Source organism: Lactuca serriola, chromosome 5, assembly GCF_051521515.1.
Source record: "Lactuca serriola cultivar US96UC23 chromosome 5, Lser_US96UC23_V15, whole genome shotgun sequence".
NCBI lineage: Eukaryota > Viridiplantae > Streptophyta > Magnoliopsida > Asterales > Asteraceae > Lactuca > Lactuca serriola.
In genome coordinates this window covers 58033820-58105908 of record NC_136412.1, presented here as the reverse complement: position 1 = coordinate 58105908, position 72089 = coordinate 58033820, and the positions used below count along the sequence as shown (strand labels likewise).

Below are 72089 nucleotides of genomic sequence, written 5' to 3'. Positions count from 1 at the left end.
TATTGAATAGTAAACACATATATGGAAGGCCTGTATGTACTCATTTCTTGGACATGAAGTTGCATATTGATAGGCTGAGGATGTTGGGTGTCGTCTTCCCAAAGAAGTTAGCTATTGACTGGGTTCTTCAGTCACTTCCTGAGTCATATAGTGAGTTCATTAAAGACTACTATGTAACAGATCACGACATGACCCTAATTGATCTCACCTATTTGCTAATTACTGCCGAATCAACAATGGTTTAGCACAATGGTCAAGTAAATCTGACTGGAAGATCAACATCCCAAGCTGACATGGACATCCGAGAAAAGATTCCTTCTCCTAAAGGAAAGGAATTGGCTATGGTCAAAAGTTTTGATCATAAGAGAAAGAAAAATTCTGAGACTGTTCCATGTGAGCTTGTGTGTTTCTGCTGCCAAGGAAAGGGACATTGGAAGCGAAGCTGCTCTGACTACCTGAGACATTTAATCATATTGTATGGTTCTGCTTCAGGTAAGTCTATTGTCTAACTCTATTAAGTTCCTAATTGTTCATTCTTAATAAATAACATGACAAGGTTGCATTTTGATGTTTTGTAGGATCAAGCAAAGGGAAGGAAGCTTAAAAGTAAGAGTATGTTGAATCTGATTGCGAAGATGGATTTCAATCGCATGGTTCGAAGATCGGATTTTTGAGCTGCTGCTTAGGAGTTATGATAGATTGCTAGGAAATATGTAATAACATAGTTTTCATTTGTAATTGCATTGTAAGGAAAAGTTTTTTCCGCATTTTATAAATAAATAAAATTTTGTTTTATCCTTATATCTCCTTGGAATGGCTTTTGTGAAAATTGATGTTTATATGTTTCTAGGTTAGCAATATGGATTTGATTCTTTCATTTGTGGTAGTGTCTAAATTTGCCAAATAAGGAAAGATTCTCATCACCCAAGTTTCAATTGGACAAAAATTTGGAATCATGCAAGTTTTATTGTATGATGAATGAGAATTTTCATCTTTTGTAAATTAAGACTAATTCCTTGTTCACATGTATATGTGAGTCAAGTGAAGGACTAGGGGATCAGCTACACTGGGTGTGCGCTGTTCAAGATTCACCACAAAGATCGATAAGACTATTCGTCATGATTTACTAAGGTTTAGTAAACATGGTTATGCTTACAAGTTTAAGTATAATTCTGAACATTGGAAAAGGTTCAATGTATGGCAGAGCGAATGAGAAAAATCAAATTAGGCAAAAAGATAAAGTTTCTCCAATCTAAAAAGATGGGAGAGTACTTTAGTATCGTGTTTTATGACCATCTTAATGATTGTGTAAAACCATGTCACAATTGATCCTCTAAGGATATCTTAGTGCATTTGTATGGCTAAGAAGAGGAATCGTGAATTGTTGAAATGGTTAAATCAAGAAGATGAGTCGTACTTCGTTCCAAAACAAATCTTAGAGTCATACTCCAAGATTGTTCCCTGAGTGACATTAAATTAAGAAAGGTTTAGAACACTTATCAAATGTAGAGTAAAAGTTTTCTACTCTTATACATCTGAAATTGGTAAGTTGTGATGTTTTGGATAAAACAAAGACCAACTAAGGCCAATTGTGTGAAGTGTTTTTCTTGATAAGAATCCGCACTAACTCTTGAATATTTGATTTGTCAAGGAATGGTTTTTGGCAAGAGAGTCTTATATGTCTAGAGGTCAGTGGGAGCCTTAAAGATATTGACAGGTTTCAAGAACTAATCAAGAATAAACCTATTGTTTATCACTTGCACACGACTTGAGGTTTGTAACCTATCGTGTTGACATATTCTTATTTCTGTGCCCATTCTAGTTAAAGTTAACTAGGCATGAGAGTTCTATGAGTTCTCAATTGTTTGCATGACAACCTAAGAAGCAATGGTAGGCCCTTGTGCTACCAAGTGGCAATAAATTAAGATTGAACAAGTCTAGTCCATATGAGTTTGGATTTTTCACTAACCTTGACTTGTGATTATTGTTATGACAAATTCACATGGATAGGAACACATATACCATAAAAATTGAGGTGTCATAAGGTTTCTCTCCGATTCATGAAAATGATGATGAGGAAATGCTTTCATTAAGTAGATTTTAAGGAGATAGTAGTTGTGATATTTGCAATCTCAAATTTGATTATGATTACGACATTCTTTTTCATAATTCGAATTGTGAGGAATGGCAAAAGGTCAAAACGTTTGAGACTTATTGATGTAAGTTCTTAAATTGTTTAGTCACACATGTGAGCTATCTAAGGAAAGGTGTTTAAGAAGCCTAGATAAAGTCTTATCAAAGCATCTCGTATTAGAAATCTGAACTTTAGTAAGAAAGTCAATAAGTATTGATTTTTAGAAGTCCAGCTAATTTCTGAGTACATGTCAAAGCTAGTGGGAGCATAAGTGTTATACCGGTAAGTTAATAATTATTATACAAATGGGAGCATAATTATTATAAGTATTGCAAGTTAGCAATGTTAATTATAGAAAACAAAAGTTTCAATTCGCAAAGTTGTGTTTTTGAAAAGTTGTTTTGTTATAATTAAGGGAGAGGAATTTATACTTCATTTTAAATCTAAAAGCTTAGATTGAGATTTTAATCAATTTTAGTCAAATATATATGAATGTTATTGTGGAATGGTTCAACATAAGGAAATTCTATATATAGATATGTTAATTGCATTCTTAAAATTTGGTTATGATTACGGCACACCTCTTCATAATCAAAGTTATGAGACCATGGAAAATAAAAAAATATTGTAGGAAAAGATTGATCAAGTATCATGTATTTATGTTAAACATTATGAATCGTATCCCATATGCTTCGGGTATAGGATCGATTGCATATGCTATAATATTCTCGTGTTCTAAATTTTTCCAAATGCCTAGGGCATTAAGAGGGAAAAGGGCTAGAACCGGTCATGACTAAAGTGGTTGAGCAACTGTTAAGGACAATCTAAGGGTCGCCAAGGATTGGTCGCTTAAGGACAGTTGGAAGTATAGTAATAATGGACCATATTGACATTATTATGAATAGACTATAGCCAGGAGTCTATTAATAATGAATTATCGTATGGCAAATGTGGAATGTGTCCATATTAGGAGTTGAAGAATAGATGAGAAAGTTAGAAACTTTTATGCAAGAAGGATGTTCAAAGGAATGTACTTTGAATTTGAGACTTCATTTCCATGGAATTGTCTTGTAACAATCTCCAAAGAAATACTTTGTAATATCATTGGTCATGTCTTTGTGACTTTTGGTACCTAGACATTACAAAAGAATCATGCATGATAGTTTAAAATGTAACACTTTCTAGCAGTGACAAGAATTTGGAATTCTTACACTTGCAATAAGGATTTGGAATTTTGAAATGAGCATCATTGAAATGTTTTTCAATTGATCTATTTCACAAATTAAAGACCATAGATAAACATAGTGTGCATGCTTGGTGCATGACATAACTATAGTTTAGATAAACATAGTGTGCATGCTTGGAGCATGACATAACTATTGTTTTAATTCAAGTATTAAGTTGATTATTCAAAACATTATACAATGAATAATAAGTAATCAATATGACTCAAAAGTTTTTGGGCCCTATAGGATTAGTATTATTCTTGTGTTTCACTTTGCATGTTTTTGACTTCCTGAATAACTAGGTTATTCAAACCATCCACAGTCGATCATACTTTGGAAGTAGGTATTGAGGCAAGACTGTCATGAATGGGTCTGTAGTTTGTCTAGGACAAAGTGGCTACAATGTTCATGAGTGCTCCTAGAATAAGATTTGAGTATTGGATTCAACCCATGCTCATTTGAATCACTTCATGGATTTTATCATGAGACAATAATATCTTATATTCTTCAAACAGAGATGTGTGAATTGTAGTTGCGAGTCGGTTGCACAATGACATATGTAAACGCACCAGTAATGTTGGGATTATGATGTTGCGTCTTGGGCTTGTTCCTTTTAGCCCAGTTTTGTAGCCGGTTTGGGCCTGTCCAACCGTGCATTATTTTATTCTAGTGTTTTAGTATTTAAGGTGCATGCATGCATCCTTGTAAGTAAGGGTTTTATCATTCTCATTATAATATTGTAAACCCTAGCTCGCATCTACAGTGGAAGTTCTTTATCGAGCTCTGCTGAGGCGTGACTACATTTGAATCATAAGCTTCATATTGATTCTATATTGTGTTCATTGTTGTGTTTGATTGAATTGTTTGTTCTTTATTAATTTGCCTGTTAAAGATCTAAACGATCAAGAGATTTATTCTCATCAATTGGTATTAGAGCAGGAGGCTGTGTAATTTATACACATCTCTTCTGTTGAAGAAGTTATTATGGTTTTTCTGCATTGATTGATATTAATTGAGCCGTCATTCCAAATTGGCGTATCTCATTAATTGTCGATCTTGCCCTAACGATAAATTACAAGTCTGATCTTAAACAGGTTATCGATCAAACATCATCACAATGTCTATGGATGATTCGCAATCCAATCCAATCAACATCTCCAACAGTATTGGATCAACAACAAGAATTCCAATCCGATACACTCAGGATTATGAAGTCTGGACGCACCACTTTGAAGATTATGTAATCGGCTCAAAGGATAATGGGTATTTCATCTGGGAAGCAATTACAGTTGGTCCGTTTGCTCACTCAATCACTTCAATGATTGTAAAAACTTAAAAGGAGTACAATCAACTCATGAATGATGTGAAAGACATTCCTCAAGACGAGAAAGAAAACTTTCAGTGCAACATTAAAGCCTTAAGAATGATTAGGTTTGTTTTACCATCAGATACGTTTCGATTGGTGAGTTCATGTGCTACAGCAAAAGAAATATAGGATAGGTTAAAGGAATTGTACTCTACCGATGAAGATCTGGAACATTCGATGCAAACCTTGCTGCTTTTTGAATTTGATGATTTCAAACAGAAGCCTGAAGAGAAACTAATTCAGGCCTTTGATCGGTTTAATCATCTCCTCAGTAAGATGATAAAGCACGGGATCGAAAGGAAGGTTATTGAGCAGAAGGTTACCTTCATGAACGGTCTTAGACCCGAATGGATGGCAGTTGTGTCCACAGTGAAGGCACACGAACAGTTCAAATCATACTCTCTGGCGAAACTGGTGGGAATTCTGAAGTCCCATGAAAGTGCGGTATTAAAGGAAATGAATGTGGTTTCCAGATTGGGTTCGTTGGCTCTTATCTCCAAAGGAAAGAGTGCTGTTGAAGAAGAAGAAGAATTAGATCTAGCTGACTATGATCTAACCGGTGAAGAGTATGCCCTGATGGTTTCCAATCCAAGAAAGTTTATAAAAAGGAAGTTCCCCGCCAACAAGAACCGAAACTGGCAGGGAAGTTATAGTTCCGAAAAGGTGAAGGGGGAACCGAAGATGGGTTCAAAGTCTGAAGAATCTAAGAAGGACATAAAGATTGGTGGTGACTTAGGTTTTGATTGTCATTATTATGGAGGCAAGAACCACTTTGCCAAAGACTGCATGCTAAAGAAGAAGTTTGAAAGAGTTGATGAAGACGATGAGGAAACGAACCTCCTGAGACGATTGGAGGAGATCAAGAAAACGAAATCAACAACCAACAATAACACCATGAATGCTTTGATTGTACAGGATACAGGTGATAATGATGAATTTGGTGGAGTACAGGTGTGGTCCACAGATTCCGAGGACGAAGAAGTAAGAAAGCCCACTCATGGCAAGGCTCTGCTGGTGAAAGAAGAAAAGGTTGAGGGAAGATGTCTGATGGTGACGGAAGGTGTATCACAGATGCGAGGTTACACAGCAGATGGTGGGCTGGATGATGAAAAGGAGCGAGAGGATAGGTGTTTCGCTGCGAAACCTGTCAATGCACAGATCAACGATTGTGATGAGTTGATCAAGAAGGTACAAAATATTCTCACTTCTCTAAAAATTCCTATTACTAACTATGAAATGGAACTAAATAGCTTAAAATCTAAATTTTCTAGTTTAAGTAGTAGTCTTACCCAAACTCGTGTCACAAACTCTAACTTGACTTATCAAATTAGCAGGATATCGTCGAAGAGTGAGGAGAGGAGAATCTGGATTGAGCAAAAGGAGAAGGAATTAATTAGGTTCAGGGATGAGTCAATCTATCTGCAACGAGACAATCTTAAGCTTTTAAAACAACGAAACATTTTTTGTTTGATCGCAAAAAGATTATATTTTAATTTCACTCAGTTACATCTCGATTGTGAAATAGGAAAGAAGATACATTGCATGATTTTGCCCTTCCTTGAGTTGAAGGAGGAGGAAGTCGATGCCAAAGCTTACAACTGTGAAAATGTTGTATCTTCTAATGCAATATCTCCTGCCTACAAAATTGGTCTGACAAAATAGAGTCCTACATAAAGTCAAAAGACCATAAGGACATGCTCAAAAATCTGTTAGATGAAAATGATAAATTGAAATTGAGAACCAAAACTGTACAGAAATTTGACTCTTTGAATGCCAAATTAAGTTCAGAAAATAAAATTGATGTTGAAAATGCATCTGAACTTAATGAGGATGATGAAATGAGTGAAATCTATGTAGAGGACGTGGTAGACTGTTTAGAATTTGTCAAGAGCGAACCTGAAACTAGTAAGAGTCTTATTTCTGAAAACTCCGTTGAGTTCGCTCACTCATCGAAAGACAAGACCAAAGTCCTCAAGGAAAAAGCCGTTGTATATCAAAAGGTTCAAACAACTCCAAATCAAGTTTACACAGTTTAGGGAGTCACACCTCAACAAACAGCAGAATTGATGGCATTGGTAGAAGAAGATAATGCTAATGGATGTGAGGAGTTTTTCTAGTCAGCACCGATAGATAACGCTGATGAAACATGTAGAAGCAAATTTGTAAAATTCGAATATTGTGTTTGTATAGTTTTGCATCTTTATGTTATTTTACTAAGTCATATTTGTGCAAAGTATAATGTTTTAGACTTAGTATATTTTTTGTACACTCATGTTCCCTATAAATAGGGACTGAGGATAGAAGTAGAGAAGAACTTTCAGAAACACAAATATCCTTTCTGCTTATTCTGTAATCAGCTTACTCTTCGTGTTCTAACTTTTCAATCACTCAAATCATATTTGCTTTCATAAATCTCAATAACAATTCTCATCAATTGGTATCAGAGCAGGATTCAAACTGCATCGATTTGATTTTCATGTTAGAATCATTTGCTTTTTGAGTTGCAACTTTACTCAAAATTTTCCGCGCATTTTGGTTTTGAAAATCAAATTTGATCTTCAGATTTGAATTGATTATGTATTTGAATTGTTTAGTCGAGTAATCGATCAGTGATTTGTGATCAATTCAGTTGATCAATTCTCAATTTGATCAAGTTTTTCAAGCTTTCTAAAAATTTCTGTGTTCATCAATGGCGAACTTCAACATGAAAACAATGACTTCCTTCTCTCACTTGCTTGGTTCCTCAACCAAAATTCCGATGTTAATTCCAGAATACTATGATCATTGGGCTGATAGAATGGAAGATTACTTAAATGGAATTGATGAAGAACTTTGGAAGTGTATCGATGGAATAGTGCAAGCTCCTGAAAATGTTCAACCAATCGGACCATCTACTACATCTGCTGAAGTTGCTAATCAACAAAAACGGTTGAAGAATAATGAAAAGAGGTGCATGAGGGAAATAAGAGGTGCTCTTCCTCCTGTGGTTTATAATTACATTCGTAGTTGTAAAACAGCAAAGGATATCTGGAACACTCTAAAAGAGAAGTATCAAGGTAGCGAAAAGACGAAGATCAACTCTGTGAAGCAATGTCTAGTTGAACTGAAGGAATTCAGACACAAGGATGTTGAAACTCTTGAAAATTACTATGATCGTCTGAATGAGCTTATGTTTCGCTGCAATAGGTATGGAATCACTAGTTCTCTCATGGAGTTCAATTTAACTTTCATTATGGGCCTTCGCAAGGAATGGCGAAGTGTGAGCATGATGATTAAGAATCAACAGAGTTTTGATACAACACATTTGAATGATCTCTACAGTTAGCTGAAAACACATGAAAGTGAAGTTTTAGAAATGTATGAAGAATGAAAACTGAGTATTGGAGGTCCTTTGGCTCTTGTTTCAAAGGTATCAGAAGTTGATGTTAATGAAAAAGGTGGTTCAAATGATGAAGGATTTTTGATGAACTCTGATGATGAAGCTATGGCATTCTACTCAAACAACAGAGTTAAGAAGTTTTTCAAAAAGCCTTTTAATCCAAAAGGAAAGGCTAGTGATGCGAAGAGTGGAGTCACAAAAACTGGAGGAGAGGAGAGGAAGAAAATGGAGAAAGCTGATGAGAAACAAAAAGATGTGAAAGAAGTGAAAAAGCTTAAAGGTGACTCAGGAATCTATTGTCACTACTACAATGGTGCGAATCACTTCGCAGCCGATTACATGTTGCGAAAGAAAGAAGAAAAGAAAGAAAAAGTTAAAGATGAAGCATACTATTCTGAAAAGATTGAAGAGTTGCACGCTAAGAAAAAAGGAGTGTCTTTAGTTGCGAAGGGTGAATCTGCTGATGAAGAGAGTGGAACATATCAGATCTGGTCATCAGGATCTGATGATGAAGAAATGAGGCATCCCACACATGGAGCCATGTTCGCAAGTTTTGAAGATTGCGAAGAGGACATTTCAGGGAGATGTTTTGTATCCAAATCCACAGACAAATCACCCATGACCACCAAGGTACGTGCAATACTTGAATCTTTTAATATTCCTTTATCTGCTTATGATGCTGAAATCATTTCATTTGATGATACTGTGGCTTATTTTGATTCTGTTATTGTGTCTGCTAGTATTGAAGCTCAAAAATTAAATATGCAACTAGGTGAGACACGAAGAGAATTAGAAATAAAAAGGAGCAGAGTAGAAAAACTTGAAATGCATATCAAAAATGTAGATTGTGATAGGAATAATCTTACAAATGATGTTAGGTTGTTGCTAGCACAAAGGAACATATATTGTAATTCTGCCAATCGATTGTATGCAAAATTAACTGCTTTACATCATTCTTCTGCCATTAGCAAAGAACAACATAGGAAACTTTTACCTTTTCTTGAGTATGAACGTGAAAAAGTTGATGTTGTTTCTTATAATTGCGAAAGTACAATTGCTCAATTTGACAAAATACCTGATGATAGATATCCATATGGTATTGTCAAAATTGATGAATTTCTGAATGCTGATGAGTTGGTTAACATTGTCAATGAAAGTTTGACAAAGAGTGAACAAGTGAAAATCTTAAAGAAAACAGAAACCTCAACTCTTGCCTCTCAATTCAATTATGCTGATATTGATGACAATTCAGATAATGTGAGTGAAATCAGTGAGATAGAAGAGGAAGAAGAGGTTGATTGTTCTCAATTGTCAATCATTAATATCACATCTAAGATCAAAGGTAAGGATATTATAGTTGATTCGATAGTAGAGGATGAAATTGATAAACCTTCAACTTCGCAACATTGTAAGTTTGATAATGTGGAAGTTGAAAGCTGGAAATCTGATGATACTGAAGAAAACAAAGAAGAAGTGAAAGATTCACATGAAATACCTCCACGAGTTGTGGTTGATCAAGTGTTTGAGAATACAAAAGAATTTGACAAAATTTTAAATGACAAAGGCACACATTATTTGGAAACCAACACTGTGGTATATCCAAATTTTGTATGTCTGATAAAACCATTTTTCCAAATCAAGTTTTTGTCACTACTGGAAATGCTGAGAAAATTCATCCTGAATTCAACAAAATGATTGAAAAAGATAATCAAAGATCAACCACTGAAGGTTTTTTCGCAAATCAATACACAGAAGAAAACAATTTAACTCAAAATTCTTATGTGTTTCAAAAACAAAAATCATTACAAAAATGGGTGGTTAAAGGTGAAAAATCAAACAAAGTTTTTGAAAAAGTTGAAAAACCAAAGGCTGAAGTGAAATTAAATTCTCATGAATTCAAATTGATGGTTGGAAATTATTCAACAGAAAATAATGTTTCAAAAAGAAAAGCAAGAAAAGCAATTTTCTGGTAAGTTGTGTCAAATGACAAACCAAGAGCAGAAAAAGAACAAATTTCAAAAACAACATCATCAAAATTTCAAAGTAAAAATAAACAAATAGATTCAAGTTTTCATAAACCAATAAATTCTGTTGACAAAATTCCATATGTTCGCAAATATGACAACAATTGAAAATTTGAGAATTCACAAAAATTTGTAAATAATCAAAAGTTTCAAAATGTTGGCAAATTCACGAATATTTCGTCAAGTTTGAAAGATTCAACTCAAGCAAAAGTGAAATTTTCACCAAAACAACCAAATTTTCCAAATCCTTCCGTCTCAAAACCGACCAAAGTTTCATATACCAAAGGAAAATCTGATGTAAGTACAATCAATCATTGGTTTGAAGGGAAATGAAGAAAATATCAAAGTGGGAAGTTTTCAGAGCAACAAATCAAGAATGCATTGGAAAAGTTCGCAAATAACTCTTCCACTGATAGTTCATCATCTCATCATTCAGGAGTTTCGGTTCAAAAACAGAAACCAGTTATCAAAAATGCGAATGTTGTGAAGGATAAGATTACAATCAATGGAAATCCAAAACTATTGAAGGACTATATTTCAATATCTAGATCTGATGATGTTGATATAATGGATTCTGTCACAAACAAAGTGAAAACATGGTTTTTAAATTCAAAGAATTTGTTTCATTCTACTAATGATGGACCCAACAAGTCTTGGGTTCCTAAATTGTTCCAATAAATGCAGGTGATGTGTGACGAGCAATATGATACGAAATGGTATATTGATAGTGGTTGCTCTCGTCATATGACCAGAAGAAAGGAAAACTTGCGAGATTATAGAAGCTTAGAAAATGCAGGGAGTAGTCAAATTTGGGAATAATCACAAGTGTCAAGTGAAAGGCTATGGGAAAGTCACAAATGGACAATTCACTGTGAACAGAGTTGCTTATGTTGAAGGACTCCAACATAATTTGCTAAGTGTGTCACAACTTGTTGTTGGTACGGGAAACCAAGTTGTATTTAATGAAGAAGGAAGTATCATTTCAAATGCGAAGTCTAATGAAGTAATTCTCAAATCCAAAAGATATGGTGATATGTTTACACTGGACATCAAACCAATTGTGGGAAAACCTGCTGTGTGTTTACTATCAAAAGCATCTAATGATGTCAGCTGGCTTTGGCATAGAAGATTATCACACTTGAACTTTCGCAATATTAACAAACTTGTCACTGAAGATTTAGTTCGAGGGTTACCTGTACTAAAATTTGACAATGATTCTCTGTGTGCAGCTTGCGAACAAGGAAAACAACATAGAAAAGGTCATCCGATTGTGATCGATTCAAAAATCGTAGAACCATTGGAACTTTTTCACATTGACTTATGTGAACCGTCGACTGTTGCTACAATCAATAAAAAGCGGTACATTTTAGTTATTGTAGATGATTTTTCTCGATTCACATGGGTATTTTTTCTCATGTTAAAATCTGAAGTTGCTCAGACGATGATTGATTTTATCAAAAAGATTGAGCTTAGTCTGAAAAAGAATGTTCGCAAAATTAAAAGTGATAATGGTTCTGAGTTTAAAAACCAAACTCTTGATTCTTTTCTCACAAGCAAAGGCATTTCGCATAATTTTTCATCACCATATACTCCGCAACAAAATGGTGTTGTTGAAAGAAGAAATCGATCACTATGAGAAGCAGCCAGAACCATGTTAACATATGCGAATCTACCTCAATATCTTTGGGCTGAAGCAGTTTCCACTGCATGTGTTACTCAGAATCGATCATTCATTCATCGAAGATTCAATGTTACTCCATATGAAATAATCAATAATAGGAAACCTAATGTCAAATTCTTTCATGTTTTTGGTTGCAGGTGTTTTATCATGAATCTCAAAGATAACTTGTCCAAGTTCCAAGCTAAAGCTGATGAAGGCATATTCTTAGGCTATTCGCACAATTAAGTTGCATACAGAGTGCTCAACAAAAGAACCAGAAAAGTTGAAGAAACTTTCAATTTAACATTTGATGATTACTATCTTAAACAAACGGATAGTAAATTTGAAAATAAATCTATTCTTGTTAATTCAGATACACAAATTGATAATTCTGAAATAAATGATTTTGATTATGACTTAATTTTCGGAATACTTGACAGGGCATTTGAAGCAGAAAATAATGCTCTTGATAATCAAACATCAGAATCCTCAAAACATACTGATGATTCAACAATTACTACAAGGTCAATATCTTGCGAAAGTATGCCTGATGCTCATATGGAGGGGGAGCATACGATTAACAATGAAGATTGTCAGCCAACTTTCGAGGGGGAGAATGAAAATATGAATCATCAAGTTGAGGGGGAGCATTCGCAAAATCAACAGGAACATCATTTCGAGGGGGAGCATCAAGATGAATATCATGTTGAGGGGGAGCATGATGAAATAGAGACAATTAATCTTGATGAAAATGATGAGTTTCATGAACTAAATGATAATTTTTCTGTTGCAGGATCTGAAAATGAAGAAATGTATGAAGATGCACCATTGGAATTTGATCCTAATTTTCCACCACTTGAGAAATGGACAAGAAATCATCCAAAAGATCAGGTAATTGGTAATCCACAAGATGGTGTGTTGACAAGAGCTCAAATTCGTGCGAAAAATGAGGTACTGAATGCGAACCAAGAACTATGTATGTTTAATGTCTTTATTTCGAAAATAGAGCCAAAGACAGTAAAGGATGCTATGGAACACTCAGATTGGGTTGTTGCTATGCAATCTGAACTGGCTGAATTTGAACAAAACAAGGTTTGGAGATTAATTTCTAAACCTTCTGATGTTTCAATTGTCGGATTAAAATGGATTTTTAAAAATAAAACCGACAAAGATGGCAATATTATTCGCAATAAAGCTAGACTAGTGGTTAAAGGTTATTCGCAACAAGAAGGAATAGACTATGAAGAAACATTTGCTCCTGTTGCAAGACTTGAAGCAGTTCGCAAATTTTTAGCTTATGCAGCTCACAAAGACTTTGATGTTTATCAAATGGATGTTAGGTGTGCATTCTTAAATGCAGAACTAGAAGAAACTGTGTATGTTGAACAACCACCAGGGTTTATAAATGATGAACATCCTGATCATGTTTACATCCTAGATAAGGCTGTATATGGATTAAAACAACCACCAAGAGCCTGGTACGCAACACTTACAAATTTCTAGAAACAATCTAAATTTAAACAAGGATCGGTAGACCCCACATTATTTCGCAAGAAAGTTGGGAATCATCTAATGCTTGTTCAAATTTATGTTGATGATATTATTTTTGGCTCGACTGACCCAACATTGTCAATAGAATTTGAAAATCTAATGAAAAGTCAGTTTGAAATGAGCATGATGGGAAACATTAATAATTTTCTTGGTTTGAATATAAGACATAACAGGGATGGAATCTTAATCAATCAAGAAAAATACATGAAGAACTTGCTTGAAAAGTTTGGAATGACCAATAGCATGAAACTAAGAGTACCAATGGCAGTAGGAACAAGATTAACTCCTTCGTTAGATGCACCTGCTGTTGATTTAACACTTTATCAAAGCATGATAGGGTCTTTATTGTACTTAACTGCAAGTAGACCTGATATTATGTTTTCGGTTTGCAACTGTGCTAGATATCAAGCTAATCCCAGAGAACCTTATTTGACTGCAGTGAAAAATATTTTTCGCTATCTTAAGGGAACAATTTCGTTGGGACTTTGGTATCCTTCGAAAACGGGGTTTTTCATTCAAGCTTTTTCAGATTCTGATCTAGGAGGATGTACTTTGGATAGGAAAAGTACGAGTGGTGGATGTCAACTATTGGATGGGAAGTTGGTGAGTTGGCAATCGAAGAAACAAACTTGTGTGGCTATATCAACTGCTGAGGCTGAATACATTGATGTTGCTGCTTGCACATCGCAAATTATTTGGATTCAGAGTCAACTTCGTGACTATGTAATAAACATGAAAAAGATTCCCTTGTATTGTGATTCGCAAAGTGCAATCCACATTTGTCATAATCCAGTACAACATTCAAAAACAAAACACATTGCTCTTCGATATCATTTTATCAAAGATCTTGTGGAAGACGAGAATATTGAAATTTATTTTGTTAAAACAATTGAACAACTTGCTGATATTTTTACAAAACCTCTTGATGAAAAATCATTTGTTAGAATTTTAGCAGGTTTGGGGATGATTGATGCGAATTCAATTCCAAAAACTCAAGCATGAAAGTCTCGTTCAGCAGTTATGAGTCAAACTTGTTCAGATGTTACTGTTCATCCAGAGGCTTCGCATGGCTTCGCATCCACGTCTTTTCGCATTTGCGATCATAACAACTAAGGTTACGTTTACAATTCATTTTGGAGTTTTTAATTTTTGAAAAATCAAAAATCCAAAAAAAATTTATGTTTATTCATTTTTGTTTTTGAAAAATTAAAAATCCAAAAAGATTTTATTTTGTTTTGTTTTTAATTTTGAAAAATTCAAAAATCACAAAAATATTTTTGTCTGCTTTGTTCTTTAAACATTGTGTGCCGTGAGTTTAGTACAGGGCTTCATGCGAAGAGGTCATGCTTATGTGCTTCTACGGGAAGGTATCAATTTTGTTTAAAAACTAGTTAGGATGTCCCTAGAAGCATGCTGTTGTATGTAGACCAAAAGCCTCAACAAGACTCTATGTGTGAGAAAAGAAAGCCTTAATGAAATTATCACATGAAAATTTCTTCCCAAAAGGCTTATATTCGCATAAGTCAAAAGAGCTACCTTACTCTTCTCAAATGAGTTAAGAGTTTTTTGTTTTGTCCATTATAACAGAGATACACTTCGATTCTTAACCAATCTTTTTATACCAAACAATTCTTTCAATCCAAATTTTCGAAGAGATTTGTCCTTGAGGTCTTTGATCAAACCAATCAAAACCTAGACAAATCACAAGTCTGTGTTTATGATCTAACGACATGTATTGTATCACAACAATGCAAAGTAGTAAACAAGCAACAACATCATCCATTGCATTAATAGTATAATTTTAATTACATTTGAGTTCTTTCATAGTACAATTCTACAAAAATGAATATTCAAAAATAAAAGACGAGTCTTGATCGCTCCGTCTTCACAGAACCTGGTAGTCGTACCTGTCTATCTGTATCCTGGGAATACAAGTTATTTTGAAAGCGAGTATCAGCAATAATGCTGGTGAATTCATAAGTATTTATGTGACTTTGATTTGTAAAGCTGTAAAGAAAGACCTGTAAATGTTTGAAGGAAAGTTTGTACCAACGAATATGTTTGTAAGTAATTGTAAACGTTTGAAAATCCTAGAAAATCTCATATTTTCTACTAGTATAAAATGTAGCCTTCTACCAAGACTCGATTGTTTTGATTTTTTGCTTCAGAAATCCAATATTTGTTTATAAGTGGATGATAGATTTAAAAGTCCCAAATTGAACTACCATAATGTTTTTCATATCTAAATAGTATATTTGTGTACAGTTATAATCGCTAAGGTATATGATAACCCAGTAAATCAATGTGTTTTTAATACTCCATGTGAGTTTTATAACCATGCTAATGACCCAGACTGCCTGTAACAACGTTCTTCAGGCGTTGGAATGTTATGACATTTGTCACCCCAGACCTGCCGGTCTAACTGTAGCTAACAGTTTAGGTGCGGGATTGTCAATCCCGTATAGATCTATACACAAGTATCACGCTCCCCCTACAAGGGATTATGGTATATAATACAGGACTTAATAATGCATACTCGAAAGTACGTGAAATGTCTCACAAAACCTAGTATAAAATAGATTTACGTATGAAAATGTCCATTTGTTCTTGTATATGAAAATATCTTCTTTGATATGGTACTTGTAGTATGTAAAATTTTATGTATATCTAGTACACTATCTGATGTAATCGTATCTCTTGTAACTGTATTGTCTTGAAATTTATATGCCTTGTAATTGTATATAATCGTATCTCTTCATATAGTATGTAATGTATTAGTATAGACTCATTAATAAACCGACTCTTGTGTAATTCCTTGTACTTGGAATGGTAAGTAGTATATCCTAACTATACCTATTATAGTTACTAGTATTGTGCATGTATAACCGAAGTATGCCTTTGCTACCCAAAGGTATTGAACCAACTGATGGAAACTTTTATGTATATATATGTATACACGATATATATATATATATATATATATATATATATATATATATATATATATATATATATACGCGTGCATTTGACAATAAAAATATAAAAGGAGTTTTGTAAAACCTTTGAAAATTTTAATAAATAAGAGATGATGACTTGATGTCAGTTTATAAAACGATTTGAAAGTAGTTTGTTTGATAAGAACAATTTTAAGTATAAGAAGACTTTTGTTTGAAACACGATTCTAATAGCGTTTGAAAGGAAACATAAAGTATGTAAGACAATTTGATAAAGAGTTTTTAACATGTAAAAATGTTTGTCGTAAACTATTATAGTTTTTCCAAAAGTTTGTTTTGTTATATAATAAACCCTAGTGAAATGCTCACTTGTTATGTAAAGTGTAACTTTTGTAGTGACATAAATGAACACACATACTCAAAGTATAAATAAAGTGTTTGGTTCGTATATGTAAAACAACATATTTAATTTCAAGAGACAAGATGATATCGTGATAAGTTTTGCGTACGAAAGGTTCCATGTAGTGTTTATGAATCACATATGATTTACTTGATAAAAATGAGTATTTAGTGAAACTTTGGGTTGCACACGATAATAATCGTGTGTTTACTTGTACTCCCCCCCCCCCTTAAAAGCGTATATAAAAAGTATTGATAACACATTTAAAAATGTAGTTTATAGGGGTATGAACTCACCGAAGAAAGTGCGTGATTTGAAGAAAATGAGATTTTCCCGTGCGGCACCTCGACCGGAAAGTGACGAGATTCTCGAGAATCTCGGGGCTTCGGACCTTCGTCGGGGCTTAGATATGAAACCGGGAAGTCGGGATGTTGTCGGCACGAAAAACGAGGTGAAATTGTGAGAGAAATAAAGGATTTTAGCAAAAGCAGCCGACACCCTCGCAATCTATTTATAGGAGCTGGAGGTCCTCGGTACGCTGGGCGTACTTCGGACTTACGCGGGGCGTACCTCGTACGCTGGGCGTACTCCGAGGGTACGCTGGGCGTTCACTTGCATCACTGCTGACCGCATCCTCGGGCTAAGTGTCTGGTCGACGTGGACGATCCGGAGCCTAGTATCCGAGTACGCTGGGCGTACGAGGGTACGCAGGGCGTAAATCGTCTCGGTGTGTGTGCCATGAACTTGTAAAATCCGTAACTTTCGTATACGGGCTCCGTTTTTGACATTCTTTATATCCACGCGAAGGTGAGAAAATACTCTACAACTTTCATTTAGACTCCGTCAGCTAATTTTGAATTTATTTTTAATTATATTTTAATTAATAGGCTGGGACACGATATCTTCGTTAAAAATCCGTAACTCCTTCATCTGGTGTCCATTTTCGTCAGACTTTTTACTGTTGTACTCCTATTGTCGGGGTCTTCAAATTTCGTTTAGGTTGTGTCGGCTAAAAATCGCTTGATCTTTATTTCGAATTTTTAGCTGTCTACCGCTGTTATGATACTTAGAAAAATTTTAACTTCTTCATACGAAGTCCGTTTTGGGCGTTCTTTTTATGCATGATCACGGTTTAACGTAATCTACGACTTTCGTTTAGATACCTAAGGCTAAAAATTGTTATATTGAAACTTTGCGTTTTTCGCTAAATCGGTGTTGCCGGGTTTCGTCGCGAATCTTAGATTGGTCATAATTGCTTCGTTATAACCTGGATTTTTGTGTTCTTTATATGTACGAAAAGCTTGATACAATTCCTACCACTTTATCTAACCCAAATAATATTTTAGGAAAGTTATATTTTGGTCTAAATTTAACTGGTGTTACATTATATTGTCTCATAATGTCGGGTTGTCACATCATCCCCCTGTTAGAGGGAATTTCGTCCCGAAATTCGAGTTTAAGCAGTATTAATAATCATGCTACAGACAGAAGTTTTATTTGCTACTCGTGTTCTTAAGTAAACATTTGTCTTCGCCTAGCATTCCAGCGAACCTTTCACTATCGGGATACGACTTTGCTCCTTTCGTTTGACTTCACTGGTATGATACCTTTTTCTTGTCGAATGTGTGTTTGAGTGTTTCTGTGGTCTGTGAGAGTATTACACCTTGTACCCTACAAGTAGTGTCTCCAGATCTTTAGAGCAATTACCGTTGCTCATGATTCAAGATCACGTGTTGAATAGTTAATTTCCTGTGTCTTAGGTTGTCTTGAGGTATGGGCAGTGAATTTTCCTCTTGCTTACAATCAAGCCCTTGGTTGGATGTATCGCCTTACACCACGAAATATTCTATCCCCTTTTGGGAGGGATAATATTGGTGCGATGCATCAGACTCACTTTAGCGTTTGGAACGCTCTTTCTTGTTTATAGACAATTACAGTGCTCTTCCAAGTGAGAAACTTGTCCTAAGGAATCCCCTTCTGAGGAGTTTGTTAAGCTCGCTAGGAAGTTCTCGCATCTCGGTTGGAGCTAGACAAAAAGGTGATTTGGCTATTGGGGTAGCCCCTGGAACTAAGTCGATTCTGAATTCGACTTGACGCTGTGTTGGTAGTCTCGGTTGTCCTTCTGGAAAGGTGTCAGGAAGGCCGTGTACTTCTTGGATGTTCTTGAATGTCCTTCACTTCTCGACACGCCTCGGCGATGTGTGCAAGGAATGCATGACATTCCTTTCGTAAGCATTTCTGAGCTTGCATACACGAAATGATGAGAGGGTTCATACTTGGTTCGTCGCTGTAAATAACTAGAGCTTCGTTGTTTAGGGAGGTTAGGATGAATTACTTTATCAAAGCATCTATTGTCGGCCCGATGTAGACTTAACCAACTCTTACTGATTATGATGTCAAAACCTTGGGGTGGATTAGCTGTCGTGAAGATCTAAAAGAAAGTATGACTACTCATGAATTAGGGAAAAGGATAGGTATTCCTAAGTTTATTATTACGGAAGCACGATCACTCGCAGTCTTGGGCAGTCTCTGTCCTGAAGTTCATAGTAGAATTCATACATGGTTCATCAATCACAGTCTTGGGTATACGAGTCCTATATAATTAAGATAAAAAAAGGTAGTCGAATAAATGATTCTTCTTTAAGCCCACATCCCAACGAGGAAAAGAAGTTAAAGTGGAATCATCAATTCTAAACCTGTAGAACCTTGATTATATACCACCCTTATTCTTCAGCGATAGATCAACCGTATGGGTCTTTAGATTGAACTTGACGTACTGTACGAGTGATACTTCAGGGAGGTTTGTTGAGGTTTCTTTGGAAAGGATGAGAAACATGAGGTACTCTATGCATGAGTACTTCAGTGTTCTGGAATGACGGCTTCACTAGAAAGACGTTTTCGGAGAAGGAGAAGTGCGCACGAAACAGGTATTGCGAGGATTGAATTGAGTCAAGTTGTATGATGATATCGGACTTACTTGGAAATAAAGGTATTAGGTTTGATTATAAGGGTGTTACAGACAAAACACAACAGTGCAACTTTTAACAGAGTTACAGTACTTTGGTTTTACTACAAGACTATTGTTGCGAACAAGGTATACTACAAAAGGCAAGTATAAGCGGCACGAGGGTCCCCTTTCCTGACGGGATCTCTCAAAAGATAAGACTCGAGTTGCACTAGTTTTAAACATGTTTAACAGCATACTTAATGCTGACGATTGGAAGTGAGTCCTTATTATAGTTGGGTCCTTCATTGCCTTTTTCCATTTTGAGGTCAAACTCTTCCTGTTCCACTGTCATTCTTCTCTGTTGGGCAATCCCTCTTGAAGTATCCCATTAAACCACATAGATAGCATATCCGAGAAATTTCGACATTGGTGGTTGAAGTAATGTGTTTGACTCGAGTCCTGCATAAGCGGGTAGTGTGTCCGTTCTTGTTGCAGGTCTTGCAGTGTAACAAACGACAACTACCTAGGTGATGGAAGTTGCACTTATTGCACTTCGGTAGGTTTCCAGCATATTGTATGGTCGGGTTAGGGATAATAGGGATACTAGCAGTATTGGTGGTAGGATTTACAGATGTCGTGGCTGCGAAGGCTGCCACCGACGATGGTTTCTTGTTTGTCCCTCGAGGTGATTTGCCTTTAACTCTATCCCAAAATTTTCGTTTATTGCTCTTTGGTTTGAGGTTCGGAGTGTCGTGGTAGTTTGTTACTCGTGGGTGTACTTGGGTGTTACTTGGATTGGAATTGTTGAAAACCATCCCGCTAACATTTGCGTTGTTAGCGTTAAGGTGAGTCAGAACAGCTGTCACGGCAGCTGAGACTGCAGCTTGAAAGGTAGCTGCATCAATCTGAAGAGTTGGTGTTTGGCTGATGGGTTGATTACTTTTCTTCGGCGACATGATTCTGTAACACGAAAGAAAAGGAGTTCGTGAGATATTCTGGTTGAACCTAGATGTATTTCGATTGCTTAAGTAAAGAGTAAGAGTATGTTCTCGAAAGTTTGACCTACATCCCTATGATACAGTCCTAGTACAGTGTAGAAGTATGTTTGTAGAATGATCTTAAGATGTTTGTTGTTCAAGCTGAGGTATCGTTAGTTGGTGAATAACATGATCTTACCACTAACAGAGACTTGGAAATGTTTTCGGAGTTAAATTACTATAGTCTGATGACTTGACTAAAACATGTTTTCGGATAGGCTCTAACGAAGGTATGATGGGGGTTTTTGAACAAAGAGCGACACGGGAGTTAGCTGACTATCAATATCATCGATGTTTAAGATGGAATAAGTTTAGGAAAATTTTATCTTGAAGAAGGTCTTACATCATATCATGAGTAGAAAGGTTTTGGCCGCATAAAGGCCTAACTAATCAGTACTTACAGTACAGGATAGTTAAAAAAATGCTACATAGGACATACACAGGAAAGCGATTCCTTTAAACAAGGAAGGGAAATAAAGCATTTCTTACTGGCGACGATCATCCTTCTGGTGCACTCTTAGTTCAGCCAATTGACGTTCCATTATCAAGAAGGTGTCTTTCGTACATTCTCTGGCGTACTTGTATCTCTATGACTTCGGCTCGTGTTTTAGCTAATGCTTGCAGCAGGGTCTCATGGTCTCTCTCAGATCTCTCACGAGTGTTTTCAAGATGATTGGTGTAGATGGTGTGCATTCTTGCGTTGGTATTTACCCTCTTTGATACAATGGAGAGCCGTCCTGCCCTGAATTTCGTTTCGAGCAACTCTATGGATTAGGATTTGTAGAACTTTGTCTGCTGAGCTCCCCTTACGTTGTAGCAGCTTCGGTCTCCTTTAAATGACATAGGTTGATCTTGCTATTCACTCCATGTTTCCAGGCATTCTACGCAAGGAAGTGTTGAGCCATGAAGAGCTGGACGAGGGTTAGGGTTTGAATTGGGAGTTACCAGGGGTAGATTCTCATTCTCGAGTTCAGAGTTATCATCATCCGAAAGGTATTCAGTATGGTGATCATTCAAAAGGGATTGGATGATCATTCTCTGGTTCTTCTCTGAACCATCCAGCATTGCCTTTGTTCGGGAAGTACGGGTCGTCGTGGGGATGGGGTCCAGCTATGTTATCTATACGGTAATTGGGGTAGAAGAATCTAACACATAAGTAGTTTATAGTAATACACAAAATACTCCTATAGTATTTTAGGTTTAAGTTCTATTGTTCTCATTGTGGTATTTTGGGTAAGTTTTTAGACTTGTTGCAACTCACAACCACACTTAGGCACATGCTAGTCAACCCTCAGATAATATAGTTGATCAGGCTATATTATCCCAGTTTTGACTATATGTCTCTAAGTCTACTTGTGCTGCCCAACAATCGTAATTCTTTTGTTCTGTCTTAGTGACACTGATTTTTGTAGATATGTATACTCAATTAAATATTTTATTATATTAAAATCATACTCTTTATCAGAGTATTTTAATCCCTATTGTATTTATAGTTTGTATATCTTTTATGGGTTGATATACTCAATTCACTATAAACAATGCTCTGATACCAATTTGTCACACCCCAAAACCGAGAATGGCGGAAACGTTCTGGGGCGGATGACGTCATGTATTGTATCACAACAATGCAAAGTAGTAAACAAGCAACAACATCATCCATTGCATTAATAGTATAATTATAATTACATTTGAGTTCTTTTATAGTACAATTCTACAAAAATGAATATTCAAAAATAAAAGACGAGTCTTGATCGCTCCGTCTTCACAGAACCTGGTAGTCGTACCTGTCTATCCGTATCCTGGGAATACAAGTTATTTTGAAAGCGAGTATCAGCAATAATGCTGGTGAATTTATAAGTATTTATGTGACTTTGATTTGTAAAGTTGTAAAGAAAGACCTATAAATGTTTGAAGGAAAGTTTGTACCAAAGAATATGTTTGTAAGTAATTGTAAACGTTTGAAAATCCTAGAAAATCCCATATTTTCTACTAGTATAAAATGTAGCCTTCTACCAAGACTCGATTGTTTTGATTGTTTGCTTCAGAAATCCAATATTTGTTTATAAGTGGATGATAGATTTAAAAGTCCCAAATTGAACTACCATAATGTTTTTCATATCTAAATAGTATATTTGTGTACAGTTATAATCGCTAAGGTATATGATAACCCAGTAAATCAATGTGTTTTTAATACTCCATGTGAGTTTTATAACCATGCTAATGACCCAGACTGCCTGTAACAACGTTCTTCAGGCGTTGGAATGTTATGACATTTGTCACCCCAGACCTGCCGGTCTAACTGTAGCTAACAGTTTAGGTGCGGGATTGTCAATCCCGTATAGATCTATACACAAGTATCACGCTCCCCCTACAAGGGATTATGGTATATAATACAGGACTTAATAATGCATACTCGAAAGTACGTGAAATGTCTCACAAAACCTAGTATAAAATAGATTTACGTATGAAAATGTCCATTTGTTCTTGTATATGAAAATATCTTCTTTGATATGGTACTTGTAGTATGTAAAATTTTATGTATATCTAGTACACTATCTGATGTAATCGTATCTCTTGTAACTGTATTGTCTTGAAATTTATATGCCTTGTAATTGTATATAATCGTATCTCTTCATATAGTATGTAATGTATTAGTATAGACTCATTAATAAACTGACTCTTGTGTAATTCCTTGTACTTGGAATGGTAAGTAGTATATCCTAACTATACCTATTATAGTTACTAGTATTGTGCATGTATAACCGAAGTATGCCTTTGCTACCCAAAGGTATTGAACCAACTGATGGAAACTTTTATGTATATATATGTATACACGATATATATATATATATATATATATATATATATATATATATATATATATATATATATATACGCGTGCATTTGACAATAAAAATATAAAAGGAGTTTTGTAAAACCTTTGAAAATTTTAATAAATAAGAGATGATGACTTGACGTCAGTTTATAAAATGATTTGAAAGTAGTTTGTTTGATAAGAACAATTTTAAGTATAAGAAGACTTTTGTTTGAAACACGATTCTAATAGCGTTTGAAAGGAAACATAAAGTATGTAAGACAATTTGATAAAGAGTTTTTAACATGTAAAAATGTTTGTCGTAAACTATTATAGTTTTTCCAAAAGTTTGTTTCGTTATATAATAAACCCTAGTGAAATGCTCACTTGTTATGTAAAGTGTAACTTTTGTAGTGACATAAATGAACACACATACTCAAAGTATAAATAAAGTGTTTGGTTCGTATATGTAAAACAACATATTTAATTTCAAGAGACAAGATGATATCGTGATAAGTTTTGCGTACGAAAGGTTCCATGTAGTGTTTTTGAATCACATATGATTTACTTGATAAAAATGAGTATTTAGTGAAACTTTGGGTTGCACACGATAATAATCGTGTGTTTACTTGTACTCCCCCCCCCCCCCCCCTTAAAAGCGTATATAAAAAGTATTGATAACACATTTAAAAATGTAGTTTATAGGGGTATGAACTCACCGAAGAAAATGCGTGATTTGAAGAAAATGAGATTTTCCCGTGCGGCACCTCGACCGGAAAGTGACGAGATTCTCGAGAATCTCGGGGCTTCGGACCTTCGTCGGGGCTTAGATATGAAACCGGGAAGTCGGGATGTTGTCGGCACGAAAAACGAGGTGAAATTATGAGAGAAATAAAGGATTTTAGCAAAAGCAGCCGACACCCTCGCAATCTATTTATAGGAGCTGGAGGTCCTCGGTACGCTGGGCGTACTTCGGACTTACGCGGGGCGTACCTCGTACGCTGGGCGTACTCCGAGGGTACGCTGGGCGTTCACTTGCATCACTGCTGACCGCATCCTCGGGCTAAGTGTCTGGTCGACGTGGACGATCCGGAGCCTAGTATCCGAGTACGCTGGGCGTACGAGGGTACGCAGGGCGTAAATCGTCTCGGTGTGTGTGCCACGAACTTGTAAAATCCGTAACTTTCGCATACGGGCTCCGTTTTTGACATTCTTTATATCCACGCGAAGGTGAGAAAATACTCTACAACTTTCATTTAGACTCCGTCAGCTAATTTTGAATTTATTTTTAATTATATTTTAATTAATAGGCCGGGACACGATATCTTCGTTAAAAATCCGTAACTCCTTCATCTGGTGTCCATTTTCGTCAGACTTTTTACTGTTGTACTCCTATTGTCGGGGTCTTCAACTTTCGTTTAGGTTGTGTCGGCTAAAAATCGCTTGATCTTTATTTCGAATTTTTAGCTGTCTACCGCTGTTATGAAACTTAGAAAATTTGTAACTTCTTCATACGAAGTCCGTTTTGGGCATTCTTGTTATGCATGATCACGGTTTAACGTAATCTACGACTTTCGTTTAGATACCTAAGGCTAAAAATTATTGTATTGAAACTTTGCGTTTTTCGCTAAATCGGTGTTGCCGGGTTTCGTCGCGAATCTTAGATTGGTCATAACTGCTTCGTTATAACCTGGATTTTTGTGTTCTTTATATGTACGAAAAGCTTGATACAATTCCTACCACTTTATCTAACCCAAATAATATTTTAGGAAAGTTATATTTTGGTCTAAATTTGACTGGTGTTACATTATATTTTCTGAAAATGTCGGGTTGTCACAAATAACCACAAAACCGATTGCCAAAGGAATTTCTATTGGGGAAAAAGAAGGAGGTTCGAGTTCAAAACCTCAAACAGATGTTGTGGGAAAAGGAAAAGGGATATTGTACGAAAAATCGAAGGAGGAGAAGAAAGCTGAGACTGAGGCAGAGTTGGAAAGAATGAGGCAAGTACAAAGCATCATGAGGCAAAGGGCAAGTGATCCTCCCACGATGAACAAAGGAGATTCTGCGAAGCTGTATTCTTACGAAACCATTGAGTCAAAAGTTGTGGGGAGGGAAATGTATGAATTCGAGAAGAAGCCAAAAAGAAGTTATGCTATTGCGAATTCAGACAATTGTCAGCTAGATTTTCCAATCAACGAAATGCTCTTCATTACTGCTCAGTACAAGATTAGCGAGAAGTTTGATAATCCTGATGATTATATACACATGAAAATCAGATTCCATGCTGTATTGGGGAAGAATCCGGATGAAGTTTGGTCTTTAATGAAGATCAAAAAGGTGCTAACAATCAAGAAAAATGCGATGTTTGAAGACATGCTTCAAAATTTCTGTTACTTTGTTATTCGAGCAGACAACAAGCAATATGACTTCACTGTAGCTGACTTTCCACTAATGAACTGCAATGATTTGATTCAAGTGGCCCTGATTTTGAAGTATATGGAAGAGAATAAGCTGAAAGGCTTTGAGACTGAAGTGTTCAAGATAGGCTTCGCACATGTTAAGACATACATCGACAATTACTTCGATTGTTTGGCTCTTACTGATGAAGAATTGGCGAATGTGTTGGGAAGAGAAGTGAATGTTCCTTGGGAAGAAACCTTATCCCAGTCAGCATTATCGAAATATGTTGTTGGGGAAATATGCCTGAAACCTTTCGGCATGGTATTTTCAGGAAGAGATACGAAGGGGAAGCCCAAGAAATTCTTGTTTAAAGTCTCAGAGGTGGAAATATATACTTCTTCGCAATATACGCACTTTATTGTTCGTATGAACAATTGCAAGAAGAACAATGAAGGAGACAAGAAGGATCTCAAGAAGGTGATTTCCTGGTATGGAGAAGTGCGAAAGACAATTCACTCTGCTGTTCAAAAGCTTATGGACTGAATAGCTTCGACTGTTTACAAAGGGGGAGATTGTAGAAGCAAATTTGTAAAAGTCGAATATGTGTTTGTATAGTTTCGCATCTTTATGTTATTTTACTAAGTCATATTTGTGCGAAGTATAATGTTTTAGACTTAGTATATTTTTTGTACACTCATGTTCCCTATAAATAGGGACCGAGGATAGAAGTAGAGGAGAACTTTCAGAAACGCAAATATCCTTTCTGCTTATTCTGTAATCAGTCTTCATCAATATAAGATCTGATTAATATTTACTCTTTGTGTTCTAACTTTTCAATCTCTCAAATCATATTTGCTTTCATAAATCTCAATAACAATTCTCATCAAAACAGAAGGCCTATCTCAGAAAACTTCATGGAGAGTGAAGGGTAGGTATGTGGCAGAACCACTTAATGAACCCACACGATATGATGTGCCAAGCATATGTGGCACCAAAACATCTTCAGGTGAACCAGTGATAGCATCCAGTGAGACTTGTTTGTCAAAGAGCGAAAGCCATGCTCAACTACCGAAGAAAAAGGCCAATATTCATAAAAATCCAAAACAGGTGGCAGAACGAAAACACCAACGTAATCTGAGATACAAGAAGAATCTTTCAAAAAGAAAACAGTTTTGGCGATTCAAGAATCCTAATTACGTTTGGTATGAAAAGACAAATAAGTCACGAGGAGAAACAAGAGGCAACCGAAAGGAAGGTTTCGGTCCTCAACATGTAAGCAACCAGAAGGAAGGTTTTGGTCCTCAACATGTAAGCAACCGAAAGGAAGGTTTCGGTCCTCAACATGTAAGCAACCGGAAGGAAGGTTTCAGTCCTCAACATGTAAGCAACCGAAAGGAAGGTTTCGGTCCCCAACATAATAGCAGCCGAAAGGATGGGTTCAGTCCCAGATCCAATTATCAGAAGAACATTAGGGTAGAAAGTCTTCATACTCAACCAAAGAAGAGCAATAATTAACGATCTAATCAAGCTTCTAAACCTCATTCTTCTCATTCTTATTCTAATTCTCACTTATCTGAGGATTCAAAAAGGAAAGGAAAGATCTTTCCAGATAATGATGGACGTCCAAAAGAGACCCAAAAGACTGCAGACATCAAAACCACAAATCCTACACCTAAATCAAATGAGTCTAAGTCAAACAAAATCAAAGTTTTTATAATAAAAAGAAAAGACAAAACAACTCTAATAAAAAGAACTTATATGGTTGATGTTTCTCTTACTATTCCTTGTCCTGTAAAAGGCTCACAAGGACCCAAGAAACTTTGGGTTCCTAAATCTGCTTGATATTTTGCAGGTTATTCGTGACGAACAGTTTGATGAAGAACGGTACATTGATAGTGGCTACTCGCATCACATGACAGGAAGAAGGGAGGAACTGAGGGAGTTTCGGTCTCTCAAGAATGGTGGAACTGTGAAGTATGGAAACAATTCATTTGGGACTATCAAAGGCTATGGAATGATTACAAATGGCGACTTCTCAATCAGAAAGGTCGCATACGTTGAAGGACTACAACACAACCTCATCAGTGTCTCACAGCTGGTAGTTGGGACCGAATTGAAGGTCTCCTTTGATGATGAAGGCTCAGAGATTATTGAAAAGAAGTCAAATAATATTCTGCTGAAGTCGAAGAGAAAGGGAGAAATGTACCCTTTAAATCTCAATCCTATTAGAGGGAAACCAACATTTTGCTTGTTAACGAAGGCACACTCAGACGAAAGTTGGTTATGGCATCGAAGGCTCTCTCATCTCAATTTCAAAGATATCAACAAGCTTGTACTAGGAGATCATGTTCGAGGCCTTCCAGTTCTCAAATTTGACAAAGACCATTTATGTGCAGCTTGTGAAATGGGAAAGTAAAGTCAACAAAGTCATCCTTCTATTATCAACACAAAGGTGATAGAACCATTAGAACTGTTACATATTGATCTATGTGGTCCTTCCTCTATCAAAAGCATTGGTGGAAACAAGTACATACTTGTCATCGAAGACAACTTCTCTCGCTTCACATGGGTATTTTTCTTTAAGCAAAAATCAGAGGCAACTCCTAAACTCAAACTCTTCATAAAGCAAGTAGAGGTTCAACTACGCAAAGTGGTTCGTAACGTTAGAAGCGATAATGGCTTGGAATTTAAGAACAAGGATTTCGAAGATTTTCTAGCTGAGAAGGGAACGACTCACAATTTTTTTGCTCCATATACTCCACAGCAGAATAGAATCATCGAAAGCCGAAATCGTTCTCTATGCGAAGCGGCTCGAACTATGCTGAGTTTCGGTTCCTTGACTTTATATTTCTGGGCTGATGCTATTGCTGCTGCTTATTACACTCAGAATAGATCGTATCTAAACAAGCGATTCTCAATCACTACTTTCGAAATCTTGAACAACCGCAAGCCTATGTGAAGTTCTTTCAGATATTCGGTTCAAGATGCTTCATCTTCAACTCAAAGGAGAATCGAAACAAGTTTAATGTTAAGGCTGATGAAAGGATCTTTCTGGGCTATTCCTTGAACTCTAAGGCATATAGAGTTCTGAATAAATGATCAAAGAAGATTGAAGAGACATACTATGTCACTTTCGATGACGGTTATGTCAAGAAGTTGAAGACAACTGAAGGTGCACTGAAGGAAATCTTTCCAAAGTCTAGTCAAGTCACTGTGCCTATTTCAAATCTTTTCGAGCAATATATGCTTCTCTTCGATGAACCAGAAAAAGCTATTGATTCTGAATCCAAGGCTGAAGATAACAGATTCGACAGTTTAAAGAAAATTATTGACGATGTTGCACAGAAGATGGTAGTCGAACAACCAAAGGAAACTAAAAGGCCTGACTCAAGCGAACCTTCTGGTGACTGTTCTACTATCCAGGGGGAGGGTTCATCTCTACCGAATAATCAGGGTTCATCATTTCAGGGGGAGAATTCATCATCACAGTCATCAAGTTTAACCGAAAGTCCAAATGAAGGGGAGTGTTCTGATCCTGAAACTGAACTCGTATCATCATTCTAGGGGAGAATACGAATGCTAATGATGATGATGCACAATCAGAATTTGAAGAAGAAATCGATGCAAAATTGGATCCCTCTTGTGATCCAAATTACCCTCCTCTCATTAAATGGACCAAAGACCACCCTCAAAGTCAAATCATTGGGGAATCTTATGAAAAAGTATTAACTCGATCACGGCTGAAAGCGAAACAAGTCGCATTATTCTCTCAAGTAGAATTTTGCATGTTCATCACCTTCGTCTCCAAAGTTGAACCGAAGACGGTGAATTCAGCTCTTGATCATTCTGATTGGGTACAGGCCATGCAAGACGAGCTGAACGAGTTTGAAAGAAACAAAGTATGGCGTCTAACTCCAACTCCAAAGGATGCTTCGGTTGTCGGTCTCAAATGGGTATTCAGTAATAAGATGGACAAGGAAGGGAATGTGATTCGTAACAAGGCCCGGTTGGTGGTGAAAGGATACTGTCAAGAGGAAGGTATAGATTATGAAGAGACCTTCGCTCCAGTTGCAATATTAGATTCAGTTCGAATTTTTCTTGCTTATGCTGCACACAACAATTTTGAAGTCTATCAAATGGACGTAAAGTGTGCCTTTCTCAACGGAGAACTTGAATAAACTGTGCACGTTGAGCAACCGCCAGGCTTTGTGAACGAGAAGCATCCAGATCACTGCTATATTCTGGACAAAGCAGTATATGGCCTGAAGCAAGCTCCCAGAGCATGGTATGAAACCCTAACTCGATTCTTAAAAATGTCCAAATTTAAACAAGGTTCGGTTGACCCACCCTTCTTTCGTAAGATAGAGGGTAACCACCTTATGATAGTCCAAATTTATGTTGATGACATCATCTTCGGCTCCATGAATCCCAGCCTAATAGCTGAATTCAAGAAGCTGATGGAAAATAAACTTGAGATGAGCTCAATGGGTCCAGTTAACTTTTTCCTTGGCTTAAATATTAGACAGGGACCCGAAGGCATTTTTATCAATCAGGAGGCATATACAAAGACGTTACTTTCCAAGTTCGGGAAATTAGGTGATTCAAGGGTGAAGGTTCCTATGGCGTTTGGCACCATGCTGACACCATCATTGGACAAACCGGCTGCTGACATGACGCTTTATCATCAGATGATTGGATTACTAATGTATCTTACAACCAGCAGGCCGGACATTATGTTCTCAATCTGCTATTGTGCTCGATTTTAAGCCAACCCACACGAACCTCACATGCTGGCAGTGAAGAAGATCTTTCGCTATCTAAAGCAAACTTCCTCTCTCGGCCTATGGTATCCAGCCAACTCAGGATTCTTTGTGCAAGCATTCTCAGATGCTGACTTAGGAGGTTGTGGATTGGATCGTAAAAGCAATACTGGAGGATGACAATTTCTTGATGGTAAATTGGTTAGCTGACAATCAAAGAAACAAACCTATGTTTCTCTCTCCACGGCTGAAGCTGAATATATCGTCGCTGTCTCATGCACATCTCAAGTCGTTTGGATACAAAGTCAGCTTAGGGACTATGGGCTGAATATGAAGAAATTCCCACTATATTGTGACTCCGAAAGTGCAATTAGGATTTGTCATAACCCAGTACAACACTCAAAGACAAAGCACATCGCACTGCGGTATCACTTCATCAAATATCATGTGGAAGATGGTAACGTAGAGATTCATTTCGTTAGGACCACTGATCAATTAGCAAATATATTTACTAAGGCTTTACTTGAAGCAAGTTTCAATAAGATCTTACAAGGCCTATGAATGATGGAAGCAGAATCAGTACCAAAATCGCCTTCACTTCATTAAAGGTAAGAAGCGAAATAGAGCGAATGCTCGGTCTATTTCGGGTTCGCTACACTCGGGAACCGAAATGAACCGAACGCTCGGTCTATTTCGGGTTCGGTCCTTCTGAACACGTTCGCTTCTTTTTCATTAAAAGGAACTTTGGTTGTATTCATTTGTATACTCTTTTTCATACTCATTTTTATGTTTTTCTTTTCAATTTTTTTATATAAAATCCAAAAATAATTTTTTTTCTTTCTTTCGAAATTTTTCAAAAAATACAAAAATATTTTTCATTTTATTTCAATTTTCTTATGTTGTATCAAAAATACTCTCAATGGTTGAGCTGCAACATGTATAAATTCTTTTCATAAGACTAGTTAAGTGTCCCTAGATGCATGCTGCTGCATGTTGACCAACGCCTCAAATGATTCTGAGTGAAGCCTTAATAATGTGATAAATACAAATCATGTTTTCCAAATTAGGTTGTTACATTCACTCGAATCGAGAGCTACCTTACTCTTCTCATATTAAGTTTAGAGTTTTCTGCTAGGTCCTACTTTTATAGCAGAGGTACATTCGCTTCTTAAACCACCTCTATCATTTTTCTCCATTACACTTCATCTCATTCATGTAACCCTTGAGACTCTCAGCACTTTCCACTGAGGTTTATGGTTACACAAAATATGTGTTTATGATCTTAGATACGTACACCACGTGTTGAGTGAGACCTTACATCCAACACCAATACTGAATTGACGGTGAATTTTAATATTTAAGCTTTAATTTGTTACCTGCAGAAGTCTCATTTTTTTTCTTGCATGATCTTTATGAAATTGTCTAACACCAAGACATTTCTTCCCAAAAGATCCAGTTTAGTTTTTGTTTTTGAGATTTCTATTCTGAATTCTGTTACTTCCAAACTATCAAACCTATTTGTTCAACAGACCACATTGGTCTCACAAGTACTATTTCCAACATTCGGTCTTATATTAAGCATCGAAGTTCAGTTGAAGCTTAGCCACCTCTAAAGCCTATGATTAAAAAGACGACTTCAATGTTTCTTAACAAACATTTGATCGTATTCTCATGGGAATCCACACAGACACTTTGAAGTCTCTCTTGACTTGAAAGGAAGAGATTAGTGCCCGTGATCTACTGTTTCATGTCTTAATTGACATCACAATATCCCCTAAAGTTTGATTTATTTCTTTTTCGTTCACAATCTATGCACAAAAATCTTTGATTTTCCAAAAGTCTGGTTCTATTTTATATATGAGCTAATTTTTATAGCTTGGGTTCTAAAAGGCATTATGGTGATTTTTTATTCATATTATAAGGATGACAACGGTTCATGTTATTTATATGGGTGACATTTCAGATAAAGCATGATGGGACGAGTCAGCAATTATCCAATCGTTGCATCGATTTGAAAAAAAATACTTTTTTATGGAAAGGAGCGTAAAAAGTGAAACGTTTGTTCTCTCTCCTGCGTCATCATCGGGGTTGCCAACTGTCTACTCCCCATCCCATCAGGAGCCGTTTCACAAAAGGACGAGATTTTCGGCGGATCTTTCTCTCTCCTACTATCATGTATAAAAGGGCTTCTCATGATCAACTTTACTCTTTTACCACTCACAAATCTTCTAAAAGAAAAAGGTGATCTCTCTCACTGTTCATCATCTTCTTCTTCATCTTCATCAATGGCGGAATCGTCTTTTGTTCAAGATACATCTGCACACTCCAACCTTCTGGTCATTAAACCCTAACCAGAATCTCATTATCGACCTTACGCCTTCAGCCTATGAACGCTACATGCTGCAAATTGTGGAGTGCCTCAAATACTCTCCACTCGTTATCGCTCTATCACAGGTGGAGGTTGTTCCCATGTCTTGCCTTTCTCACATATACTCCACTGCATACTACGACAAAGTTGTTGAGAGACTACACTTTGACATTCACAATGAGAAGACCTCAATTTCCAAGAACCGCTTCTGCAACTTGCTAGGTCTTGCTCATGAACCCACCATGGTAAACCCCGATTCCATCACCACTTGTCAATTGTTCTCAATGTTCTACAATATGAGGTACTCTGAAACCCTAAACACCGTGACGAAGTTCAAGAAATCTTGCCTTCCTCCTCAATGGAACGACCTCTTCACATTGTTGTTCCAAGGTTTTTCTGAGTGAAGCATAAGCAAGTCCTTTATGACCCTACTTTACGGCTTGTACAATGTCGTACATTTGGATTATGGCTCAGTTTTATGGCAACAACTTGTTCAAAGCTTATCCTCTTCTTCACACCATTCTGAAATATCTTGTGGAAGGTTCTGGTCCCTTATCACAATATGGGCGATGGATCGTCTCCATGTCCCAATCATGGCAGACTCGCTTCTCTCTTCTATTGACACGTTTCATACAACCAAGATTCTTGTCACTAATCCATCTAAGTATCTCTTTGTTGGATCGATTCCGACATCCATGTATGCATGTGTACCTGACCAAAGTGCAATCATTCAAGAATACAAGAAACTTCCATCTTCGGGCCCAAGGGAACTCACACCAGCGATGGTTCGTTCCATTGAGGAAGCGAATAAACCATCCAAGAGGGGAAAGAAACAAGATAAAAAACATGAAGGACTAGTGATCAAAGGAGCTAAGGGGCAAACTCCAAAGAAACGAAAGACTGAGCAGGCAACACCTTCATAGCCCAAGAAGAAAAAGAGAAAGAAACCGGCTCGGAGGCTTATTCTTCAGTCCACGAGTGATTCAGATTCTGATTATGTCCCTATTGGACAGAAAAGACCCTCTCCTACTGCATCTAAGAGCGATAGCTCTGATGAGGAGATTTCGGTTCATGGTGCTACACCTCCTCGCTCGCCGACTCTAGAGGTACCTGTTCGCTCTAAAGCACCTTCTCCTCCACATGCTTCTATTCCTATTTCTTTACCCACAACCTTCCCAGTTATCACATCTCAACCTTCTTCCATGATTACCATCCCTACACCCATTTTTGTTAACGCAACTACTACTACAACCATAGGAGTTCAGACCAACGTATCTGATACGGGGGTTCGTTCTTCTACTGAACATCCCGAAACCCCCGTCACTACTGAACATCCATCTCCTACCCGTTCAACTGACACCATCACTGTTCTTGGAGGTGAGGACTTGGAGTTTGATTCCACTTACTTCGGTCCTTATCGTGTTCAGAGCGACGATGATGATGACGCTCCTATCACCAAGTGACATTTTAAAGCTGTGACTGATAAGCTTGATCAGTTACTTTCCTCTTCCTTTTGCTAATCCCTAGTCAAAAGCTGCTCTCAAGGCCTTCTTCTCTTCTGCAGTTAAGGAGCATGACAGCTTTATCTCCAATGCAGTGAAGGCCATTGATGCCTTAACTTCTCAATGCCAGAAGGCTTCGCTTGCAGTGGAAACCTCTACTAAAGAATGCAAGGAAGCAACTGCAAAAGTCGAAAAACTAATCTCAGAAACTCAACTCTTTCTAGATTCCCTTCAAGCTGCTGCTCAGAAAAATGCTAATACCATGACCGCTTCGGTTGATTCTCTTAAACGCTCATTGGAGGCCGAGTTGTCCCAACTTGGTATGGCTCGAAAAGCTATTGAAGCTGCTAATGAAAAACTTCATACCAAAGTTGATGAACGGTTAACTACTCTTGAGGCAGAGCTAGCAGTTGAAAACAAAGTTATGGATGAGTTGGACAAGCAAACCTCTCAGCTCAAAATTCAGAACTTAAAGCTCCATACTGCAACTCAAGAGCTTAATGATTTAAAATCTGAAAGAGAGGTGATTCGCAGTTCTATTGGTGATGTCCATTCGATCCTGCTTCATCTCCTGGACGCTCATGACTCCATCTTAACGATTTCCATTCACCGTCACTTGGCTGAGAAATTACGTCCAGTCTTGGATATTCTCAGTCGTATTGAAGGTGTTTCGGACACTGCCATTCTTCTGAAACAAGGGGGAGAAAAGAAATCCCAAGGAGGCAATATTGACAAAACTCATCCTCCACCACCTCCAGAACCGAAAGCTACTATTGGACCGAAGGATAATGAAGCTTCGACCAGTAAGAGTCAAAAGAAAAAGAATATCATTGGCGATGATGATGAAGAGGATGATTCTGATGATATCGTTATAGGAGCTCCTTCCAAGCCTGAGAAAAAACTTCAAGCCCTCTGAGCAAGAGCTTCGGGAGTAAATGAATCGGTTGGAGAAAGAAATGAAAGAGAAGGAACTACTTGATAAAAGGAAATCGATGTTTCCTGAATGGACTATCGAATCGCTCCAAAGGGAAGTCATTGATGAACCGAGCACTCTCTGGCTTGAACCTGTTTTATCGTTCAGTCTTGAGAACTCGAAGGACACTCAGTTCGACATGCCGATCAACTGAAAGCCATTCATCTTTCACTGCTTTGCCTCGACTGCTGTCGTTCCTTCTCCAGACCCGAAGGTTGATCGGGATCTGCTGGAATTTTATCTGGAATTTGCTCAACCACAATACTTGACATGGAGCTTCAAGAAAATTACAACGGTCAAGGTATTGAAGCCCTATTCAGCTGGGAAACTTATTAATGCCAAATTCAAAGTAACCCAAGGCTCAAATAGCTCGGTTCATACCATTTCCCTAGCTGACCTTCCAAATCTAAACCCTCATGACCGGATACTCCTCAACAATATTCTGCTATGGAATCCTCAGGAGTATCAGCCGATCATTGATCATATCAAGCGAATGCTTGTTTGTTACATTCTTGAAGTAGCAAATATGGATCAAGGGATTGCCACTACTAGTCACAAGCGAACCACGATCAAACCAATGGGAAGAGCGGGCAATATAAACTCAATGATCAAGGGCAAGATTGACACGAAGTTTCACTCTGTGATGTTCATTAGGGGAGAAGGTCAAAAATGCCTATTCGCTCTTATTAACAAGCACCTGTTCTCTACTGCTTGCTTGGAACATATTTTGGAGATCATTCATAGGTGTAATCAGAATAGTGAAGCTGACAAGAAGCTATTTTCTGATATGCTTTGTTGGTATATTCATTTTCGGAAGACGCTTCTTGCTATTATTCCTCGGCAGTTTAAAGTTGTGAAGCAAGTCAAGGTCACACAGCCAAAGTGAAGGTCTCGCCCCAATCGACGCAAAGGGGGAGATTGTTGGGATTATGATGTTGCGTCTTTGGCTCGTTCCTTTTAGCCCAGTTTTGTAGCCGGTTTGGGTCTGTCCAACTGTGCATTATTTTATTCTAGGGTTTTAGTATTTAAGGTGTATGCATGCATCCTTGTAAGTAAGGCTTTTATCATTCTCATTATAATATTGTAAAACCTAGCTCACCTCTATAGTGGAAGTTCTTTATCGAGCTCTGCTGAGGCGTGACTACATTTGAATCATAAGCTTCATATTGATTCTATGTTGTGTTTATTGTTGTGTTTGATTGAATTGTTTGTTCTTTATTAATTTGCCTGTGAAAGATCTAAACGATCAAGAGATTTATTCTCATCGAGTAACTTAGTTGTTTTAAAACATATCATTGTGTGTAATTTGATGAGTAAGTACAAGTGAGCATTTGGGTCGAAGTTTATCTGTTCCTTTTACCTCATGTGGATAAAAGCGATATCTATGGGCCCCTCGATGATTTAGTGATGACATCAGGCTTGGACTGATTTGATTTGTTCAATTAGTCAATCGTCATAAATCGTAAATTGGGAAACGACAGATGGACAGAGAGAATGATTATAATCCATGTCTCAGTCCATTTGATATCTAGAATGGAGGAATATATGACCCCTTATCTAATGGACATGTCATTGACTAGATCAGAGTTTGACAACGGCTTTTAGGAGCTACGATTTCTAGTCAGGTTAGAGTCATGCTTGCAATAATAGTTATTAGACTTATCCAAGTTTGAGACCGTCAGATTAGGTGTCTAAGACCATAACTATTATTGGTATGTACTTGACCCGAGAGTAGCATGGTCCATTTGGGTTGCATGGCATCAGAACAATTTGGATAGACCTCTATGAGAAAAGGATATTTATGATTTATTAATATATTATAAGTTCTAATATATTAATATGAAATCATATTATTTAATTATTATTGATTAAGAATTAGTTTGGAATTAATTTTGTGATCAAAAGAGACTAATTAAATAAATGAGGATTGATTTGGTAAATAATTCATTCTTATAAAGTGGGCTTATGATCCATAGTTCCTCATGTTGGGCTAAACCCATGTGGTGACCCATGGATACTCCATGGAGGTTAAAACCCACGGATCATGAGGAATATGGAAAGTCATGAGTTACATGGTGTAACCCTAATGCGCAAACAATATAAGAAGCCTCATAACTCATGAAATTTGCACTAATGAGTGACTAGTGATAGACACATGAGGGCTAGCCGATTTTGAGTGTATATAATCTTCTCTCAGGTTATTCCAATTGTTGGTGGTGTTGTATGAACCATTTGAGGTGCAACACTTGGGGCACTAAGCTCTTTAATATCCAAGGAATCAAGCTACAGCAAAAGGTATGTCATTCAACTATATTTTATATTGTGTATACTCCATAATATGCTAGTTAGGATGATACCTTGGAAAAATTTGATATTAGCATGTATAATAGAGAAAACATAGATCCAAGGTATATAGGGTTGCATGTATACCATAGGAGTATTAGAATGTGATGGGTTTTGAGCATTCTAACACTCGTAAGTGTACATGCAACCCTAAATACCTTGGATCTACGTTTTCTCTATTATACATGCAAATATTAATATTCCAAGGTATTACCCTATCTAGCATACAATCTTTTGATATGTGGGTAATATAACAAGTTAGAATACATACCTTGTTGATGTAGCTTGTCTTCATGAAGCTTGAGTGCCTAGTGCCCCAAGTGTGACACCTCAAATGGTTCACACGACATCATCAACACTTGGAATAACCATGAGAAGAAGACACTTCATGCTCAAATCGGCTAGCCCTCATATATGTGTCACTAGTGCCAATTTCTTGAGCTAAAGGGGTCCTTATATAGTGTGCACATTAGGGTTACACCATGTAACCCAGGACTTTACCCATTCCTTATGCTCCATGGGTTTTAACCTCCATGGAGTATCCATGGGCCACCACATGGGTTAAACCCAACATAAGGAATCTTGGATCATAAGTCCACATATATAAGAATGAATGATTTACACAATCAATCCCCATATATTTAATTAGTCTCTTTTGATCACTAAATTAAGTCCAAATTAATTCTTGATCAATACTAATTAAATAACATGATTTCATATTAATATATTAGAACTTATAATATATTAATATGTCACAAATGTCTTCTTCTCACAAAACGGTCTATCCAAATGTCCTAATGCCATGCAACCCAAATGGACCATGCCGACTCGGGTCAAGTCTTACCAACTATAGTTATGGACTTAGACACTAATCCAACAGTCTCCCACTTGGATAAGTCTAAAACTATTTTTGAGTATGACTTCAAACCCCGACTAGCAATCGTAGCTCTCAAAAGCTTTTGTCGAACTCTTACGTGTGAACTGAACTCTGATCTTGTCAATGACTTGTCCATTAGATAAGGGATCATATATTCCTCCATTCTATATATTATATGGACCGAGACATGGATTATAATCATTCTCTCTGTCCATTTGTTGTTTCCCGATATCCGATTTATGATGACTGACTGATTGAACATATCAAATCAGTCCTGGCTTGGCCAAGCACTCACATGTATCATCATTAAATCATCGAGGGGCCCACAGATATCGCTTTTATCCCGAAGGTAAAAGGAATGGATAAACTTCGACTCATATGGCTTGTTCTACTACTTGTTGAATCATACACAAAGGCATGTTTTATAACATCGAGTTACCAATGTGGTTTCGTGCAATCAATGTACAAAAAAACTCATAGTAACAACTCATATCTCTAGGTTTGAAGAATATAAGATATTATCGTCTCATGATCACTCGTGATAAAATCCATGAAGTGATTCCAATGAGCATGGGTTGATGTAACACCGTGAAATTTCAAAACAATTTTTCATTTTAGATTAATAAAAATACTCCAATCACAATTCTTAAAAACGTGTATCAGTTGTTTTTACATAACATAAGTGCAAATCAAAACCCCCAAAATCTCAAAACATCTCCACCATAAGTGTGTACTGATCATGTCGGCGCCTTCCCGTGATCATCACTGGTACCTAAACAAATAACACGCAAACGGTAAGCAATAATGCTTAGTGAGTTCCCCAAAATACCACACACAGCACATACGCCTTTCCAGGCCATAGCTCCATGGGATCTTCCCATCCAAGTGTTTCAGGGGATTTCCATCCCATAACTTTGTTGACCTTCCGGTCCATGCTCTGTTGACCTTCCAGTCCATATCATCATACTCATATCATAACATATTACATATACAACATACATCACATTTTCATCATACACATAAGACCTTCCAGTCACACATAATCACCCCATCGGGTAAGGCATAGTGAGAAGACTCACCTCGAAGATGTCAGATAATCACTCGCGCTCAATCCTCTGACCTAGCTTCCTCCTATAGCATAAATACATCTCTAATTAATACCTTCCTTACTTAATTTTACTAATGCCCTTAAGTCAACACAAGTCAACTCTGGTCAACGTTGGTCAATGGCCACCCCTTTGACCCAACTCGTCGAGTCAGGCACTGACTCGGTGAGTTCAGACGTAAACTCAAGTCCCTTGAATCCCCCTCTGAATCACTGAGTCACTCTCCCAACTCGGTGAGTCATCAACTGTGTGAGTCACGGGACAACCCGGCCCGACTCGTCGAGTCTGCTCATGGACTCGGTGAGTTCATTCCATGCTCGAACTCAAATGGCCTTCTGAGGTCAGATCTATTCCTCTAATCCATATATCTGGCCTTCCCAAGCTCAATAAACACGTAAAGGTTCAAACTTGATACTCATGCATCATCCAAATAACTCTACTTGAAGCATTTACCCCAAATACAACATCCTAAGCCCATTTCTTCCATAACTCATCATAAAGCAAGATGGATAAAGCTCTCTGGACCACTATGGGTCCAGATTCGAAGTCTAAACATGATAAGGGACCATATATCCAACAATCATCCCAATAAAGGGTATAGAAAACCCTAGATCCATGGATTCTTCAACAAAAAAGAAAAAGGATCGATATGCTACCTCAAGGATGATGTCCTTTGCTCAAGATCCACAGATATGCAACCTTCTTGGCCTCCTCTAAGCTCGAACCACCTTCTTCTTGCAAAACCAACCCACAAAGATCAAATAATGGCTTCTCTCCTCTCACAAACGCTCAAGCACTCTTAGGGTTTCTCTCAAGGGTCTGGTAGCCGCAAATGGTGGCTATAATGGCCCTTAAATAGGTCCCAAACCCGAGAAATTAGGGTTTCTTTCGCCAGCTCTGACTCGGCGAGTGCATTCCCCTGACTCATCGAGTCTAGTCATTTTCCACGTCACCCATTCGCGACCTGACTCGACGAGTCTAAGCACCAACTCGTCGAGTCACCTCAACACAATTAAAATTATAATATTAATTAATGTACCTGGGAAACCGGGCATTACAGTTGAATCCAATACTCATAACTTATGAGCACTCATGAGTGTTGTAGCACCACATTGTCCAACATCTTAGACCTCTACAAGCCAACTCATGACAATCTTGATTCATATCTACTTCCAACATATGATTGACTGTGGATCGTTTGAATAACTTAGTCATTCAGGAAGAATAGCCTAGTTTATTTTGGAAGTCAAAACATACAAAATGAAACACAAGAATAATTGAATCTAATATGGTATCAAAACCTATGAACATAAATAAAACACTTTTTATTTATCACCATACTGATTACACATTATTCATTGTTTCGGTTTTATCAACTTTATACTTGAATTAAAAACACTAGTTGTCCCATGCTCCAAGCATGTACACTATGTTTTTCTAAACAATAGATTTGCCATACACAAATTATGCACTCTATATTTGTCTATGATCCTTACTTTGTGAAATAAACCAATTGAACATAATTTCAATGATTCTAATTTCACACTCCCAAATCCTTATCGAAAATGTAAGAATTTCAAATTCCTATCATTTATCGAAATCTATTAGATTTTTAACTTATATGCACAGATCCTCTTGTAATGACTTTGTACAAAGTCACAAAGACTTGTGAAACGACATTACAGAGTATTCCAATGGAGATCAATTCCATGGGAAACATTCTTATTGCATTAAGTTTTTCTAATCTTACACAAATTGAATAACTTCCACCTATGGAATGATTTCCATATTCCCATTTTGACTATCACCTGAACAAGAATTGCCTCTTTTCAGAATATGTCAATATGGTCCTTCCAAAAATTAACACTATACTTCCAACTGTCCCCGAGCAACCAATCTTTGGTAAACCTTAGATTGTCCTCAACAATTTCTTAATCGTTTTAGTCATATCCAATTTTAGACCTTTTCCTCTTAATGCCCCAGGCATTTGGAAATTTTAGAAAGGATAAATATTATAGCACATGTAATCGATCCTGTACCCAAAGAAAATGGGATACGATTCATGATGTCTCACATAAAGACATGATTCTAAACCAGTCTTTTGCTACAATATTTTTTTCTATTTGCCATGTTTTCAAAATTTGACTATGAAGAGGGATGCCGTAATCATAATCGAATTTTGAGAATGCAATATATATAATTTTCTTAAGTTGAACCAAACAAACATAAAATTCATATATATATTCTTGACTAAGATGATTAAAATCTCAATCTAAGCCTTTTAGAATTGAAATGAATAGGGCTGCAAATGAGCCGAGCCGAGCTCGAGCCTAAACAGGCTCGGGCTCGGCTCGTTTAAGTATTTATAGGCTCGAGCTCGAGCTCGGCTCGTTTAGAGCCTTGTGGTACAAAGCTCGAGATCGGCTCGTTAAGAATTTTATGGGCTCGGGCTCGGTTTGGGCTCGGCTCGTATACAATATACTCTAATTTCCTAAAATGGTATTTATTAAATTATTATTTATTTTAATATAAAAAAATTAAAATAAATTTTTAATTATATATATTTAGGCTCGTTTAGGCTCGCAAGCCTAATCGAGCCAAGTAACATGGGCTCGAGCTCGAGCTCGTTTAATAAACAAGCCTAATATTAAGCTCGAGCTCGGCTCGGACTTGTTTAAAATCGATCTTAGGTCGAGCTTTTAACGATTCGATCTCGAGTAGCTCACGAGTAGCTTGGCTCGTTTGCACCCCTAGAAATGAAGTATAATTTCATCTCCCTTAATTATAGCAAAACAACGTTTTCAACCCCTGCAACCTCACGAATTGAAACTTTTGTTTTCTATAATTAACATTGCTAACTTGCAATACTTATCATAATTATCATGCTCCCACTAACATGATGATTATTAGCATAACACTTATGCTCTCACTAGCTTTGACATGTATCCAGAAATTAGCCGGACTTCTAGAAATCAATACTTTATTGACTTTCTTACCAAAGTTCAAATTTCTGATACTTCATTGCTTTGATAAGACTTTATCAAAATCATACACCTCTCTTAGATAGCTCACATGTGTGTCTAAACAAATTCAAAACTATGAAAAGGGATGTCGTAATCATAGTCTCAATTGTTTAGACCTTTGCCATTTCTCATAAGTCCATGTTAGTGTGTCGGTTAACCACACACGCTCCACTAACGACTTTGAGAATTGCAAATATCACAATTGCTATCTACTTAAAATCTACTTGGTGGAAGTGTTTCCTCACCATCATTTTCATGAACAGAGAGAAACCTTATGACGCATAGATTTTATGGTGTATGAGTTCCTATCCATGTGAATTTTTCAAACCATAATCACAAGACAAGGTTAGTGACAAATCTAAACTCAAAGGGACTGAACTTGTGCAATCTTAAATTCTTGCCACGTAGCAACACAAGGGCTTGCCGTTGCTTCCAAGTTGTTATGCAACCAACTGAGAACTGTCAGAACTCATATGCAAAGCTAACTTTAACTAGAATGGGCATAGAAATAGGAATATGTCAACACGATAGGTTATAAACCTCACGTCGTGTGCTAGTGATAAACTATAGGTTTCATTGTTGATTCTTGAGACTCTTTCAGGATTTTTAAGACTCCCACTGTCCTCTTGACATATAAGACTTGCTTGCCAAATATTCAAGAGATAGTGTGGATTCTTTATCAAGACAAACATTTCACGCAATTGGTCTTAGTTGGTCTTTGTTTTATCCAAAACACCACAACTTACCAATTACAAATGTACAAGAGTAAGATACTTTTACTCTTACATTTGACTAGTGTTAATAAACCTTTCTTTAAGATATGTCACTCAAGTTACAATCTTGGAGTATGACTCTAAGAATTGTTTTTTGGAACAAGGTATGAATCATCTTCTTGATTTGACCACTTCAACAATTCATAGCTACTCTTCTTAGATATCGGAATGCACTAAGAGGATGAACTGTGATAAGGTCTCTTAATCATTAAGATGATCATATAACATGATCCTAAAGTACTCTACCATCTTTTCAGATTTGAGAAACTTTTATCCTTTCTGCCGAATTTGATTCTTCTCATTCGTTCTGCCATACATCGAAAATTTTCCAATGTATCAGAATTACACTTAAACTTGTAAGTGTAACCATATTTATTAAACTTTAGTAAATCATGAAGAATAGTCTTATAGATCTTTTGTAGTGGACTTGATCAGTGCACAAGAATGTGTACTTGATCCCTTAGTCCTTCATTTGATTTACTTAAACATGTGAACATGGAATTGGTCTTAATTTTCCAAAGATGAAAATTATCATTCATCATACAACTTGCATGATTCCAAGTTTCGGTCTAATTGAAACTTGGGTGATGAGAAACTTTCCTTATTTGGTAAATTTAGACACTACCACAAATGAAAGAATCAAAACCATTTTCCTATATTACTAGCAATGGAATCATGTAAATAACAATATTTCACAAATGCTATTGTAAGGATACTAAAAATAAATAAAATCAAAAATTTCCTTTTATTTTAAAACTTTGCGGAAAACCTCATCGTTACAACCCATATGAAAACTTTGTTGTTTTCTATTCCTAAGCAATGTGTCATAACTCCTAAGTAACAGCTCAAAATTCTGATGCGATCGAAATTCATCCTCGCGATCAAAATCAACATATACTTCCTTTAAGCTTTCTCTCTTTTCTTTGATTCTTATAACATCACCATGTGACTCAGTCACATTATGTAATAAGAATCTCCAAATAGGAGCTTAACAAAGTCAGACAATGGACTTTACCTGAAGTAGGGTCAAACTTATTGACTTTAACATCCTTAGGTAAATTTGGCAGCTTCGTAATCAATGCCCCTTCTTTTGGCAATTTATCCTATGGACCCTTTGGTAATGGTACATGGTACTGTCACAGACTTAGTTTTTCTCTTTACCATTTGGTCAACCTAGTTGACTATGGTCAATCCCTTTTCTTGGGAAGAGAATGCTTTTTCTGGATTTCCAGTTTCACCATTGTCAATGTCCATAAAGTTTTGGGAAGTCGATCTTCTAATCAAATTATCTTTACTAGCCTTCCAAATCATTGCTGATTCAGCAGCACCAAGCAAATAGATAAGATCATTAAGGGTCTTTTCATAGTCTGTTTCACAGGAGTCCCAAAGGAACTCACTATGTGACTTAGAAAGTGATTGAACCACTAACTTTCTCAAAAATTTGACACCCAACTCTCCCGTCTTGTCAGTATGTGACTTCATCTCCAAGATGCGATCACACATAGACCTTGCTTGCCAATAGGACTTGAGTGACCTTTAACTTGTGGGTTAGGGAGAATAATTGGAGGAGGTGGAGGAAGAGAAGTTCCAAGAGATTTGGGAGGATCATAGATGGCTGAACCATACATCTTTTGGGAGATATTCAAGATAGTTGATCTAAAGTCCCTAATATAACACCCAATATGAAATATTAAGGCTAGGACCCAACAACTATTTTATAGCTTGGAAGAGGGATGCCGTAATCCAAGCTATAAACTATTTGAAGGTAGGTGAATGACGATTCACCAATTTCCACCTAGATAAACGAAATGTATAATTAGGTTTTAATTGGATTTGAAACTCCTAGATCTTTTGAGATTCATTGAACTTTTGAATGGCATGTTTCAATCTCGAGTGTGCCCTTTAGGTTTTGTGACTGGGATGCCGAGTATCACAAAACAAGGTGTGATGTAACCATGCAAATTACTTGGTACTCTTAAGTGTTTACCCCTCAATCGATGTGCCAGTTAACCACACACGCTCCATCGATACTATGATAAACATTAAGTTACCCTTTGCCTACCTTGTTAAATACAAGTTAGTGTGCTGGTTAACCACACACGCTCCACTAACCGACTTAAACAAAGTGTAAAGTGTAATTTCATGAATTAGCACCTTATTCACATTTTCCTAAAGTAACTAATATTGGGAATTATAAAAACATTTAGTTACTTTATATTTATCATTAATACTTTTAATGAACGGAGAATTATAGTCCTTGTCTTACCTGTTCGGCTAACGACCCTCAACCAGTCAAGGAAACGGTGGGTGAGAGTAGACACCCATTAAACTGCCATTTTATAGGCAGTAACCTTATACCCCCCTTATAGATCGGCTTCGTGAATGAGGCCTACTAATGGTAAGACGACTTGCTCTTATACATATATATATATATATATATATATATATATATATATATATATATATATATATATATATATATATATATATATATATTATTAACTTATAATATTATAAAGTATAAGGGTTGAATTTTAACTTTTAAAATTCTAAGGGCTTAACTTGGAATTAAAGTATTCATGGGAAAACTTTACAAATTCCAAAACTTGAGGGCAAGTTTTGAAACTATTCAAATTATTTCATAACTTATGAGTTTAATGGTTCATTAAAATGAAGACTCTTTATATTTTATGTAACCTCTTATTCTTTAATAACACTTTTAAAGAAGTGACTCTTAAACATCCATAACTAGAGGACAAGCTATGGAGTCATAATACTATTTAATAAAAAAACTCTTCATTTTTTTGTAACCTATGACACTTTTATGAGTTTTAAGATTCATGAATGTGACCTTTTATGTAACTTGAGGACAAGTTACAAAAACACATTTTATGAACTATCTCTAGATTAATTAGGATTGAAAACAACTAAAACACAATTTTTTTTCATTAATCTAAACTAACTCATAATTCAAGGAAACATAAAACTTTTGGTAATCCATAACTTATGGAGTTAAATGCTTGTTTTATGATGAAACTTTTCATGTTCCATAACTTAAGAATAAGTTATGGAATTCTTTAAAACATTAACACCAAATTTTTTTAACTCCATAAAAAACTTTGAATAATTTTTTTTAAAACCTTTTCATATCCATAACTTATGGAGTTTTAAAAAAAAAACACTCTTTAGATCAAACTTTTAAAATTAATAAAATAATCATATCATTTTATCTTTTACTAAATTTGACCTAATTCAACTCATATAGCAAATGATTCAAATTTTACAAATAATTATTTTTGCACAAAAACAAGTAATTATCTTAAAATTTGACAAACGTCATGTTTTTTTTACCTTTTTTTCCAACTTTGAAAATAAAACATTTGCATCAATATAACAGAAAACAACCCATGGCTCTGATACTACTGTTGGGTTTTGAGCATTCTAACACTCCTAAGTGTACATGCAAACCTAAATACTTTGGATCTATGTTTTCTCTATTATACACGCAAATATGAGTATTCCAAGGTATTACCCTATCTAGCATACAATCTTTTGATATGTGGGTAATATAACAAGTTAGAATACATACCTTGTTGATGTAGCTTGTCTTCATGAAGCTTGAGTGCCTAGTGCCCCAAGTGTGACACCTCAAATGTTTCACACGACATCATCAACACTTGGAATAACCATGAGAAGAAGACACTTCATGCTCAAATCGGCTAGCCCTCATATATGTGTCACTAGTGCCAATTTCTTGAGCTAAAGGGGTCCTTATATAGTGTGCACATTAGGGTTACACCATGTAACCCATGACTTTACCCATTCCTTATGCTCCATGGAGTATCCATGGGCCACCACATGGGTTAAACCCAACATAAGGAATCTTGGATCATAAGCCCACGTATATAAGAATGAATGATTTACACAATCAATCCCCATATATTTAATTAGTCTCTTTTGATCACTAAATTAAGTCCAAAGTAATTCTTGATCAATACTAATTAGATAACATGATTTCATATTAATATATTAGAACTTATAATATATTAATATGTCACAAATGTCTTCTTTTCACAAAACGGTCTATCCAAATGTCCTGATGCCATGCAACCCAAATGGACCATGCCGAGTCGGGTCAAGTCTTACCAATTATAGTTATGGACTTAGACACTAATCCAACAGAATGCTCAAAACCCAACACTGTGTTAAATGGTTTTCATATAACAAGTGAGGGTGATACGTTTATTAGTGATAATACACTAATAAATTTGGATGAACCTAACAGCTACAAGGACACCATGGCAGGCCCGGAGTCTATCACCCCCAAACCGGAACGGCGGAAACGTTCTGGGGTGGAGGATGCCATTCTCAGTGTCACAACACATACATCATAGTAATCGAAGTAAAAAACAACCATTGTAGAAATATTAAAGTGTTTACATTATATTTGATTCACAAAAGATTCACTCTAAAAGTAATTAACAAAACAAAGACATGAAGCTACTATGCTCCATCTTCTGAATCCCTGTGCGTGTACATGTCTACTAGTTTCTTGAGAATACAAGTTATTTTGAAAGAGTAGATCAACATTTAAGCTGGTGAGTTCATAAGTAATTTTGTTATAAAAAGTATACCCTAAGTTCTTTTAGAATAGTTTGCCTGTTCCTCCAGAAAATCCTATATTTTCTGATATGATAACCTGATAAGTAAAACTGACTCTACAATTCCTTCTATGAGTACATAATGATTACAAGTTTTATACAATTCAGATCAAAAAGGCAATCGATTGTGTGAATCTGCCCTAAGTCCACAACCAAACATGGAACAGGAAATGAGGTGGAAGTCACACATTCTATTGTTTGTTAGATCTTCATTGTAGATAACTGTAGCGTATTTACTAGGTGCTTACGGAGTTGACTGTAATAGTTCTTTTATATTTGATGAAAACATTCCTTAAGAAAATCATATATTTCCTTTAGTAAAATGGCAACCACAATAGATCCTTCTATAATCACTTAGTTTATACTAGCTATATATAATCTATTATCGAACGGACAATTAAATGTGTGTATCTGCCCTAAGCCCACAACCAAACAAGGAACAGGAAATAAGGTGGAAGTCACACATTCCACTGCCTATTGAATATTAATTATATATAACCATGATGTATAAACTAAAGAATTATAGGATTAACCATTTAAGGTCCTTTATGTTAAACAAGTTTAATAATACGAATTAAACCTCTTATAAATAAGTTTCTAGTTTCACTAACTCTATTGTGAAACATTGATTTTGGTAATAAATGTTATTGTTTTCAGAAAGTTCTACCGAAAACGGTTTGTCTTAAAAGAATGATGTTTACCATAGAAAATCCTATATTTTCTATAAAACTGACCGGTTGTCTATGTTTTTCCAAGATTGAAAAGCACAAGTAAAATCCATATACTTACTTCAATAATATCTAGTTTTGTTGATATGTTAAACTGAATAAAGATTTGTTTATCCGGAAATCCTAATACAGCGATACTACCCTCCTATGATCACTTAATACATACGAGTTATATATAACCAAGATCGAACCGACAGTTGAATGGGTGGGTCTTCCCCAAGCCCACAACCAAACAAGGAACAAAAAGTGAGGCGGAAATCACACACTCCACTTTCTATCGGATATCAGTTTTATCTAACCCTATGGTATATACTGAGTAATCACATAGTTAATATCCCCTGAGACTTTTCATGAAAAGTGTATTACTACGTAAATATATCGTTTTTATCTATTTTGATTTTTACGACCACACTAATTTGACTAGTATAAAACACGACGTATTGTAGACGTTGAAAAGAATATGACATTTGTCACCCGCAGACCTGTTGGTCCCACTGTAGCTAACAACAAGGTGTAGGATTGTCAGTCACGTATAGATCTATACACAAACTCACGCTCTCCCTCCAGGAGACTCTGGTCATAAGGGTAGACTTTCACTGGTACTTAAGTAAGTACCGAAGACGTGTCTCACAAGCTAGATTAATGACTTTACAAGTAATAATGCGGAAAACCCTTTTTATAATTATCATATAAGTTTATAAAAAGATCCTTTTTTCCTTAAACTAAACTTATTAAAGTTTATAAGTTCATTTCCATGTTCAATTCAAAGTTTCATGTTCTAAATGTAGTTCAATGGTACAAATTCATAATAAGCAATTTATATTTTAAAACACAAAATATCTTGTGTTATACTTGTATTCCCGCCTAAAAACATTTAAAAAGTTGGAAACCGATATGGGGGTATGAACTCACCTTATGTGGTGATTTAATTTAAGATCGATATAGGATGATATCATCCACGAACGAAGTCCCGAAACACAAATGAGTCCTATTTAGCCTATTATTACACATATATGTATATAGTTAGTGAATATAACTACAAAGGTGCTTAGGAAATGACCAAGGATGCAAGAATAACTCACCAAAAGAGTGTTTGAAGGAAGTTAGGAGGCTGAAATAGTGTTCATGACCCTAAGGAGGGTTCACGGACTAAGAACACATGAGTGTTCACGGCCCATGTTGAAGTGTTCACGGCCCATGAGTAGTTCACGGCCCAAGAACATGAAGAACACTTGAAGATTTTGTGGTTTAGCAAGTGCTTGAAGGCCCTTTGTTGTATTCCAAGAAGATACAAAAGAAAAGGGGTGTTTAAGGGAAGAAAAGAATGTTTCTTGAGGATGATACTTGAGAGAGAATGGGAGGATCACGGATAGAAGAAGAGAAATGAATGAAAAATGAATCCATCTCATATATATATAGCGAGGTGTTTGTGGCCTAGGAGTTCACGGCCGTGAACCGAGGGTTCATGGTCTGAAGCTTGATCACGGTTCGAAGAGGTTCACATCTCCGAAGGGGTTTGCAGCTCGGTGTTCACAACTTCGGAGGCTCATGGCTACGAGGTTTTTGTGGTCCATGCGAGGGTTCTCAATTCCCAAGGCTTTTCTCTCCAAACTAAAATACCCTTAGTTACAAGGCTTCTGTACTTAAAATCCAAAAATCCATCTATTTTAAGATAATGGAAGGGATAAATTTGACCAAAGTTGACTTTTATAATAATAAAATTTTTGGGTTGTGATATCATCCCCCCGTTAGATGGAATTTCGCCTAGAAATTAGCTTTCTCATCAGGACTCCTAAGGTCGTGCTCCCCTGAATGGTAGAATATCCACTCGTAGACCTGGGCAACTTTGCCCTGAAGTTTATGGTAGGATTCATACCTGATTCATCTATCATCACCTCGTGTATACAAGTTGTATATAATTAAGATTAGTAAGACGGTCAGATATGTGACTCTGCCCTATGTCCACAACCAAACAAGTAACATGAGATAGGGCGGAAACACACATTCACAAAATCTTAATTATATAATACTCTTGCGTATACACTCAATAGTGATAGGTTAACCATATTCGTCCTTAGCATCTGTGCTCAAACTTGACCTATTAGACAAGTGGTAGTTTCTGGAAGGTTTGTTGCGTATACATCGGAAAGGTTTCAGAGGGCAAGGTACTCATTGCATGAGTACTTCGGGGTCGAGAATATGAGGAAGATGATTTTGAGGTCTGTGACGGGTTGTCGTTATGAGTAACGAGGGTTTCATTAGTCAGTCGGTTACGATGAAAAGTTTTTAAAGCACATGAAATTGGTATGGTGAGGACCAAGCCAATCCATGATGAATGACAACGTTGGGACTCCTTATAGAGACAAATGTTAGGCCAATTTGAAAGACACGTCTGATATAACGATGGTGTATCCCGAGTGTACTCGACAATGTATTCTATGTAGGCTTTCTTGTGTTTTCTCGGTATAATCACTGCCACGAAACGTACCGCAATAAGCGAGTACTAGCAGTCAAAGTGATTTGATAACTAGTGTCAATACTTTTTATTATGATCCTTCTCGGTACCTCTATGATCTCTTGGCATATACAAGTTATGTATAATTAAGATGAATAAGATGGTCGACTGAGTGACTCTGCCCTAAATACACAACCAGACAAGGAACAGGAAGTAAGACGGAATCACTCACTCTAAGTATGCAAAATCTTAGCTATGCATAACCCTGATGTACGTACTAAGCCATCATAGCTCACCTGTGCGGATCTTTAGTTCTCTTATGAATGTTGTGACTTGTTCGGACGAATTAATAATTAATAATTACTTTTAAATTTTCCCCAAGATTTAATATTAATTTAAATTTAAATCTTTAAAGCAATTTTATTTAGAAGACGTACCACTGTTCGCTGGTGGATCCGGGGCAGTCTCACCTGCGGTGATTATTGGTATTTTCCCTTCCCCGCTCAAGTTCTTCGTTATTGGGTACTCCCTCTTATAGTGCCTAATCTCACCACAACCATAGCAGGCCTGGTTTACTTCTACTCTGAGGACTTGGGAGATTGGTTGTGCCGGCGCCCTGCAGAAACGAGCAGTTTGCCCCTTCCTGCGGCAATTCATGCACTACCTTTCCTGGCATACTCCGGTGTGGTGGTAGTTACACTTACCACACTTAGGGAGAGTTCCAGCATATCAGCTGATAGACACTGGGGTGGCAGGTGTTGTTGCAGCATGTACAATAACCACTTGTTGCTCTTGCGGGGTTCCTGTGTTGTTCTCTCCTTCCTCTTGTTCCCTGACGTTCATTTATAGTCCCCTCCATTTGCTGGCTCAGGAACGGGGGCCACCATGCCATGGCGAATTCCATGGTCAATGAGTCTCTGGGCCATGCTTTTGGCGCTATCGAAGATAGTTGGGTTAAAAGACAATACATCCCTTTGAATCTAAGGAGACAACCCCCAAATGTACCTTTCTATCTTCTTACTCTCAGGGGTAACCATCCCAGGGCATAGTGCTGCCAAGTCACTAAACCTATCAGTGTAAGATACTATATCTGAGCCAGCCATGGTATGATCCCATAGCTCTTGCTCCAGCTTTTGAATTTCGCCTCTTGGGCAATATTCTTCTCTCGTCATCTCTTTCAAGTTTTCCCAACCCATCGAGTTAGCCACTGCTAGGGCCAATGACTTAACATGGCCATTCCACCATGTTAGGGCTCTATCAGAGAAAGTGCAGGCAACAAAATTCACTTTGCTCCCTTCTGGGCACAGAAAGATTTTGAAAACTGAATCTGTTTTCTCGAACCACTGCATTAGAGCGATGACTCCCCCAATTCCATTAAAGGACTTGGGTTTGCAGTTCATGAAGTCCTTGTACGAACACTCCTGTGGGTGTCCATGGGTAACTCCGGGGTTAGTTAGGTAGGTACCGCTACCAGATCCCCTGGTACCGCTTTCGCGAATTTGAGCTATAGCAGTTGTTGCTGTGGCGGTTACCGCTGCTTGGAAAGCAGTAGGATCGTATTTTGGTGGTGAAGGAGGTGGTGGATTTTCTATTGTGTTATTAACTACGCGCCTTTTAGGTCTACCACGAGGCATCTTTTTGCTATAATGGATACCAAATGAAACGGTGATAAGTCTATAACAGTGGTTATAAGCCGAATGCTGAATAACTAAGTTATCCTAGTTCTAAGTGTATCTAATCCTGACTTTCATAAGGTTCTGAAAAACAATTCATAATGGAAGTCTATATAACATAAACTTTATGAAATTGTGGTGGCTACCCTCGAATGAATTTCTGTGAATGGCATAGCTATTACGAAAATGAAATAATCCTAACACATAGTGTGAGTAGTGTATTCACTAACTTACTAGGTCATTTTAGTTTATTATTTATTAGTGTGACGCATAAGACGTTTGGTTTCTTCAGCTAATCCCTTCTTGAAATCCTCCTCATGATTCTCTTCTGGTTCCTCCTTGACTGCTCTGTTGACTGCTTATGATGGAGTAGTTACATCTATCTAGGTTTGTCGTGCGAGAATGGGAGTGTCTAAAGAATCTATGAGATTAAGTGAAACATTATGGGGTGATCCTTACCGGGTTTTCCTATAATTACGCAGTGTATACAAGTTGTATATAATTTAAGATTAAATATACCTTCGAATAAGTGACCCTACTCTAAAACCACAACCAAACAAGGAACAGGAAGTAGAGCATAAATCAGAAATTCTAAGTCTATAAGATCTGAATTATATAAAACCTTGGGAGTATACACTCCGGAATTATAGACCTACCAGTAAGGGTCTTTTAAATTTTCACATATGTTATTTATAGTGCCTAAAATACTCCTATAGTATTTTAATGGTATTAACATGGTAAGTTTTAAATTTGTTATTATCTTATAGTATCATAAAATACTCTTATACTATTTTAACTTTATGTTATGTTCTAGAAATCCGTTGTGTAAAGAGTTAGGTAAGTTTTAAGTCTGTTGCAACACCACATCACTCCCAAACACATGTTGGTCATATCTCAAATAAATATAGTTGATCAGGCTATATTGATCCCATATATGATTACATAACTATCCAGGTTTGACCGCAGTGTCAAACCTTCACTACTAGAAAAACAGCCTTTTACGATGCTCATTGCACGTCGTAAAAGGCTCAGACGATGTGCAAATGCGTGTCAAGGAAGGCCCTGTCATAAAGAGAGACGACGCGCATTTACAACGCTCATTTACGACGCGCTATTACGACGCTCGTTTATGACACGCAATGCGTATCAAGGAAGGCCCTGTCATAAAGGAAGACGACACGTATTCGTGTGTCGTAACCTTACGACGCGCGTGTTAATGACACGCAATGCGTATCAAAAAAGCCCCTGTCAAGAAATGCCATGTCATAAATGAAGATGACACACATTTTTGCGTATCATAATTTTAAATGTTTAAAAAAATATTATTTATAGATTTACTTATTTTCAAATTAAATTTGTATTTAATGTTTAATAATAGAAAATAAAATATCATAGACAAAAAATAGAATCCATTGCATAAATTTAATATCATACAATTCTATTTCTTACAATATATAAATTTTCATCTAATCTACTATGTATATCAAATTCCAACTAAGTAAAGTTGCATCTTGCCTTTCATAATTCTTTACGACTAATGCTCCAAACAGCTGATTATATGGATAAGCAATTGTACATTGGCCCATCTCACTCAATAATGACTTAGCCAAATTCAACTCCAAGTCTTTATTGCATCTTGCTGATAATGCTGCAAGATTTAAATCAAGTGGCTTCATACCTTTCTTCCATCAACTTTACCTGATGCACAAAATACACAGAAACAAAAAAAGCAGTGTAGAGGAAGGGGTAATTTGGGAAAATGTGAGGGGTATAATATAATAAGAATGCAAACACTTAATACCACTTTCATGCCATCACTGAAACATGTTGTGCATTACATAAAGGCCCTACACCAACACAAGGCTTGGGTTTGATTATGATCCTCAGCTATTAAACCAAATACAAAAAGCATGTCTAAAGAATAAAACTAGATGTAGATGAAACTTTAAAAGAGGTTGATCCATCACATTACATAAAGGCCCTCCACTACCTTAAGGAACATTTGTAGAAAAAGTACTTCTTCAGGGCTAAGGTTGCCTACATAAACGGTGTGTGAACCTTCAATTTTCACAACTATATAGTTTTTAAACAAGAAGAAAAAGTGTATATATACAAAAAATAGGAGATACTTATCTTCTTTGGTGTCATTTCTCTTCGACAAAATCTACACTAAAAGAAATGTGTCCATGTATGTTGATGTCAAAATTTCTATAAGGGCAAAATGGTCATAATAATTCAGAACAATCCTGAAGAGTATTAGGTCCCTGGCTATCTTTTTAGCTGCCCAACCTTGAAGCAATTTGGTATACTAAGGGTAAAAACTTGCAAGACCGCACCTGAAAATACAAGTGAGAAGTTTTAGTTATAAATCTTAGATCTTTTCCTCATCTGATGATGAAGACGTTAATAGGATTATGATTTATCTTTACCTTTTCCAAATTACTTTTTTGATCAGTTTGTTGGAGACTAATTTGCGTATGCGCTTTCTCAATGTTTGAAGGTGATTGCTTGTATTGGGGAGACTCTTCAAGAGCGGGAAGCTGGAACAACGATGAAAGTTGTTGTTGCACAAACTAAGGCAATTGCAGGTGATTTGGAAATGAATATATGTTTTATTTTTCATTTTTAAATTGTTTAATCATTTTTTTACAATGTGAAAGTAACAAACATCTATCATTTTCATGAATTTTTTTTAATTTGCAGATAAGATAAAAAATTGGGATAATGTTTGGGCTATTGGAACCGGAAAGGTTGCTACCCCGGCTCAGGCTCAAGAAGTAAGTAGAAGGGTATTAGAACCGGAAAGGTTGCATTGTATTCTAACAGATCAGATCAACAAGTTTGAAACACAAACACTAACCTCTATATCAAGCTTCGGATACTTTTCTCTCAATGTGCGCACCTAAAACCAAATTCAGGGAAAATACAAAAATTCAACATCAATTCTTCTTCAAATTCACTGCTTATGGTTGTCATTTTAAAAAACATAAGATACGTTTTCAATAAGCTCCATTGCCAGATCCTTTGCTGATTCTCCATCAGACTAATATACAGAACCAATCAGATTGCTAAACTTGTCAACGCCCTCCAAAACAATCCGGACCTGTTCTATAATAGACATAGAAATAATCAAATCCAATGTATTTTATGTCAACTTAATAAGGGGAAATTGCAAGAAATAGAGAAAATAAGATATTACTTACATCTCTGTTTAGAACATGGATCTCGGTAAAATGTTTAGCTTCCCTCCGAAAAGGATCAGGGGACACTTCATTGAAGCCTGATGATGCTATGATTCTTTGGGCTGATGTTAAGGGCCCACATGACACTGAATTATTATTTTCTCCATTTGTCTCTTCGGATGAGACCTCATTTGGTATTGTAGGTTCTCGTGTTGTGCTTCTCCCCATTGATTATACCTAGTAAACAATTAGATAAATTAGAATTAAATATATAATTAAATTGATTAATAATGAAAATATGTAATTTTATAAAATAAACTTTAATTAAATACATATATATTGTTAAATAGATATTTATCATTTAAAAAATATTTGCAGAAAAGGATGCATGTGGTACGTGGATTCTAGCAACAAATACTTGGACAAACTGAAACTCTGGAAGCAGATAAACAAGAAGTGAACTTCCATCACCAACTTGTTCTACAATGGCTTCCATGGGTTTGCCTTTGTTTGAAGCTAAGAGGCCCATGGCATCAAGATTGCTAGGATCACCAACAGATGGAGGAAGAACCTCACATTGCCCATGAATCAACCCAGGCAATATATAAGTACTTCAGTCATATTAAAGTAAGCTTTTGGATCTTCTTTAATGGTGGGCTAACTTCAATCATGTGTATGTTTAGGGATTTTGTGAACTTCTAAAACTCAGCAACTGATATTGGGTCACTGTAAGATAAACAACCAAAACTTGTTATAAAGATGAAAATAAAGCCAAAAGAAAGTGAAGAAATCAAACCAACTAACCAACAACATCCTAAAAACTGAATGCTCCCCGAGTTCAAGAAAAGTGCCCAAATTGACTCCTATGGTCACAAAGAACTTCGGTATAGATATAAGAGTTCTGATAGTTGGGTAAATTGTACATCACAAAAGAAGAAATATAAATCAATGAATTGTGTTACTAATGTACGAACATCTAAATAGAACACATAAACAAGCTATGATTCGATTACTTGCATTCTACACTGAGGTTTATGGGTTTCCATTTCAAAACCATTAGTTAAGAGAGAAGTCATGCTTAGATCTTGATGAATTAGTTAAGAGAGAAGTCATTGTGTAAGGATTCCAAGAGCTTCTAACATCGATTCATCAAGCTCTGCAAATTCAGAAAATATAATGAGGAAAAATTCATCAAGAAGCATGTAACAAGATGACAAAAACCATGTTACCCTTGATTCTAACAACCAATTTAAACAATGGTCAAAAATAACAAGGGCAAATAGGTCAAAAATAAACAGCCCCTTAGAGCTATTTGTATAATAGGTCAGTGCATACCTTCTGTAGAAGGAAGCCATAGTGTACAAGGGCAACAATAGTTGATCCTCCACAAAACATGCACTTTCAACCAAACTTGGACAGTATCAAAATAACACCACCTAACTTTTCGAACCTTGAATCAGAAAAAAACTGGTAGTTGCCAACTTCTTTATTAAGCTATCCAATTTTGCAATCAAACCAACCTGTATTCAGCACAAGAAAAAAACCGCTAAATGCACAATATATATATATATATATATATATATATATATATATATATATATATATATATATATATATATATATATATATATTGTTTTAAGCTTAAAGTTATAAGTTAGGGCACTAACATTGGGAGTATAGTATGTTGCCCATTTATTGTTCCCCGTCATAATCTTCACCTGTTCACCATATTTATTGTTGGATACCACTGACACAACACCTTTATGAATCGATATAAGTGATAGAAATATATAAAAATTAGCACCTAAATTTCATGTAAAAGAAATGTTACTTCGAAAAAGAGCCAAACCAACCAAATGTTACGAGGGCCAGGTAGTCATCACCAACAGGTTTGCGGAAAATGGGAAGGCGATGCTCAAGTTCATGAGGATTTTCACCTCCTTAGTCCTTACTGCAGCCTTCTGTAATTATCTAAAAAGAAAACATACATAGCTTGAGACTTGAGTTCTCCATGAACAAGGTTTCACTTAGGCATAATTGGCATGTCATTTTACCACACAAAGACTCGTTGAGCTTGAATTATTATACACAAAAGACACTTAAATCAATTATCTATACAATATAGGGATAAAGATAACAAAATAGAGAATACAATACATACCTTTCATAAAATTAGCTTGAGTTCAATCCATCAATGAAAGTTTTGCTATCTTTGTCAACAAAGGCTGTAATTTTGACGCTAAATCCAAAGGAAGAAATTCATTTTCTAGAAGATGATACAGATCCTTCACTTCTTGAGGTACAAATATCATCACCCCTTTAGAAACCTGAAAAGCAAAATCATGTTTCATACAAGAGGAAAGTACAATGTTGTTTCTTGCATTCAACTCTTAAAAAAATTATAGAATTAGTAAAATAAACTTTATCTTACCAGACCTACCATAAGAGATGACCTGGAGAGCTGCAGGAAAATGAAGCAAATTTATATTAATGAGATAAGTAAACGAAAGTATAAAATTCCAGTTGAAAGGTTTTGTGTAAAACCACTTCTCTTGTCTGGAGCTTTGCATCGATATTAAAGCAAATAAGATGATACATTCTCAAATTGCGTTCTTTGTCATGCTCAATTTCCAAATGAGAAGCGGTTTTTCAGGTGATCATATGGAGGAACTGAAAGTGCAGCCATAAAAATTGCATTTTAAGCCACTAACATTTTCTTTTAAGATGTCTGAAAAAACAAAAGTAATCCTTTTAAGTAAGAGAGGATGTCAATAGTAAGTTGCCGTACTTGATTTAAAATAGTCGTACTTGAATGCAATGGTGATCCATATTAGAATGGATGGATTTTCAAATGATAAAAAATCTTTGTACTTGATTCAACTTAGTCGTATTTGATTAAGTTTTTAGCCGTATTAGATTTCAAACTCACATTTTCTATCTCTGTATTAGATTAGCATTTTTCCAGTAGTGATATTACAGTTTCTTGCCATTTTTTTTAATATAAAAATCTGATTGTTTTGTAGCTAAGTAATCAAAAACACCATAATCAATCACTTTTACCCAAATGCTCAGAAGTCAAAATTGATTTAATGTTACGAACAGTTGCAAAAGCACGATTAAATGGACATCACACATTAATTCTAAAGGAAGATTGTTAGATTGGATAAGCAATTAAGATTGTTAGATTGGATGTTCACCTTTGGCTAGAGGAAACCCAATAACAAGCATGAGTGCCATCATCATCAGACACAGGAACCTCTGAATATTTGCTCACGTCTCTCCATAAACCTAAAACAAACCAGTAACAAGCATGAGTGCCATTAGAATCAATAGCAAATATTGATAATAGGATTGAAAAAACACATATAGTCTTCAAGATTATTAGATGCTTCTACCAGCTCTAACTCTCCATCCTCATAACAAAGAGACTCAGGCTCTAGACTCAAACTATTCTTTTTGACCTAAACAAATATCCAAATTTTCTAAATGTCAATAAATTCAATCATAAAGAAGAATATGGTAATAGTTGTAGATCAAAAATAGGAAAGCATACAAGGATTCCTTCAAGATCCTGAGCAGAGTATGCATTCAAAAGCAAGAATATACAAACCATAATTTAGATATGCTTCAAGGTGAAGAGTAGTTTGAATCACCGACCTCTCAGAAGTCCCCTGCTGCTGCTATTCTCTGTTCTGATAAGTTGGCATGGGGATGGGGGGAGGTCCGCCTATGGAACCACCATAAACAAAGCCAGGCAATACCATTTTCTTTGTCCCCTAATTTCCAGAATTATTGAATGAAGCTGAAGCAGCATCACAGTGACAAAGTAGGGCAGAAGAGGTAGAAGAACGATTGTAAAACCAAAAGGATCAATATTAAAGACCTAAAAAATCTAAAATTGAGTTCTAAAATAGATATGATTTCAAAAGACAGAAGAAAATGGATGTGCTAAGGGTTGTAGGTGTTGAGAAGCACTTCGAAACAAAAAAAAAACAAAAATACCTTAAATCTATAATTGTCTTACCCAGGTGTAAGAAGTCGGAGGGGTGAATCGGCGGACCGATGTCACCCTTCTTCGCATCATCATCACACCATGAGCAGCCCTAAAAAACCAAAAAAAAAATACTAAATTAGCAGACTAAGAAAGAATAACCTCAAAAAATGTTGTACCTGGGATTCAAAAACACAAACCCAATGTTTCGTTCTTTAATCTTGTGGTATAATGGGGCTTTATTGGTGGCGGTGATGAACCAGAGAGAAGACGAGGGGTGGTGGGTGCCTAGGTTGTTGTCGAACAGTAGGGGGTAGAGAGAGAGATAGAGAAAGAGAGAGAGAGAGAGAGAGAGAGAGAGAGAGAGAGACTTGTAGTTGGTCGTGTATTACCTGCATCAAATTGAAATTAATGGAATGTTGATTTTATAAGATGAATTTGAAATCACAATATGTATATGGATGTCCATAAATTTGATTTTATAAGATGACTTTGAAATCACATTTACATGACACACATTTTATGAAAGGCTCCCTCCGCATTTTTTTTCCTTTTCTAACACTACTTTTAGGGCGCGCACAAATGCGTGCCCTCTATCCTTCATATTTTGCAAAACTAACATTATCTTTTAGGGAACTTACAAATGTGCATCGTCTATCAGCAAGTGTCATTGTTTGCACGTTATTAAAGGGTTGTTTTCTTGTAGTGCTTTAAATACTTCTGTTTTGTTCTTCCTGTGATACTTGTTTTAGTATTTATATATATGCACGTATGTATACTTTTATAAAACTATTGTTATATTTTAAAAATATACTTTTATTCAGAGCACTTCGGCCCCATTGTATTTATAGTTGTATATCTTTTATAGGTTGATATACTTAGTTCACTATAAACAATGCTCTGATACCAATTTGTCACACCCCCAAACCAAAATGGCAGAAACGTTCGAGGGTGGAGGACGTCATGCTCAGTATCACAACACATGCATCATAGTAATCAAAGTACCAAACAACCATTGTATAAATACTAAAGTGTTTACACTATATTTGATTCGCAAAAGATTCACTCCAAAAGTAATTGACAAAACAAATACATGAAGCTACTATGCTCCATCTTTTGAATCCCTGTGCGTGTACCTGTCTACTAGTTTCCTGAGAATACAAGTTATTTTGAAAGAGTAGATCAACATTTAAGCTGGTGAGCTCATAATTAATTTTGTTATAAAAAGTATACCCTAAGTTCTTTTAGAAAAGTTCTCATGTTCCTCCAGAAAATCCTATATTGTCTGATATGATAACATGATAAGTAAAACTGACTCTACAATTCCATCTATGAGTACTTAATGATTACAAGTTATATACAATCCAGATCAAACAGACACTCGATTGTGTAAATCTGCCCTAAGTCCACAACCAAACAAGGAACAGGAAATGAGGCGGAAGTCACACCTTCCATTGTTTGTTAGATCTTCATTGTATATAACCCTGGCGTATTCACTAGGTGTTTACGGAGTTAACTGTAATAGTTCTTTTATATTTGATGAAAACATTCCTTAAGAAAATCATATATTTCCTTTAGTAAAATGGAAACCACAATAGTTCCTTCTATAATCACTTAGTTTATACTAGCTATATATAAATAAGTTTCTAGTTTCACTAACTCTATTTTGAAACATTGTTTTCGGTAATAAATGTTATTGTTTTCAGAAAGTTCTATCGAAAATTGTTTGTCTTTAAAGAATGATGTTTACCAAAGAAAATCCTATATTTTCTATAAAACTGACTGGTTGTCTATGTTGTTCCAAGATTGAAAAGAACAAGTAAAATCCATATACTTACTTCAATGATATCAAGTTGTAACAGAGTCTGCGAAATGGAAAGAGGCAATGGACAGCGAGGTTTAGTCCATGTATGACAACCAAGTTTGGAATTTAGTTGACAATATGCCAGGTCGTAAGACAGTCGGGTGCAAATGGATATTCAAGAAGAAGACCGACATGGATGGGATGGTACACACTTATAAGGCGCGATTGGCTGCGAAGGGCTTTACCCAAACTTCCGGAGTTGACTATGATGAGACCTTCTCACCAGTTGCGAAGATAAATTCTATTAGGGTGATGCTAGCAATTGCTGCATTTCATGATTATGAAATATGGTAGATGGATGTCAAAACCGCTTTCCTTAATGGTAAGTTGGGTGAGGATGTTTACCTGCGTCAGCCAGAGGGTTTTTTCAATTCAAAGCATCCTAATAAAGTTTGTAAGCTTGAGAAATATATTTATGGATTGAAACAAGCGTCTCGCAGATGGAATCTTTGTTTCGATGAGAAAGTCAAAGAGTTTGGTTTTCTGTGAAGCGAGGATGAGTCATGTGTATATGTCAAAGCCAGTGGGAGTATAGTTAGCTTCCTCGTATTGTATATCGATGACATACTTCTCATAGGAAATGACATCCTGACCCTGCAGAAAGTTAAATCTTGGCTTCGGAAGTGTTTCGCTATGAAGGACCTCAGAGAGGCTGCCTATATTCTGGGAGTAAGGATAGTGAGAAATAGAAGTAAAAGACTAATATGACTTAGTCAGAATACTTACTTGGACAAGGTGCTAAGACGTTTTACTATGGAGAATTCCAAGAAAGGGGAGTTATCGATCCAAAGCAATGCCAAGTTGATTAAGACTCAAAGCCCAAGCACCGAAGTCAAGATAGCAGAGATGAGCTGAGTACCTTACGCTTACGCAGTTGGCTCGATCATGTATGTTATGACTTGTACTCACCCTGATGTGGCCTTCGCTTTGAGCATGCTCAGCAGATATCAAAGGAACCCTGGCATAGCACATTGGACCGTAGTCAAGAATATTCTTAAGTACCTTCGGAGGACCAAGGAATGGTTTCTTGTCCTCGGTGGGAGTGATGACTTAAGGGTGTGAGGGTATAGTGATGCCAATTTTTAGACCAACCGAGACAACTTCCGCTCTCAGTCGGGTTGGGTCTTTACCCTGAATGGAGGAGCAGTGACTTGGAAAAGTTCCAAGCAAGAGATCGTAGCTGATTCAACGTGCGAATCGGAGTACATAGCAGCGAGGGAAGCATCAGAGGAGGTGATATGGTTGAAGAACTTCATCAAAGAACTTGGAGTTGTGCCAGCCATAAAGGAGCCTATGGATATTTTCTGCGATAATGAAGGAGCAGTTGCCTTGACCAAGGAACCGAGGGATCATGGCAAATCCTGACATATCGACAGGAAATATCATTTTATTAGACATCGGGTAGAAGAGGGACTCCTTGTGGTAAATAGGGTATTGTTAGAGGATAACCTAGCAGATCCCCTCACGAAGGGACTGAGTAGGGGTAAACACTTGCATCTCGCTATGAGCGTTGGGTTGAAGGAAGATATTAGTTTAGATTAGATATTTTTGAAACGTGTAATAGATAAATTGTAATTAATATTTGATTATTAAATAAAGGAGTATTATTTATAAGTAAAGTTACTGTCTTGTGTTAATTATTTACCTATTCCTTCATTTTGCATGTTTTGACTTCCTGAATAATAAGATTATTCGAACAGTCCACAGTCGCTCATACTTTGGAAGTAGGTATGAAAGAAGACTGTCAAGAATTGGTTTGTAGACTGTCTAAAGTGTATTAGACATAGCAAAAGTTTGTTGCAACGTTCATGAGTGCTTATGAAATAAGATTTGAGCATTAGATTAAACCCACGCTTGTTGGAATCACTTCATAGAATTTATCATGAGTGATCGCAAGACGATAATATCATATAGTCTTTAAACCTAGATATATGGTTTTTTTGCGAGTTGGTTGTGCATTGATAATGCGTAAACGCATTAGTAATTTGATGTTATAAAACACATTATTGTGCATGATTTGATGAGTGAATAGTAAATGCATATAAGTCGAAGTTTATCCGTTCCTTTTATCCTAAGAGGGTAAAAGCGATATTTGGGCCTCTCGATGATTTGGTATGACTTATGTGTTGGGCCCGGTCAGGACGGAATTGATGTGTTAAATTAAGTTCTATGTCAAACATATCAGAGATCGAGAAACAAACAGTTGGACAATAAGTACGACTATGTTCCATGTGATCGTCTGCATAATATCTTGAATGGAGGACTATACGATCCTTTGTATAAAGGACAAGTCAGAGTTCGACAACGGCTTTTGAGAGCTATGATTGCTAATCGGATCCTGAAGTAATACTTGAATTTATAGTTATTAAACTTATCCAAGTAGGAGACTGTTGGATTAGTGTCTAAGTCCATAACTATATTTGGTATGTATTTGACCCGGTTGTTGCATGGTCCTTTTGGGTTGCCTTCACCAAAGCAACTTGACAGGATGATTTATGAAGAGAGAGAATATTATGGTTTATTAACATAATATATGAATAATATATTAAAATAGAAATCATATTGTTTAATTAATATTGGTCAGGAATTAATTTTATGGCTGAAAAAGATTAATTAAATAAAGGCGACTCGAATTGTCAATTATAAGATAATTGATTTTGGGTTGTGGATCTTGTGGATTGAGGGAGTGGACGAAATTAGGGTGGAAGCCCACCTTGAAATTGTCTAAGGGCCCTATTCCATAAGGTTCTTTTGAGATGCTTAGGGCTTAAGCTATCCAATTAGGGTTTTGACTGAAACCCTAGTAGCTCAGCTATTTAAGGACCCCTAGGGCTTCATATTTCGGCTACCAAAAGAAACCCTAGAGTTCTAAGAGCTAAAATTAAGCCTCCATTTCCTCTCTTCTTAATCATCTTCTTGCCTTGGTGTTTGTGATCCATTAGAGGTATTACATTTGTGATATTAAGCTCTCGAAGATTGAAGATTCTTGTTGCTATCAAAAGGAAATCATCTAAGCTTGTTTTAGTTATAGATTTCGATTTTATACTACGCTAGATTAGGGTTTGAAAGATTTGGATAAATTTGCATGTACAATATAGAAACTTAGATCCAAAGCTTTAGGGTTTTGCATGTGCACATAGGAATGTTCTTTTGCTCAAAACCCATCAAATTTTACTCGGTATTTTTAGGATGTTACATCTTTCCCCTATAAATGAAATATAAGTCGAATAATGACTTGGCAGATCATGGCAGCCGAACCATAAACTAATAGGGTTTATAGTTCCTTTATAAATGAAATATAGGTAAAACTATTATATCATCCTGTTTTAGGCCGTTTTCATTTCGGAATGGTGATCAAGGATTGGTATTAGTAGCTTTAGAATCATTAAAGAAATTAATTTTGAGCTCATTTGGAGGTGGATGATGTACTGTATGATCCGAGTATTCAGTTGTGATTTGGAGCTAAAGGGGTATTTCGGTAGTTTGTCAGTTTGGGCTTCTATGGGAAGTAGTTGTTTGTTTTGTATATCTTATGGCTGGTATGAGTTGATAATAGGGTAAAGCATCTCGATACCTTCTTGTGGATATAAGGACGGTCAAAATCAGATTTGTATCAAGAAAGTTATGGTCCTCAGATGGTTTAGGGTTTAGGGAAAACCCTAGTATGCGGGGCGTACCAAGGAGGTATGCAGGGCGTACCGAGGCGATGAAGGTTACACAAGGCGTAACTGGAGGAACACACAACGTAGAGGTTAAGTTGGGTTGGGGTGCGAGACCTCATATGTTGTGCGTACGAGGGGCGGTATGAAACCCTAAATTTTAGGGTTGTACCCTATATAAGCATAATGATAGTCCTTTTGACTTCGTTTCCAAGCCAATCTCCATACCCTAGAAACCCTAATTCAAATTTGTTGCCTCTTGAGGGAGTTCTTGAGCTCTTGGATGGATTTGGTGCTCTTTTATGCTTTAGGAAGGAAAGAATAGGAGTTTGAAGTTGCTTGGCTTGGTGGAGTGGCCTTAGATCCATAGCCATCATCTTGTGGGGAAGCCATTTGAGGTATCAAGATTCAATCTTGCCTTGTGTATGAATAGAGCTCCTCATTGCTAGTTTATTGTGATTTTGGCCTTCTTTTTGAGTTAATGGATGAGCTAAGTTGATTGAAGGTTCATCCTTTTAGATATGAGTTTGTTTTTGCATCTTTGAGCATAAAGAGGCAAGCTTTATGTGTATTATGGGGTCATGCATGTATTAAGTCACCCATTAAGTCCCTTTTCTAGCTTAAGAGTCTCATTTAGTCACATGTGGACATAAAGTTGGCAACTCTATTTGGTATTTCAGCTCAATGAGGTCAGATCTGTGGTTTGGGAAGCTTTGTATTAATGGATTAAGTGGAAATGGAGTTTGGGCTGGATAAGGTGAGTATTTTGGGCATATAAGCAGCTATGCACAGCGTACAAGCCTCCAAGCGAGTATGTTGTGTGTACATGTTTGTACCCCCCACGTACTCTATCTGAGTGGATTTGTGCATTTGGGCGTCGGTTTGGGCTACCTTCTTGGACTTGGTTGCTTGGTGCCTTGTTGGGCCATCTGATAATTTGGTTTAGGGTTAATTAATGGGCTTTAAGGTAAGGCCCAAACAAGGGTTTGGACCCAAATTGGAAAATTGGGCCATTAGTGGACCTTTATAGATCTTTTGGTATTGGGCCTTGGTGGGCCCAATGGGTTTGGGTCATTAGTGGGAGTGGTTAGTTAGGCCATCTTTTGACCTAGTGCTAGGATTTAGCCTTGCTCAATTATTGATTATGGTGTTGGGTTGTTTGGCTCAGCTTGGGAGCCATTTCACAGTGGCAGTAGTAGTGTAGGATTACTCGCGCAGCGGTCGAGGTGAGTCTTCTCACTATACTTACCTGTGTTGTAATGCATGTATGACCAAGGGGTCTTTTCGTACTATTGACCGGAGGATCTTCTTTATATCATCGATCGGAAGGTCTTATTCATATTGTTGACCGTAGGGTCTTATTTGATTATATATTGTTATATGTAATATTATGCATTTTGTCTTTAAGACTTACGGTGTTATATTATCCTGTGCATATGTTGAGTTATGACCGAAGGGTCTATACCGAGATGTGATACTGTAGGGTCTTCACTAAGACACATGACCGGAGGGTCCTTATTGAGATTTAGCCGCGAGAGGCTAATTATTTGTGTATGTGGTATTTTGGGGAACTCACTAAGCTTCGTGCTTACCATGTTGATTTACATGTGTTTCAGTTACTTCTGTAAATTTTGGGAAGGCCGAGGCATAATTGTACACATTCTCCGACTTATGAGATCTTGTGGATTTTGGGATACTCTGATGTTGTTTTGATAATAGCTTATAATTTATGTGATAACTTGAATTTATGAGTAATGATTAGTGAATTAAAAATGAAAAATTTTGTCTTGAAATTTGAGGTGTTACAACCATGATTTGGCGGATCATGGTGACCGTACCATGAGTTACTAAGGCTTATGGCTCTTTAATGAATGAAATGTAGGTCGAACTATGATTTGGCTGATGATGGTGACTGAACCTTGAGCTAATAGGACTTATGGTTCGTTAATGAATGAAATATAGGTCAAACTATGATTTGGTAGATCATGGTGACCGAACCATGAGCTAATAAAGCTTATGGTTCTTTAATCAATGAAATATAGGTTGAACCATGATTTGGTGGATCAGGGTGACCGAACAATGAGCTACTAAGACTTATGGTTCCTTAATGAATGAAATATACGTCAAACCGTAATTTGGTGGATCTTGGTGATCGAACCATGAGCTACTAAGTCTTATGGTTCTTTAACGGATGAAATATAGGTCGAACCATGATTTTTGCAGATCATGGTGACCGAAACATAAGCTAATAAGGCTTATGGTTGCTTAATGAATGAAATATAGACCGAACCATAATTTAATGGATCATGGTGACCGAAGCATGAGCCACTAAGACTTACAGTTCTTTAATGAATGAAATATAGGTCGAACCATGATTTGGCGGATCATGGTGACCAAACCATGATCTACTAAGGCTGATGGTTCCTTAGTGAATGAAATATGGGTCGAACCATAATTTAAAGGATCATGGTGACCGAACCATGACCTACTAAGACTAATGGTTATTTAATGAATGAAATGATGGGTTTTATAGGAAACAAAAGTTGTACGATGCGGAAAGTAATTAACAATTAATATAATGCATGTATCATATAAAAGATCCTATTAAGGAACCATAAGCCTTAGTGGCTTATGGTTCGGTCACCATGATCCACCAAATCATGGGCCGACCTATATTTCATTCATTAAAGAACCATAAGATTTAGTAGCTCATGGTTCGATCACCATGATCCACCAAATCATGTTTCGACCTATATTTCATTCATTAAGGAACCATAAGTCCGAGTAGCTCATGGTTCGGTCACCATGATCCGCCAAATCATGGTTCGACCTACATTCCATTAATTAAAGAACCATAAGCCTTAGTAGCTCATGGTTCGGTCACTATAATCCGCTAAATCATTTTTCGGCCTATATTTCATTTATAAAGGAACTATAAACCCTATTAGTTTATGGTTCGGTCTCCATGATCTGCCAAATCATGGTTCGACCTATATTTCATTTATAGAGGAATTATAATCCCTAGTAGTTTATGGTTTGGTCACCATGATTTGTCAAATCATGGTTCAACCTATATTTCATCTACAAAAGATTCATAAGTCTTAAATAGCTTACGAACCTGTCGCCATGATCCATCAAATAATGTCTGACTCACATTTCAAGGTTACGATAATAACCAAAATGCATATAGGCAAACAAGGCATTATATTATATCAAATATGTTTGTTCATACAAAACAAACAAAGGGGAAAAAATACTAGTTTGCAATACATCCATCGATAACCAAAATACAACCAAAAAGATTTAAAGACAAGATGTTACAACCATGGTTGTCAACATCACGATCTTGATCGTCTAATCGTACGATCGTACCATCCTAGATATGAAAAACGAGTCGGATCGTATTTGGGGTAGGATTGCACGTAGGATCGTAATATCGTAGGTAGGATTGAGATCCGATCCGATGCTACCTTCCATTGATTTTTTTTTTGCAAAAGAAATTTTTTTACCACTTTATGTCTTTTATCCTTTATCAATTTACCGTTTATCATTTTTTGTTGTCACTTATGACTAATATTTTGAAGTTTTTATGGTAACGGCTTCAAAACACCTTTGAACAAAAAAAATATTTTGAAGCTTTTATGGTAGCGGCTTCAAGCAAGCCAAAAAATGATAAAAAGATAAATAATTTCACTTTTGAACAAAAAATTGAATGTTTTAAATATTTTTTATGTTTTAAAATTATAAATTAACATTATGTTTTATTTTGCGGGATCTTAGGACCCCAATCCCAATCTTGCAAACCCAAAACCGATCATATATAGGATTCTGATCTTGACAACCTTGATTACAACCCAAACATATCCTATGTTTTAGGCACTGAGCTACGGTTTTACATGATAATATATTTTTTCCATTTTTTTGGACAAAAGCGTAGGTAAAATTACCCACCTAAGGTATGCTCTCAATTCAGCTACAATTTGGATTTTTGAAGAACAAGAAATAAGATATGAACAAAGTCGTAGTCAGGGGTACCACAACTACAGTTCCTTCCCTCAACTACGGTTTTGGTAATGTTTTTTATGATGACCGCAATTTGGTTTAAGTCCGAAAATCGTAGATAGATTATGCCATTTGCGGTGTACAAACTACTAATGCACATTTTGCGCAGCAACAACTTATACACCGTAGGTGGCATACCCATCTATGATTTACTTTTTTATTTTTTTGCAAAAAAAATTATAATCTATATTATTAGATTTCAACGTAAACGATACAAAACAAATAAATAACATGGTTTAAGAGAAAACGTGATTTTTGTTCAGAACCATCATTGGAGAGAGTTTCGATAGCTTCTATCACCCGAAAATTACATAACTAAATTTTTTTAACTTTATATATTTGAGCTAATAGACCCTCAAACCATAGATGGGCTATAAACCACTCTCGTTTGAAAGTCTCCAAAACACAAGTGAATTAAACGCGGTTACGGTTTTGGGTAACTATTGGCAGTTTTGGTGACTATTGGCAATTAACTTGGTAAATTTAATTTTTAAGTACTAACCGACCATTAAAAAAATGAAAAGTAATCTTTTTTTAGAACCGAAAAATAGTTAAAGGGTAACTCGACCTGATGGATCATGAGTACTTGGTGGGCCACCAAGAGGGGCACCACTCATCTCCGAAGTGAACGAAAGATCGAACCAACACCGATCCAAGGAAAATCCCCCATATGTGCTTAGCCATGATTTGAACTCCTGCCCTCACCCATTGGGGCCTATAACCGGGATGCATCACAACCAACTAGACTGGTGATCACTTGCAACCATTAACAAGTAACAACTTTGGCCAAATTATTAATTTTCTCAAAAATAAATATGAAATGCCCAAACCAGTGTGTTGATTTCTAGATCCTTATGAGATTTTATATTTGATGGTTGATGTTTCAATGGAAGAAGATGAAATTCCAAGAAGCTATTTTTGTTGCCCACCAAGTGTTTGATAAAATACCCAAACCATTTTTTCTTTTGTTATAGCTTTATTGTTCAAGATAATGTAGTTTGCTTATTTTGGGTGCTCCTTGTGCACACCAACAGTGTGTTGGCGTGTCATTTCCCTTCCTTCCATGTTAAATATTTCTTCATAGCTTTAGCTTCATCTCGAGGCTTGTTCTCTTGTATGGCTTCTTCCTCTACAAGTTTGAGTGATATTTGTATGTACCCATTCAGAAGCTTCCATTGTTGCCCAAATGGTGAAGTAGGAAGCAAGGGGATTGGCTATATGATTTCACACATCAAAGGCATCATCTACCTACTAAAGTGTAACATCGTAAATTTTCAAAACAATTTTTCATTTTCAAAACAAACATAATTTCATTCATAAGAAAATCCCAAATCCAATGTTCATATATTATCTGATAAAAACAAATCCCAAGATCTCAATACATAAAATCCCTCAGTGTGTACGACTCATGTCGGCGCCTTCCCGCGATCCTCTTTGGTACCTGAAACACATATCACATAACACAGTAAGCATAAATGCTTAGTGTGTTCCCCAAAATACCACATGCAATACATACGCCACTCGAGGCTACAGTATGACCCTTTGGTCGATGTGTCTCAGCGGGACCCTCCAGTCCCGTAGCTCGTTGGACCCTTCATTTTCCAAGTAAGTTATGAAAAAAAGTTCTTATTAGCTTTCACCCTTTCTACGCTTCAAAAGGAGTTGAATTTCAAGAACTTAAGACTTTTTAGACGACCCTAAAGAAAGAAGTACAGGAGCTGAAGTCGATTCGCCGGTCATTATAGATCTAGTGGCATGGCGGGGCAAAAGAAAAAAAAAAGGGGGGGGGGGGGGGGGGGAAGCAACTACGAAGCTTCGTAGACTCGACAAGTCGCTCCGCTTATAGTATGGTCTGGTCTGTATCGTTGTACCCTTCGGTCTGGTCTATATCGTTGGACCCTCCGGTTTGGTCCGTAAAATACATAGCATACATATATTACAATGCACATAATCTCATACATACACATAGCACACAAGACCCTTCGGTCTACACATAGTTACCACTCTAGGTAATGTATAGTGAGAAGACTCACCTCGGGTATCTCAGATAATCTCGCACACGAATATACTGATCTAGCCCCCGCCTAATCACATAACAATATCCTCAAATAAATAATGGCTTTCAAAGGCTAGATTAAATCCCTTCCTACAATCCCACAGAAGGGTAAAAGACCATTTTACCCCACCTTGACC

The 72089-nt window shown here is 36.5% G+C and overlaps 3 long non-coding RNA genes across 8 annotated transcripts; all 3 read right to left on the bottom strand.

Annotated features, from left to right (window-relative positions):
* Positions 1 to 54608: 54608 nt before the first annotated feature.
* LOC145050069 (uncharacterized) lies at positions 54609 to 56555 on the bottom strand. 5 transcript variants are annotated; one of them, XR_013683366.1, is made up of 7 exons: positions 56342 to 56555; positions 56134 to 56241; positions 55999 to 56040; positions 55568 to 55678; positions 55129 to 55474; positions 54940 to 55025; positions 54609 to 54836 (listed from the first exon to the last, which is right to left on the bottom strand). It is a non-coding gene; the product is annotated as an uncharacterized LOC145050069 (long non-coding RNA). The 5 variants fall into 5 exon arrangements; XR_013683364.1 differs by having other exon boundaries at positions 54940 to 55474; XR_013683365.1 differs by having other exon boundaries at positions 54609 to 55025.
* A 148-nt stretch (positions 56556 to 56703) lies between these two features.
* LOC145050068 (uncharacterized) lies at positions 56704 to 58645 on the bottom strand. Its single transcript, XR_013683361.1, has 4 exons — positions 58482 to 58645; positions 57988 to 58291; positions 57125 to 57840; positions 56704 to 57046 (listed from the first exon to the last, which is right to left on the bottom strand). It is a non-coding gene; the product is annotated as an uncharacterized LOC145050068 (long non-coding RNA).
* A 104-nt stretch (positions 58646 to 58749) lies between these two features.
* On the bottom strand, positions 58750 to 60675 carry LOC145050067 (uncharacterized). 2 transcript variants are annotated; one of them, XR_013683360.1, is made up of 5 exons: positions 60491 to 60675; positions 60345 to 60423; positions 59978 to 60122; positions 59518 to 59608; positions 58750 to 58781 (listed from the first exon to the last, which is right to left on the bottom strand). It is a non-coding gene; the product is annotated as an uncharacterized LOC145050067 (long non-coding RNA). The 2 variants fall into 2 exon arrangements; XR_013683359.1 differs by having other exon boundaries at positions 60512 to 60675.
* Positions 60676 to 72089: the final 11414 nt, after the last annotated feature.